Source organism: Pelophylax lessonae (genome assembly GCF_965119305.1).
Source record: "Pelophylax lessonae genome assembly, chromosome: 4".
In the NCBI taxonomy this organism is placed as follows: domain Eukaryota; kingdom Metazoa; phylum Chordata; class Amphibia; order Anura; family Ranidae; genus Pelophylax; species Pelophylax lessonae.
Window position 1 is genome coordinate 632,508,091 of NC_138771.1, and position 72,089 is coordinate 632,580,179.

The 72,089-nt window shown below is 41.0% G+C and overlaps 2 protein-coding genes across 2 annotated transcripts; both read left to right on the forward strand.

The window, feature by feature from the left end:
• Positions 1-436: 436 nt before the first annotated feature.
• Positions 437-28,913, forward strand: LOC309554504 (vomeronasal type-2 receptor 26-like; the record flags this gene model as incomplete). Its single annotated transcript, XM_082256253.1, has 3 exons — positions 437-652; positions 8,727-8,850; positions 27,994-28,913. 3 exons carry the CDS (start codon positions 437-439, stop codon positions 28,911-28,913), a joined length of 1,260 nt encoding a protein of 419 aa, XP_082112379.1.
• Positions 28,914-36,139: 7,226 nt separating this feature from the next.
• LOC309552870 (extracellular calcium-sensing receptor-like) lies at positions 36,140-51,285 on the forward strand (the record flags this gene model as incomplete). The annotated part of the gene is made up of 6 exons (XM_082253781.1): positions 36,140-36,366; positions 37,648-37,939; positions 39,750-40,580; positions 43,187-43,414; positions 49,677-49,794; positions 50,375-51,285. The coding sequence occupies 6 exons, from the start codon at positions 36,140-36,142 to the stop codon at positions 51,283-51,285; spliced, it is 2,607 nt and encodes an 868-aa protein (XP_082109907.1).
• Positions 51,286-72,089: the final 20,804 nt, after the last annotated feature.

Below are 72,089 nucleotides of genomic sequence, written 5' to 3' on the forward strand. Positions count from 1 at the left end.
TGCCCATTTCCTATATGCTTGTTCATATGCTACGTTTGTGAGTATATTGTACGCTACCCTTCTTTGCTTTTAATAAACTTTTAAGTGGTAATGCGCAAGGTCGGTGCGCCCTTCTCTTGTTGTTTTCTTGTAGCACCATCTAACAAGACAAACTGTACCCTGAGAAGATAATGTGTGAGGTCAGGCGGCTACCAAAGCAGCAATAGATTATCTCTGACTCCCAGACCGAAGAGTTCAAGAAGGTTGATCAAAACACTTCATGTGACCTTTCACCCCTGACTTGAGCTGAACAATGAGCAAAAGTACATGAAACTTGGGCAATGGTAAGTTCTCAAGAACTATTAAAGTAATTTAAGACCAAATATTATACTCTTGAACAAGTCCAGCTAATGATGACCTAATTTAGTGTTCGTTCTTCTTACAGCTCCTCCACTATATGAAGAAGATACATCTGAAACTCACCAGTGGCAGAGAAGTCTTCTTCAATGAGAATGGTGATCCTCCTGCAGCATATGACATCATAAACTGGCAGCTTAGCTCAGAGGGAAGACTGCAACATGTGATTGTAGGAAGTTATGACACTGGGAACACGATTGGAAATGTGTTCACTATCAATGCCAGTTTGGTGCAGTGGGGCACTAAAAAGAAAAAGGTAGGCATTGTATGCCACTTTTTGTACTGTACATCCTTCAATTACGCATATTGGTGACAATGGCTTTAGTAGGCTTAGGATATAGCATCTGTTACTGGTGCCATGGCAAGGCCCCTACCCTCCTGTTCCCCCAAAACACCATGACTCACTACTTCCCCTTTGGCTGGATACCCTGTACTCTTTCATTTCCAGGGCTCTATGGGCACAAACTCCTCACTAGTGATGAGCCAAACTGCCCAGGGTTTGATTCAGCAAGGGTTCGTTGAACAACAAAGTAGTTAGGATGCCGAAAACCAAACTCCATTGATAATCAATAGGGACGAATCTATCAAATTAAACATGCCCTTTACTACTACTTCACTACTCTGGAGAACATGAACCAAATAAAAAAAATATATATTTTTTGTTTTATTTGTTTTTTTTTTTGTTTTTTTTTTTAATTCCATGTGTTTGGGAGCAGTTATTTTTTTAGCACTAACAGCTCCAAAAAAGAGTTTTAAATTGCTGTAAAATACATCTCCCTTCTGGCTTCCTTTTTTCTAAAGAACAAATGGCATATAAATCCCAATGCCCTCCCCAAATTAAAAGGGTCTGGTACAGATTTTGAGGGGGACTCTACAAACAAAAAGGGTGAGGTTCCCCCTAAAAATTCATACCAGACCCTTAATCTGAGCACACAGACAGACTGGCCAGGAAATGTCGGGATGAGTGTGTGGCCCCCTCCTGAACCATACCGGGCCACATGCACTCAGCATAATTGTGAGGGCCTGCAGGTGAGGGACTTATCGGAATCTGTAAAACCCCTTTAATGATCAGGGGCATTCCAGATACTGACCACCCCTACAAGAATGAGTATGGGATAAAAAAAAAATCCCCAATAAACTGTCCCCTGTAAAGTCATTATCAATCATAATGTCCACAGATGATGACTTGCAGAAAATAAAACTAGATGACTTGCCACACAAAACCAATCCCTGATAGTAACACTAACCAAATGACAGCTCCTTGAGTTGTCATTGACTATATATTACAAAGGTTGTGTGTGTGGGGGGGGGGGGGGTGGTCCATGGCCATGTGGCTATTCGTTAGAGAATGATGTAAGGCTCCCTTTCCCGCCCTTTTGTTTAAATGGTTGGGAATTTCACGCCATGTGGGTTAATAATACCAAGTGACATCAATGGTTGGTAAGGTTGCATTGTGTGCAAACAGCTGCTGCTTCCTTAACAACTATTGACAGTTAGAATAGCATCATTGGTCAGACATATTTAGGTAATGGTGTAGCCCGTTCCATTCACCGCCCATTTGCTTACATGGTCAGGGATTCCCAGTCATTCATAAATGTTGTGCTTACTAAGGATGCAGTGGATGCTGCTTCTTTAGCAACCATTGTATTATTTACAAAGTGAATTTTTACTTTGTTTCAACTCAGACTCTGATCCTTTAGTAAGTCAACCCCAATGTCTCTTTTTTTCTTCATGTTGCCACCTTTATATTTCTCCCCTACCTGCTGTGCAACTTTTTGTCCTTGTTTTAACCTTGACATCCTAACTGGAGAGCCTATACCCTTATTACATGCTCAATATGCTCATAACAAGACAATAATATGGATCTCAGTTGTTATAAATAAATGGATCATGAGGCTGCCATTTTCAAAGCGTTTCTCACTTGGCTTCATCAGGAAGAACAGAGGTTACTGTATATATTGTGAAAGAAAATAGGTGCGCGAACCTAAAGTAATGAAAAGTGAAGTGAAAGCAGCACTGAAATATAAATTAAACGTGAAAGGATGGCAATATAAGAAACATTACCAAAGTGCGCTAAACAAATAATGAACCAATTGTTCAAAAATACATGGATGGTGTCCGGGTTGACACCAAAATCATATGCATTCAATCCAAACAAAAGTGCAAAAACTATAAAAAAGTCTTTCTTTTCAAATTGGAGTGAAGGTGAGGGAGTGTTGGGAGGTGGGTGGGGCCTCGTCCCAAAAAATGATCCAAAGTGGTTCTCAGTGACCTGATATACACATGTGGACACCTAGTGTTAGGAGTGGACTCTTACCACAATGTGGAGAGATGTGAGCATGTGCTATGTTGTGTCCAGAAGTCCCAACTGATCAAGCTGGCAGGGATGGCTCTCGGAATGGACCGGAACAATCAGCTGCTTCCAAAGTGGGGAGGGATCTGTAGGCTTCCAAGCAGGGGGAGATGCCAAGACAGAGCAAACCCAGAGAAAAGAAGAGGACTATAGTGCATTACCTTCGACTTTATTAATGAACTGAATGAAGATACACTTACACAATCCAGACGAACAGACAGCAAATACAGGGCGGTCGCGGATGTCTGCAGTACAAACCGGGACCTATGACAGCACGGCTGGCTCCCCCCGACGCGTTTCCACTAACAAGTCGGCTTCTGGGATTGGAGCTCCTATCCCAGAAGCCGACTTGTTAGTGGAAACGCGTCGGGGGGAGCCAGCCGTGCTGTCATAGATCCCGGTTTGTACTGCAGACATCCGCGACCGCCCTGTATTTGCTGTCTGTTCGTCTGGATTGTGTAAGTGTATCTTCATTCAGTTCATTAATATGATTTTGGTGTCAACCCGGACACCATCCATGTATTTTTGAACAATTGGTTCATTATTTGTTTAGCGCACTTTGGTAATGTTTCTTATATTGCCATCCTTTTACTTTATATATTGTAGGTTAGGACTAGGGATGATCGAACTTTTGAAAAGTTCGGTTCGACCAGAACACCCGAACTTCACGAAAGTTCGGTTCGGATTTCAGAACCCCATTGAAATCAATGGGACCCGAACTTCTGTAATCAAAAAACACCATTTTTAAGCCCTAAAACCCAATAAATGCCCCTAAAAAGTGCCTAGGGTTCTGGGTCATGCCCCAGGGACTATTAATCACACAAAAAAAAGTTCTTAAAAATTGTCATTTTTGATAAAAAAGCCAATTATTGAAAAATTAAAAAAAAAAAAAAAAGAGATTTTTTTGATTTTTACTTTGGATTTAGTATCTGGGGGGTCTAAAAGGTGTGCATGTGAAGTTTCAGCTCTGTAGCATGTCCAGAACCATGAAAAAAAAAAATATAATTTTTCAGTAGAACAGGGATGTGGTTCGGGAGCCTCCTTTAACTTTAACACCTATATGATCTTTTTTTCTGGTTCTGGACATGCTACAGAGCTGAAACTTCACAGGTACACCTTTTAGACCCCCCAGACACAAAATCACACAAAAAAAGTTCTTAAAAATTGTCATTTTTGATAAAAAAGCCAATTATTGAAAAATTAAAAAAAAAAAAAAAAAAAGAGATTTTTTGATTTTTACTTTGGATTTAGTATCTGGGGGGTCTAAAAGGTGTGCATGTGAAGTTTCAGGTCTGTAGCATGTCCAGAACCCCCCAAAAATTAGCATTTTCTTATAATTTTTATTAGAACAGGAATACGGCTTCTCTACGGCGCTTTTTCTTGCATTTATCGGGCATTTTTGGAGGCAGGCATGACTTTTTTTGGATTTAGTGTCTGGGGGGTCTAAAAAGTGTACCTGTGAAGTTTCAGCTCTGTAGCATGTCCAGAACCAGAAAAAAAGATAATTTTTCAGTAGAGCAGGGATGGTGGGACCCCTCTTTTACACTTATATGATCTTTTTTTGGGGTTCTGGACATGCTACAGAGCTGAAACTTCACAGGTACACCTTTTAGACCCCCCAGACACAAAATCACACTAAAAAAGTTCTTAAAAATTGTCATTTTTGATAAAAAAGCCAATTATTAAAAAATTAAAAAAAAAAAAAAAAAAAAGAGATTTTTTGATTTTTACTTTGGATTTAGTATCTGGGGGGTCTAAAAGGTGTGCATGTGAAGTTTCAGGTCTGTAGCATGTCCAGAACCAGAAAAAAAAGATTGTTTGTATTAGAAAACTTTAAGCACAGGAATATGGCTTCTCTGCTGTAACACCTTGCCGGTTTAATAGCAGGCATTTTTTTGGGTTCTTTGCAGTCAGGAAAAACATCTGAACTTGTGTATAGTGGTACTGTGCACAAGTTCTGATGTTTTGCCTGCCTCCAAAACCCCCCAAAAAATGCCAGCAAAAACACACCTGGGCATTTTTTTTTTGACGCTAGCGTTTTTTTTGGCATTTTTTGGGGTTCTTTTGAGGCAGGCAAAACATCTGAACTTGTGTATAGTGGTACTGTGCACAAGTTCTGATGTTTTGCCTGCCTCCAAAACCCCCCAAAAAATGCCAGCAAAAACACACCTGGGCATTTTTTTTTTAACGCTAGCGTTTTTTTTGGCATTTTTTGGGGTTCTTTTGAGGCAGGCAAAACATCTGAACTTGTGTATAGTGGTACTGTGCACAAGTTCTGATGTTTTGCCTGCCTCCAAAACCCCCCAAAAAATGCCAGCAAAAACACACCTGGGCATTTTTTTTTTTGACACTAGCGTTTTTTTGGCATTTTTTGGGGTTCTTTTGAGGCAGGCAAAACATCTGAACATGTGTATAGGGGGTATATATAGGCATATATGTCTGAATATATACCCCTAGACATATATAGGTGTGATAGTAGCAGAAATATATTACTGTAAATGATTTCATTAGCGCAAGCATTTATTTCTGCTACTATCACACCTATATATGTCTAGGGGTATATATTCAGACATATATGTCTATATATACCCACTATACACATATTCAGATGTCATGTCTGACATCAAACATGTCCTCAAAAAAGCACTGGCAGTGGCAGCCCCTGCAGCATTAAAAAATGCTTGCTGGTGAGAAGCCACATGCCTGTGCCGAAGCAGAGAAATGATCATTTCTCTATAGCGGTCACCCTGCCATAGCAGTCACTGTCAGTTAACCCTACACTACACTACGGTCCCCTGACACTTAACACTTTCCCTACAGAAACTAAATTTTTGAAGCTAACTTAAGTGTAAAGGAGCACTCTAACTACACTAGATATCCCTTTCCTCACACTAAAAATAGCTAAATGACACTTTTAAAGTAAAATTAACAGAACTGCTTCCACTCTCTTCCATGTCCATTATAACAATGCTGGGAATATGGCGGGGGCGATCTTATATACTGGGGGGCGTATTCACTAATGATTGGTCTAGGGACCCCCTAGTCACTCCAATCACATTCCTAGCATTCTTCTGCCCCCTCAATTGGCTTTTGCTAATGGTTCTGGTCCAATCACGGGCTTTTAAAGCCCATTTCCTGAAGCATTGCATTTTGGGCGGTTCTGGTTGCCGAATTCCGAACTTTTTGGGCAAAAAGTTCTAAATTCGGCCGAACCTCGAACACCCAATGTTCGGGCCGAACCGATGGTGGACCCGAACCGTTCGATCATCCCTAGTTAGGACGACAGGATAAATATGCAGTGTAATGGATGAGACAAGCAGTTAAACCCTGGAATCCAACCATTGAGTAAGGACTATAGAGGGACAAAAAAGAGTGAGGTGTCAGATGGCAGATATTCTATTTAATATCTGCCTTCCACTGTGTTGGCTGTCATTTGCCTTTATAGCCATAAAAAATGGGGGAAGAGAAAGGAAAAGAAGCACTCCTCTTGATATATTTCAAAAAGATGTTTTAGATCACCACATTTCTTCTATGGATCACCACATTTTCCCTACTATGAAATAGCTGGATATTGTACACCCTACCAAAGACCATAATCACCATGCCAAAATATATTACTGCCAAGTTTTGGCAAACAAAGTTATTGTTTAGGCAAGTTGTACAAATAAGGCTCCAGAAGAAGATATGTATACCGCTAAATGTGAGCATGTACAATAAGTCAGGTAAATTGTGAGTTAAATTACAGGTGTACAAATACCAGTATTTAACACTCATATTTGTGAGGGCTCATTCGCAAAATTTGCAGTGACTGGCATTTTTCTACACTTAATTAATGCTAGTCACCACTAGGGCATAATAAAAGCTATTGTTTTCTTTGTGCCCTTTTAACAATACACAGTTTCCTTAAGGTGCGTTGCATAAAAATAAAGATGTGCTGCATTTTTGTCTGCAACGCAGTGGAACTCACTTCCCATTTATGCATGGTCACTCTCCATTTCTGCATGCTTACTAAGGTAAACAGTGTAAGGCACCATCCCCAATGCCTGCACACAACATAAACCAGCCCATGTGCTAATACAGGCAGTTTGTGGCAAGTGTGATTGGGTCCTAAGTCTCCATGTTTTTGCAGCTTTGAGAATCTTCATTTTTTTTTCTGACTTGCATAAATAAAAGGAGCAGGTTGGAGCACTGATGACACAGAAGAGCCAAATGTCCATCAGTACTTGGTTTTGCGATTTTAGAGATGAGACTCATTTCCCCATAAGTACTTTTAGTAGCATTAGCCCAATCTTGAAATGTAAATGGAGCAGACTGATTCCTAATAGGAGGGTTTTGTTCATTACAATCACCTGGTGCACAATGAGAAGTAGCAGTAGCTCACCAAACTAAAAAAATTCCTATTGCAGAGGATGCCTAAAATTTTACTTTTATCTTAACCCAGCCATAGATGGACCAAATCTCGTCCAGTTTAGCAGGACCGGCCGAGATTCAAACCATGTCTGGGCAGGCTGACTGTACTCAAGTTGATAGATCGATTAACTTGGGTACAACCAGCATGTTGGGTTTTTCATGTAAGTATTGCCAGCAGGTATAGCTGCTAGCAATAATCACTGTGTGTTCTCACGGCAGCAGAGACGGCTTCCCATGTTCCCCCACTGGGAGAACACAATGGCTCTGCAGAAGGCAACACAGTCAGTGTTGATGGGGGAATCGAGCAAGTTTCTTTCCTGCAACCCAACCTGTGGGTGCCTGGAACTAAAGACTCACCCTAATAAGGAGATAAGGTGAGGGACAGTATCACGCATCCATCATTCCACCATAAATATGGGTGGGTCAACATACCAATTTTGAACTTTTGCAAAAAAGGCGGGAAATGGGGAAGAGTCCCAATTAAAAGTTGGTTTAAAGTGACCCTGGGCGGCTTGCAATATCAAAAGTTACAGATTTTATTGGACTCATATAAAATATTATGTAGCACTTTTGCAAAATATTGACCCTCCACCTATTACCACAATAACAACGTTGTTATGAATAAAATAGGCAGCACGCACTGGGCCCAATCACACAACAGAAATTCAACGAGGGGTATGTGGTCTTCTATCCAGATTTAGGCATCAATCATGTCATGTCATGCTCAACTGAGCAATGTTGACCGATCTAGAAATGAAGATATATAGCATGATTGTGGCCATTTGGGATTGTGACAGTAACCTCCTTCGCAGTAACTACTGAGATAAGAGGGATCATACACCAGTCTCTGTATTTGAGAAAATATATTTTCCTACTGAGTGGGGCTGGGTTATTTCCTTTGTGGTTGTATAGGCCATCGGCCTTCATTTCTATATTGATCAGTTGCTCAGAGCTTTTGACATGATTGATGCCTAAACCTGGATAGAAGACCACATACCCTTGTTTGAATTACTGTTGTGTGATTGGGCCCAGTGTGTGCTTGCTATTTTATTCATAACAATGTTGTTATTGTGGTGATAGGTGGAGGGTCAATATTTTGCAAAGCTGGGGTCACTTTATACCAACCTTCAATTGGGCCTCTTCAAAGCCACCCCCCACCCCACACCCACTTTTCTGTGGTTGCATGACTCCAGGATGAAATATTGTATTGAATTTTACAGAAAACTACAGCCACTGCAGATTAAAAAAGAAAGGTGATTTCCAATAACATTAAATTGCAATAGGGCTTGTGTAGAAGGTAGATTTAAATAACAGGAAAGCTGTAATTATTACTAAATACCTGATCATCGCTAATCACTGTGGTTAAGGTTACATTTTGAAACGTGAAAGTAATTGCTTTCAACTTTAGTGCCATCCACTTTATTATTTCCCTATCCAAGTAGCAGATTTAATGCCCCTTGCTGACTGAGATCAGTACCTAGCCCTCATACCTATTTATTTGACATTTTGGCTAAATTTAGTGTTCCACTATGTGAATTTTAAATGATAATTTCTGCTTATATCCCAGATCCCAGAATCAGTCTGCAGTCAAAGTTGTCCACCAGGTTCCAGGAAGGTCACAATAACAGGGCAACCTGTGTGCTGTTTTCAATGTGTTCCGTGTCCTTATGGAGAAATCTCCAACCAGTCAGGTGAGCAACATATTATAAGTAGGGTTGAGCGGACACCTAGATGTCCGTGTTCGACGGGTTCGGCCGAACTTTAAAAAAAAGTCCGGGTCCGTGTCCCGGACTTTTACCGAACTTTTCCCGGACACCGAACCCCATTGAAGTCAATGGGGACCCGAACTTTAAGGCACTAAAATGGCTCTAAAACACCAAAGGAAAGGGCTAGAGTGCTGCAAATGGCAGCAAAACGTAATTAAGAGCATGGCAAGTGCTCTGCAAACAAATGTGGATAGGGAAATAACTTAAAACAACAAAAAAAAACAGAAAAATAAAACAATGTTCTTCTTCATCTCTGAAGGACGAGGCCCATATGGAGTAGGAGGGAGGTTGAGGTGGTGGTGGATGTGGCGGTGACATAGGCGTGCGCACAGGGTGTGCTGGGTGTGCCTGGGCACACCCTAATCACCTAGGGCACATAGCATTGCCAGTGAGGAGATGGGAAAGATCTCCCTGGGACCTGCTCTGCTCTATTTCTCCTTGCCTACAGGTACATGGCCCCGATACATTACTCTCCCTGCTGGCAAACACATGCATGTGTATTTCAACTTTGGGGTGCACACCTTAATGCAATAGGCTGCGCACACCTATGGGCGGTGTAGGTGGAAGCGGCGGTGGAGGAGGACCAGGGCCGGATTAACAGCATCATGGGCTTGGTGCTGAGGATTTTGAAGGGCCTTAAGGGCCGTGCCTTGCCATGCACCCAGAGGAGGAAGGGTGCAGCCATGCATGCCTAATTCAACATGGGATGCTGTCTCTGAAGCCCATAAACACATCCATGCATCGCCAACTGTCCCTCCTTGTCCGGCCTTCACGCTGTGTGGGGAGGTTCTGAGGGTGCTGCCTGGGGAAGCGAGCATAGAAGCCAGACTTCTGTGTTTACAAGTGACAGAAGAGCGGTAACAGTGAATATGGCCAACCCGGGGCCTATATAAAAGGTAGGGGCCTGGAGCTGCAGCTCCAATAGCCCCTACATTAATCTGGCCCTGAGGAGGAGGACGAGGTAGCCAACACTGCTTCTTTTCAAAAATTTTAAATGAGGGTACACCCCAAAAGAGTGAGAAAGAGCAAAAATGGAACAATGGGTGGGTAAGGTCGGTATCCATTGCTATTCTGCATAAGGTACGGAAAAGTCCCGTGGGATCCATGCCTGGTTCATTTTAATGAACGTGAGCTTGTCCACATTGTCTCTGGACAGGCGGCTGCGCTTGTCTGTTATAACGCCCCCAGCCGTGCTAAATACCCGTTCAGATAATACACTGGCTGCAGGGCATGCCAGCACCTCCAAGGCGTAAAGGGCAAGCTCAGGCCATGTGCCCAATTTGGAGACCCAGAAGTTGAAGGGGGCAGACCCGTCATTCACTACATGTAGGCGTGTGCACACATACTGCTCCACCATGTTGGTAAAATGCTGCCTCCTGCTAAGACGTTCCATCTGAGCTGCTGGTGCTGCTGTTTGTTGTGGCGTGCTGACAAAGCTTTTCCACATTTCGGCCATGCTAACCCTGCCTTCTGAGGTGCTGGCGGTGCCCTGGTTGCGTTGGCGACCTCCTCCTCCTCCTCCTCTGCCTTGTGCTTCCACTGTGGCCCCGCTGTCAGATGGGAATGCCAGCAGCATGGCGTCTACCAGCGTGCGCTTGTACTCGCGCATCTTGCGATCGCGCTCCAGTGAGTGAATTAAGGACGGTACGTTGTCCTTGTAACGGGGATCCAGCAGCGTGGCCACCCAGTAATCAGCACAAGTTAGAATGTGGGCAACTCGGCGGTCGTTGTGGAGACACTGCAGCATGTAATCGCTCATGTGTGCCAGGCTGCCCAGAGGCAACGAAAGGCTGTCCTCTGTGGGAGGTGTATCGTCCGTGTCCTCTGTATCCCCCCAGCCACGCACCAGTGATGGCCATTAGTGATGATCGAACTTTTGAAAAGTTCGGTTCGACCAGAACACCCGAACTTCACGAAAGTTCGGTTCGGATTTCAGAACCCCATTGAAATCAATGGGACCCGAACTTCTGTAATCAAAAAACACCATTTTTAAGCCCTAAAACCCAATAAATGCCCCTAAAAAGTGCCTAGGGTTCTGGGTCATGCCCCAGGGACTATTAATCACACAAAAAAAAGTTCTTAAAAATTGTCATTTTTGATAAAAAAGCCAATTATTGAAAAATTAAAAAAAAAAAAAAAGAGATTTTTTTGATTTTTACTTTGGATTTAGTATCTGGGGGGTCTAAAAGGTGTGCATGTGAAGTTTCAGCTCTGTAGCATGTCCAGAACCATGAAAAAAAAAAAGATAATTTTTCAGTAGAACAGGGATGTGGTTCGGGAGCATCCTTTAACTTTAACACCTATATGATCTTTTTTTCTGGTTCTGGACATGCTACAGAGCTGAAACTTCACAGGTACACCTTTTAGACCCCCCAGACACAAAATCACACAAAAAAAGTTCTTAAAAATTGTCATTTTTGATAAAAAAGCCAATTATTGAAAAATTAAAAAAAAAAAAAAAAAAGAGATTTTTTGATTTTTACTTTGGATTTAGTATCTGGGGGGTCTAAAAGGTGTGCATGTGAAGTTTCAGGTCTGTAGCATGTCCAGAACCCCCCAAAAATTAGCATTTTCTTATAATTTTTATTAGAACAGGAATACGGCTTCTCTACGGCGCTTTTTCTTGCATTTATCGGGCATTTTTGGAGGCAGGCATGACTTTTTTTGGATTTAGTGTCTGGGGGGTCTAAAAAGTGTACCTGTGAAGTTTCAGCTCTGTAGCATGTCCAGAACCAGAAAAAAAGATAATTTTTCAGTAGAGCAGGGATGGTGGGACCCCTCTTTTACACTTATATGATCTTTTTTTGGGGTTCTGGACATGCTACAGAGCTGAAACTTCACAGGTACACATTTTAGACCCCCCAGACACAAAATCACACAAAAAAAGTTCTTAAAAATTGTCATTTTTGATAAAAAAGCCAATTATTGAAAAATTAAAAAAAAAAAAAAAAAAAAGAGATTTTTTGATTTTTACTTTGGATTTAGTATCTGGGGGGTCTAAAAGGTGTGCATGTGAAGTTTCAGCTCTGTAGCATGTCCAGAACCAGAAAAAAAAGATCGTTTGTATTAGAAAACTTTAAGCACAGGAATATGGCTTCTCTGCTGTAACACCTTGCCGGTTTAATAGCAGGCATTTTTTTGGGTTCTTTGCAGTCAGGAAAAACATCTGAACTTGTGTATAGTAGTACTGTGCACAAGTTCTGATGTTTTGCCTGCCTCCAAAATTCCCCAAAAAATGCCAGCAAAAACACACCTGGGCATTTTTTTTTTTGACGCTAGCGTTTTTTTTTGGCATTTTTTGGGGTTCTTTTGAGGCAGGCAAAACATCTGAACTTGTGTATAGTGGTACTGTGCACAAGTTCTGATGTTTTGCCTGCCTCCAAAACCCCCCAAAAAATGCCAGCAAAAACACACCTGGGCATTTTTTTTTTTGACACTAGCGTTTTTTTGGCATTTTTTGGGGTTCTTTTGAGGCAGGCAAAACATCTGAACATGTGTATAGGGGGTATATATAGGCATATATGTCTGAATATATACCCCTAGACATATATAGGTGTGATAGTAGCAGAAATATATTACTGTAAATGATTTCATTAGCGCAAGCATTTATTTCTGCTACTATCACACCTATATATGTCTAGGGGTATATATTCAGACATATATGTCTATATATACCCCCTATACACATATTCAGATGTCATGTCTGACATCAAACATGTCCTCAAAAAAGCACTGGCAGTGGCAGCCCCTGCAGCATTAAAAAATGCTTGCTGGTGAGAAGCCACATTCCTGTTCCGAAGCAGAGAAATGATCATTTCTCTATAGCGGTCACCCTGCTATGGAAGGGTTTTGTCACCCTGCCATAGCAGTCACTGTCAGTTAACCCTACACTACACTACGGTCCCCTGACACTTAACACTTTCCCTACAGAAACTAAATTTTTGAAGCTAACTTAAGTGTAAAGGAGCACTCTAACTACACTAGATATCCCTTTCCTCACACTAAAAATAGCTAAATGACACTTTTAAAGTAAAATTAACAGAACTGCTTCCACTCTCTTCCATGTCCATTATAACAATGCTGGGAATATGGCGGGGGCGATCTTATATACTGGGGGGCGTATTCACTAATGATTGGTCTAGGGACCCCCTAGTCACTCCAATCACATTCCTAGCATTCTTCTGCCCCCTCAATTGGCTTTTGCTAATGGTTCTGGTCCAATCACGGGCTTTTAAAGCCCATTTCCTGAAGCATTGCATTTTGGGCGGTTCTGGTTGCCGAATTCCGAACTTTTTGGGCAAAAAGTTCTAAATTCGGCCGAACCTCGAACACCCAATGTTCGGGCCGAACCGATGGTGGACCCGAACCGTTCGATCATCCCTAATGGCCATGAGCTGGCCTGGGTGCCACCCTGCTGTGAACATGGTTCCATCTCCTCCTCCAGCTCCTCCTCCTCCTCATCCTCCTCATCCTCCAGAACTGTGCCCCTGCTGGACAATTGCGTCCCTGGCGTTTGCGTGTGCAGGAACCCACCCTCGGAGCCCCTTGCGAATGACTGCCCTGAAAGCCTTGGAAATGTTACCTCTTCATCCTCCTCCTCCTCCTCATCCTGTGCCACATCCTCTTCCATCATCGCCCGAATTGTTTTTTCAAGGAGGCATAGAAGTGGGATAGTTAAGCTGAGAACGGCGTCATTGCCACTGGCCATGTTGGTGGAGTACTCAAAACAGCGCAACAAGGCACACAGGTCTCGCATGGAGGCCCAGTTATTGGTGGTGAAGTGGTGCTGTTCCGCAGAGCGACTCACGCGTGCGTGCTGCAGCTGAAACTCCACTATGGCCTGCTGCTGCTCGCACAGTCTTTCCAGCATGTGCAAGGTGGAGTTCCACCTTGTGGGCACGTCACATATGAGGCGGTGAGCGGGAAGGCCGAAGTTACGCTGCAGCGCTGCCAGGCGAGCAGCAGCAGCAGGGTGAGAACGCCGAAAGTGCGCACAAACGGCCCGCACTTTCTGCAGCAGCTCTGACATATCGGGGTAGTTTTTAAGGAACCTCTGCACCACCAAATTCAGCACATGCGCCAGGCAAGGGATGTGCGTCAAACCGGCTAGGCCCAGAGCTGCTATGAGATTTCGCCCGTTATCGCACACCACCAGGCCGGGCTTGAGGCTCGCTGGCAGCAACCACTCATTTGTCTGCTGTTCCATGCTCCTCCACAGCTCCTGCGCGGTGTGTGGTTTGTCCCCCAAACAGGCAAGTTGTAAAACTGCCTGCTGTCGTTTACCCCTGGCCGTGCTGAAGTTGGTGGTGAAGGTGTTACGCTGTCCGGATGAGGAGGCGGTAGAGGATGAGGAAGCGGAGTAGGAGGAGTTAGGAACAGGAGGCAAACTGAAGCGCCCTGCAATCCTCGGTGGTGGAAGGACATGCGCCAAATTGCTATCCGCCTCAGGCCCATCCGCCACTGCATTTACCCAGTGTGCCGTTAGGGAGATATAACGCCCCTGACCGTGCTTACTGGTCCACGTATCCGTAGTTAGGTGGACCTTGGCACAGATGGCGTTGCGCAGTGCACACCTGATATTTTCCCCCACTTGGTTGTGCAGGGAAGGGATGGCTTGCCTGGAAAAGTAGTGGCGGCTGGGCACGACGTACTGTGGGACAGCCACCGACATAAGGTTTTTAAAACTGTGCGTCTCCACCAGACGGAATGACAGCATTTCAAAGGCCAATAATTTTGAAATGCTGGCATTCAGGGCCAGGGATCGCGGGTGGGTAGGGGGGTACTTCCTCTTCCTCTCAAGTGTTTGGGAGATGGAAAGCTGAACGCTTCCACGGGACATTGTGGAGATGGTTGTTGGTGACCCAGGTGGTGGTGTTGCTGACAGATCGTCTGTTTGCGGGGTGGCAGGTGCCGGTATCACTACAGATGTGGCTGGAGCGGCCGAGACTGCAGCAGAAGAGGAAGCAGGATGAGCCAGAGACGTTTCTTGGTTTTGAAGGTGTGTACTCCACTGCAGCTCGTGCTTTGCACTTAGATGCCTGATCATGCAGGTTGTGCTCAGGTTGAGAAGGTTTATGCCTCGCTTCAAGCTCTGATTGCACAGGGTGCAAACCACTCGTGTCCTGTCATCAGCACATTTTCTAAAGAACTTCCACGCTAGAGAACTCCTTTGAGCTGACTTTGGTGCGCTCGTTCCCTTGCTGCGTTGGGCAGTAGCGGGCGTAGTGTCTAGGGCACGGCCGCTCCGCTTCTGCACCCTGCTCCCTCTTCTGCTGTGCTGGTGGCTCTGTGCGACCACCGCCTCTTCCTCCAAACTACTCAGGTCACCTGCATGACGTTCATTCCATGTGGGGTCGAGGACCTCATCGTCCTCCACATCATCTTCCACCCAGTCTTCACCCCTGCCCTCCTTGTCGGTCTCCACAATGCTGAACGCCGCAGCAGTTGGCACCTGCGTTTCGTCATCATCGGAGACGTGCTGCGATGATCCTTGCATGTACTCATCTTGAGAAATAAGTGGTTGGGCATCGCTGCACTCAATCTCTTCCACTTCTGGGGCAGGGCTAGGTGGATGGCCCTGGGAAACCCTGCTGACAGAGTCCTCAAAAAGAATAAGAGACTGCTGTATGGCTTGGGGCTCAGACTGCTGGCCTGATTTGCAAGGGGGTGAGGTGAAAGACGGTTGGACATTGGCTGCAGGTGCCAACTCTGACCTTTCTGTAGTAGACTGGGTGGGAGACAATGTGAAGGAACTGGAGGCACTGTCAGCAGCAAACCAATCTACTATCGCCTCAACTTGTTCTGGCCTCATCACTTCTAGGGGCGTTTGATGCCCTACCAAATACTGATGCAGGTTCTGTCGCCTACTCACACTTGAGGAAGGTGTTTCACTTGTGCGTGTAGCTGGCACAGATCGACCACTTCCTCTCCTTGCAACAGGAGCTCTACCAGCAGCACCACGACCCAGGCCACGGCCCTTATTTGACGGTCTCCTCATATTTCTGTAATTTAAGATCTTGCCCTAGAAAGGTTTTTATTGAATAGCGGAATAGGAAATATGATCCAAAAAAGTGTATGTATCTCGCACGTACAAAACCACACTAGGCCCCAATTACTATTGTTTCTACCCCTAAAAGGATGGATGAGGAGTAGGAGGAGTATGGAACAGACAGCACCCTCAAATCTTCAGAAGTATGAGATGAACCCCAAAAACTTGGAAAGGTGGATCTCACACGTACCGACACAGACTATCCCGCAATTCAATTGATCCTCAAAGGTTTTTATTGAATAGCGGAATAGGAAATATGATCAAAAAAAGTGTATGTATCTCGCACGTACACAACCACACTAGGCCCCAATTACTATTGTTTGTACCCCTAAAAGGATGGATGAGGAGTAGGAGGAGTATGGAACAGGCAGCACCCTCAAATCTTCAGAAGTATGAGATGAACCCCAAAAACTTGGAAAGGTGGATCTCACACGTACCGACACAGACTATCCCGCAATTCAATTGATCCTCAAAGGTTTTTATTGAATAGCGGAATAGGAAATATGATCAAAAAAAGTGTATGTATCTCGCACGTACACAACCACACTAGGCCCCAATTACTATTGTTTGTACCCCTAAAAGGATGGATGAGGAGTAGGAGGAGGAGTATGGAACAGGCAGCACCCTCAAATCTTCAGAAGTATGAGATGAACCCCAAAAACTTGGAAAGGTGGATCTCACACGTACCGACACAGACTATCCCGCAATTCAATTGATCCTCAAAGGTTTTTATTGAATAGCGGAATAGGAAATATGATCAAAAAAAGTGTATGTATCTCGCACGTACACAACCACACTAGGCCCCAATTACTATTGTTTGTACCCCTAAAAGGATGGATGAGGAGTAGGAGGAGGAGTATGGAACAGGCAGCACCCTCAAATCTTCAGAAGTATGAGATGAACCCCAAAAACTTGGAAAGGTGGATCTCACACGTACCGACACAGACTATCCCGCAATTCAATTGATCCTCAAAGGTTTTTATTGAATAGCGGAATAGGAAATATGATCAAAAAAAGTGTATGTATCTCGCACGTACACAACCACACTAGGCCCCAATTACTATTGTTTGTACCCCTAAAAGGATGGATGAGGAGTAGGAGGAGGAGTATGGAACAGGCAGCACCCTCAAATCTTCAGAAGTATGAGATGAACCCCAACAACTTGGAAAGGTGGATCTCACACGTACCGACACAGACTATCTCGCAATTGAATTGATCCCCAAAGGTTTTAATTGAATAGCGGAATAGAAAATATGATCAAAAAGAAAGTGTATGTATCTCGCACGTACACCACCACACTAGGCCCCAACTACTATTGTTTGTACCCCTAAAAGGATGGTTGAGCAGTAGGAGGAGGAGTATGGAACAGGCAGCACCCTCAAATCTTCAGTAGTATGAGATGAACCCCAAAAACTTGGAAAGGTGGATCTCTCTCACACGTACCAACACAGACTATCCCCCAATTTAACTGATCCCCAAAGGTTTTTGATTAAATAGCGGAATAGAAAATATGATCCAAAAAAAGTGTATGTATATCACACGTACACAACCACACTGGGCCCCAATTACTATTGTTTGTACCCCTAAAAGGCAAGATGAGGAGTAGGGGGAGTATGGAACAGGCAGCACCCTCAAACCTTCAGAAGTATGAGATGAACCCCAACAACTTGGAAAGGTGGATCTCTCTCACACGTACCAACACAGACTATCCCCCAATTTAACTGATCCCCAAAGGTTTTTGATTAAATAGCGGAATAGAAAATATGATCCAAAAAAAGTGTATGTATATCACACGTACACAACCACACTGGGCCCCAATTACTATTGTTTGTACCCCTAAAAGGCTAGATGAGGAGTAGGGGGAGTATGGAACAGGCAGCACCCTCAAACCTTCAGAAGTATGAGATGAACCCCAACAACTTGGAAAGGTGGATCTCTCTCACACGTACCAACACAGACTATCCCCCAATTTAACTGATCCCCAAAGGTTTTTGATTAAATAGCGGAATAGAAAATATGATCCAAAAAAAGTGTATGTATATCACACGTACACAACCACACTAGGCCCCAATTACTATTGTTTGTACCCCTAAAAGGCTAGGAGTAGGGGGAGTATGGAACAGGCAGCACCCTCAAACCTTCAGAAGTATGAGATGAACCCCAACAACTTGGAAAGGTGGATCTCTCTCACACGTACCAACACAGACTATCCCCCAATTTAACTGATCCCCAAAGGTTTTTGATTAAATAGCGGAATAGAAAATATGATCCAAAAAAAGTGTATGTATATCACACGTACACAACCACACTAGGCCCCAATTACTATTGTTTGTACCCCTAAAAGGCTAGGAGTAGGGGGAGTATGGAACAGGCAGCACCCTCAAACCTTCAGAAGTATGAGATGAACCCCAACAACTTGGAAAGGTGGATCTCTCTCACACGTACCAACACAGACTATCCCCCAATTTAACTGATCCCCAAAGGTTTTTGATTAAATAGCGGAATAGAAAATATGATCCAAAAAAAGTGTATGTATATCACACGTACACAACCACACTAGGCCCCAATTACTATTGTTTGTACCCCTAAAAGGCTAGGAGTAGGGGGAGTATGGAACAGGCAGCACCCTCAGACCTTCAGAAGTATGAGATGAACCCCAACAACTTGGAAAGGTGGATCTCTCTCACACGTACCAACACAGACTATCCCCCAATTTAACTGATCCCCAAAGGTTTTTGATTAAATAGCGGAATAGAAAATATGATCCAAAAAAAGTGTATGTATATCACACGTACACAACCACACTAGGCCCCAATTACTATTGTTTGTACCCCTAAAAGGCTAGGAGTAGGGGGAGTATGGAACAGGCAGCACCCTCAAACCTTCAGAAGTATGAGATGAACCCCAACAACTTGGAAAGGTGGATCTCTCTCACACGTACCAACACAGACTATCCCCCAATTTAACTGATCCCCAAAGGTTTTTGATTAAATAGCGGAATAGAAAATATGATCCAAAAAAAGTGTATGTATATCACACGTACACAACCACACTGGGCCCCAATTACTATTGTTTGTACCCCTAAAAGGCTAGATGAGGAGTAGGGGGAGTATGGAACAGGCAGCACCCTCAAACCTTCAGAAGTATGAGATGAACCCCAACAACTTGGAAAGGTGGATCTCTCTCACACGTACCAACACAGACTATCCCCCAATTTAACTGATCCCCAAAGGTTTTTGATTAAATAGCGGAATAGAAAATATGATCCAAAAAAAGTGTATGTATATCACACGTACACAACCACACTAGGCCCCAATTACTATTGTTTGTACCCCTAAAAGGCTAGGAGTAGGGGGAGTATGGAACAGGCAGCACCCTCAAACCTTCAGAAGTATGAGATGAACCCCAACAACTTGGAAAGGTGGATCTCTCTCACACGTACCAACACAGACTATCCCCCAATTTAACTGATCCCCAAAGGTTTTTGATTAAATAGCGGAATAGAAAATATGATCCAAAAAAAGTGTATGTATATCACACGTACACAACCACACTAGGCCCCAATTACTATTGTTTGTACCCCTAAAAGGCTAGGAGTAGGGGGAGTATGGAACAGGCAGCACCCTCAAACCTTCAGAAGTATGAGATGAACCCCAACAACTTGGAAAGGTGGATCTCTCTCACACGTACCAACACAGACTATCCCCCAATTTAACTGATCCCCAAAGGTTTTTGATTAAATAGCGGAATAGAAAATATGATCCAAAAAAAGTGTATGTATATCACACGTACACAACCACACTGGGCCCCAATTACTATTGTTTGTACCCCTAAAAGGCTAGATGAGGAGTAGGGGGAGTATGGAACAGGCAGCACCCTCAAACCTTCAGAAGTATGAGATGAACCCCAACAACTTGGAAAGGTGGATCTCTCTCACACGTACCAACACAGACTATCCCCCAATTTAACTGATCCCCAAAGGTTTTTGATTAAATAGCGGAATAGAAAATATGATCCAAAAAAAGTGTATGTATATCACACGTACACAACCACACTAGGCCCCAATTACTATTGTTTGTACCCCTAAAAGGCTAGGAGTAGGGGGAGTATGGAACAGGCAGCACCCTCAAACCTTCAGAAGTATGAGATGAACCCCAACAACTTGGAAAGGTGGATCTCTCTCACACGTACCAACACAGACTATCCCCCAATTTAACTGATCCCCAAAGGTTTTTGATTAAATAGCGGAATAGAAAATATGATCCAAAAAAAGTGTATGTATATCACACGTACACAACCACACTAGGCCCCAATTACTATTGTTTGTACCCCTAAAAGGCTAGATGAGGAGTAGGGGGGGTATGGAACAGGCAGCACCCTCAAACCTTCAGAAGTATGAGATGAACCCCAACAACTTGGAAAGGTGGATCTCTCTCACACGTACCAACACAGACTATCCCCCAATTTAACTGATCCCCAAAGGTTTTTGATTAAATAGCGGAATAGAAAATATGATCCAAAAAAAGTGTATGTATATCACACGTACACAACCACACTAGGCCCCAATTACTATTGTTTGTACCCCTAAAAGGCTAGATGAGGAGTAGGGGGGGTATGGAACAGGCAGCACCCTCAAACCTTCAGAAGTATGAGATGAACCCCAACAACTTGGAAAGGTGGATCTCTCTCACACGTACCAACACAGACTATCCCCCAATTTAACTGATCCCCAAAGGTTTTTGATTAAATAGCGGAATAGAAAATATGATCCAAAAAAAGTGTATGTATATCACACGTACACAACCACACTGGGCCCCAATTACTATTGTTTGTACCCCTAAAAGGCTAGATGAGGAGTAGGGGGAGTATGGAACAGGCAGCACCCTCAAACCTTCAGAAGTATGAGATGAACCCCAACAACTTGGAAAGGTGGATCTCTCTCACACGTACCAACACAGACTATCCCCCAATTTAACTGATCCCCAAAGGTTTTTGATTAAATAGCGGAATAGAAAATATGATCCAAAAAAAGTGTATGTATATCACACGTACACAACCACACTAGGCCCCAATTACTATTGTTTGTACCCCTAAAAGGCTAGGAGTAGGGGGAGTATGGAACAGGCAGCACCCTCAAACCTTCAGAAGTATGAGATGAACCCCAACAACTTGGAAAGGTGGATCTCTCTCACACGTACCAACACAGACTATCCCCCAATTTAACTGATCCCCAAAGGTTTTTGATTAAATAGCGGAATAGAAAATATGATCCAAAAAAAGTGTATGTATATCACACGTACACAACCACACTAGGCCCCAATTACTATTGTTTGTACCCCTAAAAGGCTAGATGAGGAGTAGGGGGGGTATGGAACAGGCAGCACCCTCAAACCTTCAGAAGTATGAGATGAACCCCAACAACTTGGAAAGGTGGATCTCTCTCACACGTACCAACACAGACTATCCCCCAATTTAACTGATCCCCAAAGGTTTTTGATTAAATAGCGGAATAGAAAATATGATCCAAAAAAAGTGTATGTATATCACACGTACACAACCACACTAGGCCCCAATTACTATTGTTTGTACCCCTAAAAGGCTAGATGAGGAGTAGGGGGGGTATGGAACAGGCAGCACCCTCAAACCTTCAGAAGTATGAGATGAACCCCAACAACTTGGAAAGGTGGATCTCTCTCACACGTACCAACACAGACTATCCCCCAATTTAACTGATCCCCAAAGGTTTTTGATTAAATAGCGGAATAGAAAATATGATCCAAAAAAAGTGTATGTATATCACACGTACACAACCACACTGGGCCCCAATTACTATTGTTTGTACCCCTAAAAGGCTAGATGAGGAGTAGGGGGAGTATGGAACAGGCAGCACCCTCAAACCTTCAGAAGTATGAGATGAACCCCAACAACTTGGAAAGGTGGATCTCTCTCACACGTACCAACACAGACTATCCCCCAATTTAACTGATCCCCAAAGGTTTTTGATTAAATAGCGGAATAGAAAATATGATCCAAAAAAAGTGTATGTATATCACACGTACACAACCACACTAGGTCCCAATTACTATTGTTTGTACCCCTAAAAGGCTAGGAGTAGGGGGAGTATGGAACAGGCAGCACCCTCAAACCTTCAGAAGTATGAGATGAACCCCAACAACTTGGAAAGGTGGATCTCTCTCACACGTACCAACACAGACTATCCCCCAATTTAACTGATCCCCAAAGGTTTTTGATTAAATAGCAGAATAGAAAATATGATCCAAAAAAAGTGTATGTATATCACACGTACACAACCACACTAGGCCCCAATTACTATTGTTTGTACCCCTAAAAGGCTAGATGAGGAGTAGGGGGAGTATGGAACAGGCAGCACCCTCAAATCTTCAGAAGTATGAGATTGTGTTCACTGTACCCCACAAAGATTGAGTTCACTGCACCCCACAATGATTGTGTTCACTGCACCCCACAAAGATTGTGTTCACTGCACCTCACAAAGATTGTGTTCACTGTACCCCCCAAAGATTGTGTTCACTGCACCCCACAAAGATTCTGTTCACTGTACCCCACAAAGATTGTGTTCACTGCACCCTAAAAGGATGTTGTTCACTGCACCCCACAAAGATTGTGTTCACTGCACCCTAAAAGGATGTTGTTCACTGCACCCCAAAAAGATTGTGTTCACTGTACCCCCCCAAAGATTGTGTTCACTGCACCCCACAAAGATTGTGTTCACTGCACCCCAAAAAGATTGTGTTCACTGTACCCCCCAAAGATTGTGTTCACTGCACCCCAAAAAGATTGTGTTCACTGTACCCCCCAAAGATTGTGTTCACTGCACCCCACAAAGATTCTGTTCACTGTACCCCACAAAGATTGTGTTCACTGCACCCCAAAAAGATTGTGTTCACTGTACCCCCCCAAAGATTGTGTTCACTGCACCCCACAAACATTCTGTTCACTGCACCCCACAAAGGATTTTGTTCACTGCACCCCAAAAAGATTGTGTTCACTGCACCCCAAAAAGGATTTTGATCACTGCACCCCAAAAAGGATGTTGTTCACTGCACCCCAAAAATGATTTTGTTCACTCCACCCCAAAAAGATTGTGTTCACTGCACCCCACAAAGATTGTGTTCACTGCACCCCAAAAAGATTGTGTTCACTGTACCCCCCAAAGATTGTGTTCACTGCACCCCACAAAGATTCTGTTCACTGTACCCCACAAAGATTGTGTTCACTGCACCCCAAAAAGATTGTGTTCACTGCACCCCAAAAAGGATGTTGTTCACTGCACCCCAAAAAGGATGTTGTTCACTCCACCCCAAAAAGATTGTGTTCACTGCACCCCACAAAGTTTGTGTTCACTGCACCCCAAAAAGATTGTGTTCACTGCACCCCAAAAATGATTTTGTTCACTGCACCCCAAAAAGGATTTTGTTCACTGCACCCCAAAAAGGATGTTGTTCACTCCACCCCAAAAAGATTGTGTTCACTGCACCCCAAAAAGATTGTGTTCACTGCACCCCACAAAGGATTTTGTTCACTGCACCCCAAAAAGATTGTGTTCACTGCACCCCAAAAAGGATGTTGTTCACTGCACCCCAAAAAGGATTTTGTTCACTGCACCCCAAAAAGATTGTGTTCACTGCACCCCACAAAGGATTTTGTTCACTGCACCCCACAAAGATTGTGTTCACTGCACACCAAAAAGGATTGTGTTCACTGCACCCCAAAAAGATTTTGTTCACTGCACCCCAAAAAGATTGTGTTCACTGCAGCCCAAAAAGATTGTGTTCACTGCAGCCCAAAAAGATTGTGTTCACTGCAGCCCAAAAAGATTGTGTTCACTGCAGCTCACACACAGAAAAATGGATGTGGATCACTGACACCTGCCTATCTCCAATCCCACACCACACAGCAATATCGATTGTAGTTTGTAGAACACAGTTTCCCTAAAATTCAGCAGACTCTGTCCCTAACAGGATTGAGAAGAGATCGTAGATCAGGATTGAGTGCAGATTCACCCCACCCCCCACACAGCAATATCGATTGTAGTTTGTAGAAGACACTGACCCTATAATTCAGCAGACTCTATCCCTAAAATGCCTACAACTCGCCCTGCCTAAACACTCCGACCTGTCCCTCAATTCTATCCGGACACAAATGGTTTTTTCCTGCCTATCTTTCCCTAATCAGCAGCCAGCACATTGATGTGTGCTCTGTCCCTTAGCTAAGCAGCAGAATGACGCTGCTGCGGCGGCTGCCTCGAACTTATAAAGACTTGGTCACATGCTTCAGACGGCCAATCACAGCTACTAAGACATTTGCAGGCATGGCTGGGATGGCTTAAGGCACACCAGTTAAACGATTGTTGATTGGCTGTTGAAAGCCCGCCATGAAAAGAGCGCCAAAGCATGCAAAACCCGGAAATAAAACGACCGAACACGGATTTTTACCCGAACATACAGTAAAGTGTCCGTGTCCGTGTTCGGGTAAAAAAAATCCAATTATTCGGTACGAACACGAATAATACAGTCCGTGTTCGCTCAACACTAATTATAAGTATGACCTGTTCAGTTATAAGGGAGCAGCTACCCTTATCATAGTTATCTACCTCTTATAGAATAGTAGGTAATCATGGGCACCGCCTCCCTTTTTACTGTAAAAGAAAACAGCCTAATGAATTGATCTTTAAATGTACTATAACTACAGTCTCTATAGGAAGGAAGGAAGAAATCTGAAACAAAACAAAGCCAACCATCCATAGCTTGACTGTCAAAATCGTTAAAATTAAGAATTCATTGTAAAAAAAAAACACATTAAAACTGCATGCCACCCAACTTCATATATAGAAATATTCTAATATGCAGCAATACCCCTAATAGCCAACCCCTATCAACCTCTGATTAGTGAATATATATAAATCTATATGTCAAAGACTGTATAATTTGCCCTATGGGTCCAAAGCACTTTATTCATGTACAATGGTTAGTACAAGCAGCAGAGTGGTGGTGGCTATGTTCAACATGTTTCGCAATTAGCTTAATCAGGAAGTCAGAGGTGATAGAGATGGATTTGTACCCATGTATGTGACATGCCGAAAGCAAAAGGGATAAAAATCTCCTAATGGTGGGGAATGAAAGGACAGTTGGAATCTTCAGTAGAAATAAATCCTTTTATTTACTTTTATTATGCATATGTACATTGTAGGTGTTTCTGATGCTGATTATCCTCTTAAAATGAATGACTAGATAACCCATTTGTTAACCGGTATTCTCAATTAACATTCTACTTGCCTATCCAGCAGCTACAAGACTGCCTAGGTCACCTTTTAGCTATATTTCACTTGATTTTCCAAAAGTCAGCCATTTTGCTGCTGTAAGAATACCTAAGGTGTAACTATGGGCAAAAGTTTTAAAAAGGACATACATGCTACAGTCTCCCCTAGGAGCATTGATTGTTGTTAATGCTTAAAGTGGAACATTAAAAAAATGTCCAATTGACATGCCCGGGAAAGGCTTAATCCTGCCTGTCAAAGGGTGTATCTCTGTGATGTATAGAGAGAGTGCTAGCAGCACTGACATCTTCAAAAGAAAAAAGGGTTTTAAATTGCTAGCAAATGACATTTCCAGCTGCTTACTTTCTTTTTTTTTTTTTTTTTTTTTAAGAAATGGCACACAGACTACCCCCCTTCCCTCCCCCAAGGGTCATGGAGGGGTCTCTGCTGGCTATAAAAAGTCATTTGCTAGCACTTTAAACTATATCATGTTTTTTATTTGTAAATTTAATTTTTGCTGTAGCAAAATCTTAGAGCATGATTGATACATGGTCTGCATTTTGGGGGGGGGGGGGACTACAAATCCACACCAGACCACTGAGCAAAACATGGAAGCCAGGAAAGGAGGGAGACAACCGTGCAACCCTCTCCAGAACCATGCCAGACTACAGGGAAAGGGGGGGGGGTCTTCCTGGCAAATCACAATCTCTCCATGTTGATTAGGATGAGGGCTTCTATCCCACAACCCTGGCCAGTGGTTCCTGGAGGCTGGGGGCAGTGTGGGCGTATTGGAATCTGGAAGCTCCTTTTAGGAATCTGGAAGTCCTTATCAGATGTTATCAGCTATATATAGCACTACCCCCACAGCTGCTGGTAAATGGTTCCCCTACTCCTGCACAGTCAAGCAACAAGTTTTTTCCACTTACACCCAGACACAAGAAACAGTCTATGAGCTTGTTTGATGGGGACAACTTCCTCATCAAAGATCATGGACTGTTCTCCCTCTTTGCTTCCAACAGCCTTTGGTGATCAAAACAAAAGCCCCTTAAGGACTAGAAACTCTCAGTCTCTTTTACAAAATAGCACAGTGTGTTGTAAGCTGCTTGCAGGGGTATCTCCAACTCCTCCATAGAAACAGCTCCCAGCTCCACTGCCTGCTGGAACTAGCAACACTCCTGGCTGCTTCTCTACCAGCCCACCTGGCTCCTCTGAAGATCTCCCAGGGCAAGGAATAGGCAGGGTTAAGCACAAAGCTGAAAGGCTTGCTACATATGGCAGTCTCTCCCCTGGTGAATCCCTGAGTGTGCTGATGTACTCATGCTGTCCTTCTTGCTCTCTTCTGCTCCTCAGGCAAGATTTCTTTCAAACTGTAATGCTGTTAGAATCTTTCCAAGCCAGCCCGAGCCCATCCTGGAGGCAAAGCCCCCTCCCCTGACCCAGGAATTCTTCCTAGGTCACCTGCAGACTTCTCAGCACTCCATCTTCCACCCGACTCCTCTGGTGGTATGGCTCTCCCATATTAAAGGGCTGACCTAGCCACCCTGCAAGGGCATTTTGCCTGAGGATTGACTAAGTTCCCTCAAGTATGCAGATCAGTCCTCCTGGCCTCCGCCCATTAACTTCTATACATTTCTCCAAACTTCCAGATCAAGGGGGGTACCAGAGACCTGAATCTGTGAGTTATTAAGTCTGACATGCAGTAAACTCTGACTCGACTTCAGACTCATAAACTAACCATTATTCATAACATAAATTTGACTGCACTAACACTAGTAGCACACAAAAGGGTGCTACATAAGGGAAGTAGATGCTCCAAAGCATTAGCTGAAGCTGGGCTTCAATTTGTTTGTCTCTTACTTAAAGTTTGAGACTACCCTGTCTGAAGTATGACAACACTGCTGTGAGATTTCACTACAAAAGAATGGCTGTATGGTATTTCTTAGGTTAAGCTTCATTATGGTCACACATGCCCTTTATTGTAGTAAAAACAAAATTGTGGTTTCACCCATGTCTCTGCAATTGCATTGACACTGCCACTTGTGTTCTTTACTGGGAAAGTTGGTGACATGGTGACAACACAGAACCACAACTGGGAGACGGGGACAGAGCATTGTCGCTCCATAACAGGAAATATCTAAATTAGGACCCTCATAGCAAAAAGATCACCAAGTATTACTTTATTAAAAGCTGCAGCTTTCAAAATGTTGAACAATACTTTTTAAATGATTTGTAAATTATGCAAAAGCTTAGATCAGAATTTAGTGATTACGTTTTCATGTAATTTTACTTGCACTTACAGTAAGTGACTGAGGATGGAAGCAGCATACCCAGAGTTGTTATATTGCCTAGGGCCCATCTTGGTTCTAATCCGGCTCTGAATATACTGTAACCTTTTATGAATTCCCTTTGTTGTCCAGACCCTTGTCTTCATTACCACAATCTCAATTCCCCTTCCATATGTAGGATTATCTGATCTATGTACATATAGTGTATTATCAAAAATGCATCCCTGAAATTCCAGATTTTGAGTGTAGTACCTAACTGGTAGCCCCTAAAAGGGTGTGTCCTGACTGGGATCATCTGACAGAGAACATAGTCATAGTTCTTCTGGGCTCACCTTTTTCTGCATTTGCTATTTGTAGAGTCCCCAATGAAAATATATTATATTTTTGTTCTGTATAAAGTGACACAGAATGAGCTTGCTCTTCTGTTTTTAATATTCCAGATTCAGTTGATTGCAACAAATGTCCATGGGATATGTGGCCGAATTCAGCACATGATCATTGTGTTCCAAAGACCAGAGAATTCTTAGCCTATGACGATCCACTGGGTAAAACTTTAACTTCTACAAGTATTTCTTCTTCATTGATTCCAGTGGCCATCTTTGGACTATTTATTCATTATAAATCCACACCCATTGTTCGTGCCAATAATAATTTTTTAAGCTGTCTTCTTCTGGTATCATTGTGTCTTTGTTTCCTTTGTTCTTTGGTTTTTATTGGTTTCCCCCATCCTGAAAAATGTCTTTTGCGACAGGTTACCTTTGGCATAGTGTTTGCCCTTTGCGTCTCAGGAATTCTGGCCAAAACAATAATGGTTGTCATAGCTTTCAAGGCTACAAGACCAGGCAGCCCCCTCAGAAAATGGACAAGTCCAACAGTATCTTATTTAATAGTCTTTTCATGCGTCATTATTCAAGCCTTTCTTTGCATTACATGGCTAGTAATAGCCCCTCCCTTTCTACAGTTTAAAACTGAAATAAAATCAGATATAATTATGGTTGAGTGTAATGAAGGCTCAGTCATTGCCTTTTGGAGTATGTTGGGCTTTCTTGGCATCTTGGCCTCCATCAGTTTTGTTGTTGCCTTCTTGGCCAGGAGACTTCCTGACAGCTTCAATGAGGCCAAGTTCATCACTTTCAGCATGTTGGCCTTCTTAAGTGTCTGGATATCTTACATCCCGGCCTCTCTTAGTTCAAAAGGAAAGTACACAGTGGCCATGGAGATCTTTGCAATCCAGTCATCAAGCTGGGCTTTGGTAATCTGCATTTTTATACCCAAATGTTTCATCATATTGTTCCGGCCTCATATGAACTCAAAAGAACATCTTATGGGTAAAGATAAAAAAACGACTAATAAAAAATAGAAAGTCTCAAACCTTGTCTATGCCTATTATTTACTGTCTTAACTTTAAATGCATTTAATTTTAATTCTATAACACCGTTCTTTGGTACACCCAGCCAAGAAAAGAGGTAAAGAGAAAGTGCCAAACCTCTAGTTGGGCTTTAAAGTAAAATATATCTTGGTTTATGGGCATTCAAATATTCACATTTTCTTAACAAGCAGTAAATGAGCTTTACCTAACTGACCCCTCTAGCTGGAGGCATTGTGGAGAAATGCCTCCTTAAACATCACACCGGAATTACAAAATTATTTGTTTAAGCAAGCTCAGATCCCCCTGTTTCCTTCTCAAACAGGAGACTTTGGAGCCTTTCAGCCTTTTTTAGGGGTGTTCTGCAGAAAGGGAAGAGAATAAAGATCTGAGACTCGACAACTTTACTTTTTCTAATGTGATCTTTGAGGATGGGTTGTTCTATGGTGCTTTCAGCTACAGAGATCATTTAAGGCTTATATTAAATCTTTTTTTTTTAATTAAAGAGACATTCAAGGGATGTGCAATTAACACCAGCACTCTGCATTCTTACCCCTACCCCAAAGTAAACATTTTGGAATGTACTTGAAAATATACCCAAAATGACAAGCAGGCCTAAAGGCAAAGGCAGTGGTGCTAAGCATGGAAGTAATAGAGGGTGATCAGTAGCTCAAACAGGTCCAACACGTCAAAGCAGTGAAAAGTTGCACACAACAAAAGCCAAAAACATCTGACATTTCTTCACAGAGTGGCCGACCAATTCAGCCACAGCACGTAGAAGATGAAGTTGGTTGGCTCAAGAAGCTTAATTCTCCTCCCAGGCACAAATCAGCCAGTATGCAGCCAGTGTTTTTGATGCATTCTCTTCCTCCTCCTCTGTTATTTACTGCTTCAAACTGGTGAACAAAACAAAAAAATAAAATAGCAAAATTAAAAAAAATAAAAAAGTGGCGGCTCTAGAAAGACACAACTATGAAACCTTTGCCTCAAATTGTGCTGATGCCAAACAATGGTGGCACTGGTCAACTTTTATTCACCAATACCCGAGAGAAAAAAAGGGATTTTCTGGAAACTGCTTCTGCTGGTCAAGGCAAGTCTCATAATAAAAGATAAAAAACACAATGCCCTTTTTCTCAGAAATTAAGTGCAATAAGGTGCACAAAAGGAATGGGCTGCGTTAACACATTGCACCTTATGCAAGATAATATTTCCTCTGAATGGGCACTTGAAGTTCCGGATCCCAAGTTTCACAACCTAAATTCTATAGGAAATTGCTATCTATCTATCTATCTATCTATCTATCTATCTATCTATCTATCTATCTATCTATCTATCTATCTATCTATCTATCTATCTATCTATCATAATTTAGGAGTATAGAGCCAGGACACTTTGTACATACCTTGTCACATACACAGATTATAATTGTCCACTAGGGAAATTTTCATTATGGTGGCCCCAATTATTTTCCAAGAGGGAGAATCAATTTCTGCTAAACCCTTGGTGTATAGAGCAGGCTGAATGTCATGTGGTGCAAAAATGACAGAAAATAATAGGTTAGTATAGAGGCAATTGAGATAAATCACTGGCTTCACTATAAATAGGACATGAGACACATTCAAGACTTATTATCGCTGAGTCTTATTATGTTCTAACTTGCTGCCTACTTCTAAACGATTTTTATAAAAACAACTGATTTTATGCTATACTGAACATCCGTTGATCCATCTATTTTTTTCTACATTTTCATCTTCACAGGTTCATCAATTTATTTATATATTTGTTTTTTTTTTTAGCATAAAGCTAACCACTAACCCTTCTGTCAGAGTTTACCAGTAAATGATAGCTGCTATATTTAAAAAAAAAAAAATATATATATATATATATATATATATATATATATATATATATATATATATATATATACAGTATATATATATATATATATATATATATATATATATATATATATATATATATTTTTTTATTGTTTTTTTTAAATATAGCAGCTAGCATATATATATATATATATATATATATATATATATATATATATATATATATATATATATATATATATATATATATATATATATGTGTTGTTTAAAGAGTTTGAGCCAAAAGCCTTTTGTCTGAGCTTCATTTAATTCATTTTACTGGTCAATGACACTAAAGACTGCAATTTAACTGCATTTAATTATGATCATTATTATGAAGCGATTAATTCAACTGAGTGTCTCTGAAAATACAGACTGCTGTAATGACAGATAAGGACATTTTTTTTTTTTTCATTTTTGCTTTACATTTGTTTTAGGACTATATCTATATACAGGACATGTTTTAATATTTATCCATCATCCACCAGGGACAAGAAAATAAACTCTACAGATATCTTCAACATTATCTTATCTGCAAAAATATATAGCATAGCAGATGAAAGGTAAACAAGGAACAAAATATTCTTGACATTAAACTTTGATTTCTATAATTATATGCTATAAATAACAAAAATTATTGTGTATATTAAGAAAAACAGTTTGTGCATTTTACTTCATAAGAGTTACCTAGATCTGATCAGCTCAGAAAAAAAGTTCATAAAGATGAACATACTCTATTTATATTTTATTTTATTCAATGTCAGTACATGTATATGAGTATGATCAGCTAAATATATTTCTGTACTGAGTACCTTCCAGATGGCAAGAAAGAATTTCCAAATTCAGAAGTGTTAGAATTTTTAAAGAGAAACTGGAAGCTTTGCCCTAAATGGACAAACAGAGAACAGAGGACTAGTCACCAGTATTTTACATGTATATTAAAAAAGAATAGCGCACACATGCAAAAGAAATGACTATCAAATATGGAGACAATCCATAAATAAAAATGGGGATTTAGTCCCACCATATGGCCATATCGTGCTCAAGCCCACCACTGCGTCAAAGTACCCCATTATCAGTGGGTCCTACACTATCCATAAAAAAGGGGTGAATCCAGCCTTTCTAACCCTTGGAGACAACACTCCTTGCTGGGAAGGTGTGCTAATGCACTACAAAGGACTCCTCCTATATCTACTTGATAGTGGACACTGATAAAGTACAGGTGTGTGTGGGGGATGGGGTGCTCAACCTCAGACGTCTGGTTAGACCAAATACATAATAAACAAGCAAAAAATTGGGGGAGCAAACCCTGAACATGTATTTCTAAAGCCGGTGCAGCTATGGACCAAGCAACATGTATATTAAAAAAGAATAGCGCACACATGCAAAAGAAATGATGATCAAATATGGAGACAATCAACATATTTACATGCAACATACACAAAAAATAAGTATATAAAAAAGTAGTATTGCTAGTATTACACTTATATTGTAGCAAATAATCTACACAAATAAAAGTAAGTGCACAAAGGCAATACATCAATGCATGAATAAAGAAATAAAAGCATTAAAAATAATTCATAAAAAAGTGTTGTGCAATTCAATGCATCAATAATCCAACCAACATTGGTGTATTGATTGATTTTTGCACCTTTATTCATTTTCATAGCATTTTTGTCATTATTTTTTGAAATATATATTTTTTAAAGAACTGATATATTGACTTAATGCACTTCTTTTTATTTGTGAGTGCTTTTTCAGAAGGGGTGCTTTACTGCAGGCCTGGACCAGGTTCGTGTTTTCCCAGCATGGAGATGCACAGGTGTTTCATGCATCCCCGTGCCAGCATCCTATTAATTTCTATTGGGATACGCAGCTGCACAGACACAGCCTCAGTGTCCTAATATGACATGTGCGTGAGCGCAGGTGCGGGTTCCCGAGCACCTCATGTAAACGAGCATTGAAAATTATTTGTTATCTTATAAATTATTTTTTTATACACTTCTTTTCTTTTTTTTTCAAATCTTTAAGATATTTATTTAGAAAGAAAAAACAACGACCATCTAAATTCCCTGAAAAGAGTGAGAAAACAGTGTTCTGGCTGATGGTGTCTTCCTAAGACCCAAATGCAGCATAGAATCTAGACGTAGAGTATATTCCGCCACAAGTCATCCAAAGTATATACATTTATTGATGCAGGTACAGATATTCAATGGCTAGCGGCTTGATTCTTTTCAGATAATTCTACAGCAGCTTGGGTTGGGGGGGTTATGGTAAGCACATAAATCTTTCTTTTTACCATGCTTTGCTGTTTATCAAGGCAGCAATCTTGGTAAAGGCAGGGTTTTGCCTCGTCTGGTCAAAGACTCCCCCCGTTGACTTGTGATCTGGCGACTGGTGGGGTAATGATCAAGTAGCAATAGGTGGGGTGGAGGAAGCACAGAACTCCAGATTGAATGAGGCAGAAGCAGAGAGATCCTTGCACTGCAGGTCCTCCAATACAGCTTTCCCTCTAACAGGGGGAACAATCGATAGCACAGTTGTGACATCAACAAACCTCACTACAAATCGTGTGAGATCAGCAGTTAGTTAAGCTGGCCATGCATCTATTGAAATCCAGCTTATTCCGCAGGAACCTACCAAATTGTGATCCATGTATGGACATTGTGGTTGCTCAGAAGTCAATCTACTAATCAACTTCTGCACAACAGCTCTGTTGGATTTTGCCTGCTCAATCAGCACTGCAGGCTAGAGCCAGAGTATTCTGACAGCACAGAAAACTCCCAATTGTCAGAATACAGTAGCTCAGCGGGGAGGATTCCCCCATCCACTTCAGGTGTGATTGGGGGAATCAAGTTGACCAAAAAAATTGACTGGCTGCCTTAGATCATCTCGCTCTGCAGATATACATCTACGAAGGTAGAGAATGGGAGTGACTAGACAAAAGAAGTTTGTTTTCAGGGAGAATTCAACATAAAAGATAAATCATTCAGTGCTTGGGTACATTTAAAGTGTATGAATAGCTCAAAATGGTGTTTACCAGTTTTGGATACAGTAAAGGAGGTCTACGATTTTATTTCTGTCCCTGATCTAATAGGGAGATTTTACTGTAAATGTACTTTCTGTTTAAAACACAATGAGCCAAAGAGAGGGGAATTCCCATGATGTATCTACCAGAATCGTAGTCCCCATTGTAAGATTTTCCTACATCTCATGCTCTCTTGACAACTAGAATTCTGGATTTCCCCTCAATTTCTATCTTGGTGACAATGACCTCTGCGACAAATAGAGAGGGTCAACCTCTCCAGTGGGGAGTGGGAATACAGACAGCAATAAAAACTTTAGAACAACATTTTCAAAGAGGCGCTTGGAACTTTTAGACCTAGTAGATCAAGAGTAGTTAGATGAAGGAAAACTTCAACAAACTCAATAGCTCTGGCAAAGTAGCTCCCACACAGCAAATCTTCCTTTAATGGGCCCCCAACTGGAGCTCAAATCACAGAGATGGAAATGAGCTCCAGATGTATATTGGATAAAAGAGTTCAAGATAATTTTATTTGTTGATAAAAAAGACATCTAAAAACATCCAGTGCATTTTTGGGGCAACACCACTCCCCCTTCATCGTGCTCAGTACAAGATGAAACTTGAATGGATTCAAAGGAACCAGTGACTTCACAGATCTATAGTGGAACCAGTACTGAACTTCCCTCATGGAGGAAAAGCTTGACAGCAGTTGCTGAGCAGCTGTTTTCTTATGAATTTTTATCAACAATTATCTAGGACACTTTAATCAGATTTTGGTCTGGCGCTCCTTTCTGTATTTCTATGGCTTGATCAATAAAAACTAGGCAGGAGTTTTACCCTTTGCCCACTCTATCTAATTTATATTTTTGCATTTCTTTACATATATTTCACCATTTTACAGAAATAAATATAGATGTGATCAGCTTAACCACTTTAGCTCTGCTCACTGTGCCTCTACTGCGGCACAGTGGCTCGTTCCCGTCCAGCGACATAGACCTACGTCGCTGGACTCCTTCCCTTGTGGGCGGCGCTCGCGCGCTGCCGGAGGCTCGCTTCCACTGTATTCAGTCACAACGGGAGTCGGGCCAGGGGAGGAGCAGCGGCGATCGCCGCTGCTCTTCCCCAATCATCGGGGAATCGAGTTTGGAGATCCGCCCGCTTGTGTAAACAAAGCGGGCGGATCTCCTAAGTGACAAACAGTGACAGATTGCAGGGTTCAGCATAGCTGAACATGCGATCTGTCCCTGTGTTACTGAGTCACCTCCCCCCACACACGTCAGTAAGCACCAGGCATACATTAACCCCTCCCTCTCCATTAAAATTAACCCCTTCCCTGCCAGTGTCATTTTTACAGTAACAGTGCATATTTATAGCACTGATTACTGTAGTAATGTCACTGGTACCCCCAAAAGTGTCAAAAATGTCAGTAAAGGGTCCGATCTGTCCGCCGCAATGTCGCAGTCCCGCAAAAAAATTGCAGATCGCCGCCATTACTCGTTAAAAAAAAAAAACACCAAAAATGACAAAAATCTTTCCCTTAGTTAGTAAACGCAATAACTTTTGCGCAAACCAATCAAAATACACTTATTGTTATTTTATTTTTTACCAAACATAGGTAGCAGAAAACAAATTGGCCAAAAATTAAAAAAAATTTTGATTTTACATTTTTTTGGGGGGGAATTTTATATAAAAAAATGTGAAAAATATTGTTATTTTTTCAAAATTTACGCTCTTTAATTGTTTATAGCGCAAAAAGTAAAAATAGCACAGGTGAGCAAATACCACCAAAAGAAAGCTCTGTTTGGGTACAGCGTTGCACGACTGCGCAATTGTCAGTTAAAGTCGCACAGTGCCGAATCGCAAAAAAATGGCCTGGACGTAAGACAGCAAAATCCTCCGGTGGTAAAGTGGTTAAAATATACAATCAAATGTATATGTATGCATAGTCAGTTTGCTTGGACTGACTCAGAATTTAGGTACCCCATCCCTGGATAGTCATAACTGTATAATGCATAATTTGGGTCTTTAACAGTACCAAGCTACCGGAAACAATCCAAAGAAATTACATTAAATAAAAATCCAGACTTTTATTTCTGTTCACATGAAATATTCATTAAAATCACAAATTGTGACTATGTATGCCATTGAATATGTTGTGTTTTTTTTTTTTTACACCTGCATATATAACCTTTTGCTACATCTTAAAAAATTTTTTCCGGCTTCCTGATAATTGTCAGAGAAAAATTGTTGAAAAAGATATGCCAAAAGATTATGGTTCTGGTGTGCTCACGTCTTAGTGCCAAGTTGATAAAAGCAAAATGGAGAGTTTACATAAAGCCATCTGGATTCTTGTTCTGCCTTACTTGATTCTGGCTTCTCACTCCAATGATCCAGCTGACTTGAGGTGCCATCTGGAAACGCCAAGCCTTAAGGGAATGACCCTACCAGGAGATATATTAATAGGATTCTTATTCCCTTTACATCTGGATAAAATATACTACAAAGTTTCTTTCACAGAACGGCCTCCAAAGACCACATGTACAACGTGAGTAAAATCATTTTTATAGTGCTCACAAAATACAAAACATTATTTTTCAGATGCATAATATACAGGGAGCATAACCCTTGCCTTTGCAAACATTATTGTACTGCACCAGCCCCCCCTACAGAACTCATCTTTCATATTTACCATTAACTAATATATATTAAAGGCAAAGAGCAAATGACTCCTGCGCTTAAGGGGTGGCCTTGCGGCTGGTATCCGGAAAATGCAATTCAGGTCAAATTGTAGTAAATTCAGGCTGTGCTGCCACTCTCAACGGGTCGTAGTAACCCAAAAAAGATACTGGAAAAGAGAAATGGACAGAGGGCGCACCAGCCTAGCACATTATCTTTAAAACAATTTATTGTAATAGACATGTATACACATTATACTCACAAAACGATTATGAAACACGGGCAATAAGCAATGAGGGACCACCAGGGGTCTCCACTGGGCATCCTCAGCTGTCGCAGGCCGTGGAAGGATGTAGACCTCCAAAAAAACGCTTACGCGTTTCGGGGTGTTCCCCCTTCATCAGAGCTGCCTGCGGCAGCTGAGGGTGCCCAGTGGAGACCCCTGGTGGCCCCTCATTGCTTATTGCCCGTGTTTCATAATCGTTTTGTGAGTATAATGTGTATACATGTCTATTACAATAAATTGTTTTAAAGATAATGCACTAGGCTGGTGCGCCCTCTATCCATTTCTCTTTTCCAATATATTAAAGGCAAATATGTATTTTATCGAATTTTCAAAAGGACAGGAATACACAACAGATATATAAGTCTGTAACATGTATGTAAATGAGGCCCCAAGGTCAAAAGTACGATCAGTTGGTATACAAAGGTAATACGTATTCAAGCAGAATGTAAAATATGAGATAAAACAATATGCTCTACATTCCACTGGATCTCTTGTTAAAGAAGGGGAGGTGGAGGGAATGGATTCTGGAGTTGTTTTAAGAAAGCAGAAGGCCTTTTTTTATCCGAAATTGCATTTAAAAAAATCCACATTTAGAAAAGGATGGGGGGGAGGGGATGTTTCCAGGCCTGACTGGGTGGAGAGGGTACAAGATTTCAGAGGTGAGACAGGAAAAAAATAAATACCCAAAAGGGAAATTCAAAAACCTTCATAATTTCCATGTCTGAGCATTGGACTAGGTGTTGCATCGGTCCAGATATGTGCTGTGTGTCTCCTAGCCCATGTACTTATTTTAATCTTATTTCTGCTGCTGAAGTTTTTTAGTGTATTATTCCATTTTAACAGTTTTTATTTTTTGTCACAAAGGTTCTTCTTTGAGAGCTTTCTTGCACTCCAGGCTACATTGTTCGCCCTTGAGGAGATCAACAATAACTCCAACATCTTACAGAATGTAAGCCTCGGCCTCCAAGCCTATGATTCCTGTAACGTTCTTCAGCAGAATGTGAAGGCAACAATACAAATATTAACAGGACTTGATACAGCTGTTCCCAACTATCGATGTCTTCCAAATTCTCCTCTCACTGCTGTTCTTGGTCCCTCAATCTCAACGCAGTCAATGACAATAGCTCATATTTTGGGGCTCAGCAGATTTCCACAGGTAATGGTTTAACTTATCAGATGGTTCATTTTAAAGTCCAACTCCAGACTATTTTTTTAATTTTGGAGAGAGTGAGAGATTTAACATACTTACTGTATGTCAGGGGCTTAATATCTATGTCCTCACCTGGGAAGATTGCCCTTGTTTTTTGCCTCAGGATGAAATGATAGTAAAGCTATCCAGTGGGAAAAGAGACTTCAGTAAATGTTTTTATTTAATAAATTGAAGAATACTACACAGACCTAGTAATCACACCCAATAACTAACTAGAAACTGTGAAAATTACTAAAAACTAGAAGCTAAGCAGTGTTGGGCCTGGTTAATACTTGGATGGGAGGCTTTTTTTTTCATTATTATTTATTTTTTATCATTTTAGTTTTGGGTTTTTGAGCACTGCACTTGTTATATACCTAAGACCTAAACACTGTAAGAGGGGAGGAGGTCACTTGTTCTTTCATACTTGGAAGCACCAAGTATTGTTGCCAGCTGCAATGGAGGAAAGAATGACAGGGGCGTGCTAGTGAAGTGAGTTACAGTGGGTCAGGGAGCCTAACATTTGCAAAGACACTCATTCACTTACATGGCTGCCCTGTGCCATTTTTTTTTACCCATAAATGGGTGTTCTTGGTAATGATGCAATAATCGTGAAATCCAATTGGCGGGCCATTCAAAAATTATTATTTCAATGAAGAGTCCAGGGTATTAATGAACTGGTTACTTGATCCATCATGCCTTTAACCACTTCTGGACTGGAAGGATTGGCCCCCTTAATGACCAGGCCATCTTTTTGCGATTCGGCACTGAGTTACTTTACCGGACAATAGCAAGGTCGTGTGACGCTGTACCCAAATAAAATTGATGTCCTTTTTTCCCCAAAAATAGAGATTTCTTTTGGTGGTATTTGATCACCTGAGCGCTTTTTATTTTTTGCGCTATAAACAAAAAAAAAGAGCGACAATTCTGAAAAGAAAACAATAATTTTCACTTTTTGCCATATAACATTCCCCAAATTTTTTTTAAAAAAACAGAATTTTTAACATTTTAGGCCAATTTGTTTTCTGCTACATATTTTTGGTAAAAAAAAATCACAATAAGCGTATTTTGATTGGTTTGCACAAAAGTTATCGCGTCTACTAACATGTACATAGAGGTTGTTGCACCCTCTTTATTGCACCCAATTTCTTGTCACAGTTCTCTAGCTAAGGCAGCAGCTGTGAAACTTTGTGTAAAACCATATTTACCTTCAGAGGTCTGCCTAAATATAATGATATAATCCTCCTCCTTTTAAAATCCAGCCAATAAGAAAAAGAAAAATTGTGTAGTTGTATTCTTGCAGACTTACTACAAGGGTCCACTCTATATTTGATTTCTGAAGGGAAAGACACTGATATATAAGTCCAAAAGATTGAGGTCCAGACTTTTCAAACTTGAAGGCTGTTTCTACATCAAGAATTTACCAAGTATATAAGCTGCAATCTTTATGAAAGCCATGTAGCTCTTACCTTTATCATCTTTAAAAAAAAAAACTAAATAGGCAGAATATGAGACATAAATCCTATAATTTTGTAATTGATATACATGTCCTCGTTGGGGAGATTTCTTCTATTTTCCTGTTCTGGTGACCCCAGGACAAGAAAAGAGGGGGCTTGTGTCACCGATACTGGGTGACAAAGAAGCAAGAGAAACCAGTCAAAGTGTCTCCATTTTATATATCAGCTAGCACTGAGCTTTAAAAAAAATTCTGAAAAAGAAGTTACAATATTTATTTTCTTGCCATGACTAATAGGTCAAAGTAAACTTTTACTTGCAGATAAGCCAGTGGTCAACCAGTCCTCTACTGAGCGATCGGAAAAAATTCCCATCCTTTTTCAGAACAGTGCCAAGTGATGCATTCCAGTCTCATGGACTTGCACAACTGGTCTTGCATTTTAGTTGGTCATGGGTTGGACTTATTGCTGCAAATGATGACTATGGCCAACAAGGAATCCAACTGATCAGACAAGATATAGTCAAGGCTGGAGCTTGTGTGGCATACAGTGAAAACATTCTAATGAACCAACCAGATCGTAATGCTCCACATATAGTTAATGTAATTAAACAGTCTACTGCCAAAGTTGTGGTGGCCTTCTGTAATGAAGCTGATCTGATCATAGTCTTGGGTGAATGGTCAAGACAAAATGTCTCAAAGAAGATACTAATTGCCAGTGAAGCATGGTCAACAGCCAATCTCTTTTCTCTTGAGACATTTTCAGATCTTCTTTCTGGCACTATTGGACTAGCTTTTTCTAGTGGGACACTGCCAAACTATAAAGAGTTTGTCAACAAGATCAATCCTTTCATGTCTATTGGTGGAGACTGGATTAAGCTATTTTGGGAGAACACTTTTAAATGCACATTTGCCCATAACTTAAACTTGACGTCAGCTTTGGAGACCTCAGAAGGAGAGTGCACAGGGTCTGAAAAACTGGACAACATACAAAACAGCTTTACGGATGTCTCTACGCTAAGGTCCCCCTATAATTTCTACACTGCGGTCCATGTGGTGGCCAAAGCTTTGGAAGATCTTCGAAAATGCCCTGAGGGAAAAGGCCCATTTGCTGATGCAAACTGCGCAGATAAATGGAATTTTAAACCTTGGCAGGTATTGTTATTTTCTATTTCTAATTTTTTCTATTTGTTGTCTATTTTCCTTTTCTTTATTTTGTTTAGTGTTACTAAAATTACAAAAAAAAGTGGACAAAAAGATAACTACAGAGAGAGAACTCTCCAACTACAGTGGGGGAAAAAAGTATTTGATCCCCTGCTGATTTTGTATGTTTCCCCACTGACAAAAAAATTATCAGTCTATAATGTAAAAGGTAGGTTTATTTTAACAGTGAGCACTCTCTTAAAGGGAGTGCTCCTAATCTCAGCTTGTTACCTGTATAAAAAACACCTGTCCACAGAAGCAATCATATCAATCAGATTCCAATCTCTCCACCGTGACCAAAACCAAGGCGCTGTCCAAGGATGTCAGGGACAAGATTGTAGAAAAGTTGGTGCTATTATTCGCAAATGGAAGAAACACAAAATAACTGTCAATCTCCCTCGGTCTGGGGCTCCATGCAAGATGTCTTCTTGTGGAGTTTCAATGATCATGAGAACGGTGAGGAATCAGCCCAGAGCTACACAGGAGAATCTTGTCAATGATCTCAAGGCAGCTGGGACCATAGTCACCAAGAAAACAATTGGTAACACACTACACCGTGAAGGACTGAAACTCTGCAGTGCCCGCAAGGTCCCTCTGCTCAAGAAAGTACATGTACAGGCCCGCCTGAAGTTTGCTAATGAACATCTGAATGATTCAGAGGAGAACTGGGTGAAAGTATTGTGGTCAGATGAGACCAAAATTTAGCTCTTTGGCATCAACTCAACTCAACTGAACTCTTTGGAGGAGGAAGATATGCTTCCTATGACCCCAAGAACGCCATTCTCACTGTCAAACATGAAGGTAGAAACGTTATGCTTTGGAGGTGTTTTTCTGCTAAGGGGACAGGACAACTTCACCCTCAGTCAGGGCACTGAAAATGGGTCGTGGATGGGTATTCCGGCATGACAATGGCCCAAAACACACAGCCAAACAGCAAAGGAGTGGCTCAAGAAGAAGCACATTAAGGTCCTGGAGTGGTATAGCCAGTCTTCAGCCCTTAATCCGATAGATAATATGTGGAGAGAGCTGAAGGTTGGAGTTACCAAACGTCAGCCTCTAAAATTGAATGACTTGGAGAGGATCTGCAAAGAGGAGTAGGACAAAATCCCTCCTGAGATGTGTGCAAACCTGGTGGCCAACTACAAGAAATGTCTGACCTGTGATTGCCACCAAGGGTTTTTCCACCAAGTACTAAGTCATGTTTTGCACAGGGGTCAAATACTTCTTTCACTAATTAAAATGAAAATCAATTTATTTTTTTGATATGTGTTTTTCAGGATTTTTTTGTTGTTATTCTGTCTCTTACTGGTAAAATAAACCTACCATTAAAATGATAGACTAATTATTTCTTTGTCAGTTGGCAAATGAACAAAATCAGCAGGGGATCAAATACTTTTTTTCCCTTACTGTAGTACCAATAAAAATGGACCAGTTATCTGGAAGTTATCAGAAAGATTGTTGTGCTTGAGAGTACTTATGTGCGCTCTGAAAATGTATAAATATTCTGTATTCTCCTTTAAAAAGAATATACCCCTCAGTTTTAAAGACTGTGTGTAATTCTAAGATAGGTGGTCTCTATGGTTGGAGAAAATTACAAGACAGATGGAACCATAGGCTGAGTCAAGATGTCTTGCAGACACCAGTATGAGTACAGCTCTGCTATTATACATTTGATAGTCCTATGGCTAGCTATACATCTTAGTAAGAGATTAAAGCTTGAATGCTTTCTTAATACGATTGCAGTAGCACCTGAAGGTCCCAGTATCCATTCTCTCAATTGTTGGTGGCCGGTCCAATTTGTGACTGTTAAAGCAAATAGAGATTCAGTGCTATCATTGTGTACATACCATGAAACCACTCATACAAGTGTAATGGAAAAAAACAACATGTACTACTTTTTTGAAAAAAATACAAAATATTTAAAAGTACATTGAAATATGCCCCTAGAATCCAGCTGGGGCTTCTGCCTAGAATAATATTTTGAAAGCATGACTTCCTATTATGGCACTAACCTCTGTCACTGTCCTATGTAGATATTAAGATACACAAAAATTATATTTATGAAACTGTTACACCATGAAAAATAAAGACATACACATTTGGATAGAAGGTGACATATAGAACCAATATTTTGTTGATATTCTGACTTTTGTACATTTAGTTTTTAGGACAAAAAATTCAGCTTTTCTCTTTAACCATAAGTTCACTGAAAGGGAATATTTCGCTATAGGTAGAGAAGTCAGCCCCAGCTTCTTGAATGTTTTGGATACTTCTTCGTGGAGATCTTCTTGTCAAAATTCTTGACTATGTTCTTGTCCAGCTAGGAACTTTATGTGTTACATTAACCAGGATGACCACAACTAGTATGCAGACCCAGAAACTTAAGGACAAATACCTTACCTATAGAAATATAGAATATAGATTCAATATAGAAATATAATATATTTTCAACTGGTTTTAACTCTCCAGCATCTGCTATAACTAAAACAGATGGACTAACGATTAATATGGCTTAAAAAAAAAAATGTTATTCTTTTTTCCACCCTCCCATGCTACAGCTTTTGTACTATATGAAAAAGGTGAGATTTAAGCGAAGTAATGGAAGGGAACTCTACTTTGATGAAAATGGGGACCCACCTGCTGCATATGACATTGTGAACTGGCAGCTGAGCCCAGAGGGTGAAATACAACAAGTCAAGGTTGGAAGTTATGACACCGCAGCACCTCCAGAAGAAATTTTTGCCATAAACACAAGTGCCATTGTGTGGTCCATAGAGGATCACCAGGTATGAATAAAAAATATTACTAGAAACAGCCATTTCCTTTGTTCTCTTTTACATATCAAAATACAAGTTTCCAATACTTATACAGGGTAACTTCACCTGGACATTGGATACTGTTAAATGTGAACTCAAAACACAAAATTATATAGCCAATAAGAACCAATAAGTTGGGTGGCTGAGCTCATGTGCAAACAATGAACATGCTAATAGGAGGAGAGAACAGAGTGTGACTGAACCATCCCACACTCTGCTTTAGTGCTTCCGTCAGTATACCGTTTCCTCCAGTCTGAACATAGATATCAGATAATATACAAGACTAGCTGACAAATAGCTTGTATGAAACGGGAACTGTTTTTTGAACAAACTCACACAGAATATATACCCCACCAGGTCAGGTGAGCCTGATTACATTATCATATACTGATGAAATTGTATACAGAAATATAATTAACATAACTAAGGAACAACCAACACAAACAGTATACTGTTCCCTCACTAGCAACTAATAGCTGACAGTGGTTTAATTAACATGAGCTAATTACACTTAAACCAGCCTAGGTGACTTAATGCCCACCCAGACAATGTTGTGACTAATCAGACAATAGGTGACCCAATTAACAACTAACAATGGGACAGACCTGCTTAGCAGAAAACAATTAACTCTCTAACATACAGACAATAGCAGGAGACCACCAACAACAGAGATCAATGTGACCAGCTCTTTCAATTAACATGTATAATTCAAAATCAAACAAACCATTAATTGTCTTCATATATTTCTTGAGGGATATTGTTGATAAATATTAGTGTCCCATTTGAAGTAATCCAAACTACATTCTCAATGTTCATTAAGTAGTTTTCCATCATTTTCTTGGTCACCCTGTGCCCCTAATAGACACAGAGTGGCTTACACATAAGAGGGGCCCAGGTAGCTAAGACAGGGGTTTCCCAACCTCTCTAAGGTATGCTGGGTTTCACAGGTCCCCACGCCCAAAGTAACTCCCATCACACAGAGTAACAGAGGGATGAACTTATCAGTCTGCTCCTTCACTGTCCAATCTCAGGCCATTATTTGTAACTTAACATAACTTTGTAACTTAATTGTACAGTATATGGGAGCTGCTTTATCTACCAAAAGATTTATTGTCCATATACTGTAGTTTTCACAAACTAAAAAAAAAAATAAGTATAGACTGGCCCCATGACCTGTCAAAGTCTTGTGGCCAGCCTCTCCTCCAAGCCCAACACTCAACTCCAGATGTCCACTGCAAAACAGTTATTGGTATCTGCTATTTATTATGAATGGATGTCAAAGTTTCTCTTGTTCTCCCAGTCTCTTCTTGGGACACAAAAAAGCAGTCACCATTTATTAACTTCAGAACAATTTTAGTATGTTAATGAAATTTTTTTCTACCATGTTCATTTTGACTAAACTTCACTTGTAAGCAGGTGCTTCCAAGAAAGTTCTAAAATTTTAAATTTTCTTCCACTGTGTTTATACTCTGGGGTAAACAAAGTCAACTGTGTTGCAAATTGTTATAATGTATAAATGTTGCACTGTGTACTCACGTTGACCTATTGAGCTGGTGGTTCCTGAGAAGGAAGTGTTAACACTGCTGGTCAGATTTTTCCACACTTTTCAGGAAAATTACCAGACCCTGCAGGTCATACCATATAAATAGGGATTCATTCGTGTCCTGGGGGGAGGGGTGGTAGTTCCAGATATTCTATCAAGATGTAGGTTACACTGCAGGTTTGCACCCTTTTGGGAGCCCAGTTAGGCTTCCAAGTGGTCTGGATCTGCATAGACTTATTCTGGACACTTGTGGATTACTTATTGTCTTTGTGGATTTGCTGCTCCTATGGACTATGGCTTGCTATGGATTACTTGTATGAACCTTGCCATCTGCCTAAGGTATGTCAACATCATGGGGCACTAGAGGAGCATTGTATAAGAAAGTTTTTGCAAGATGTCTTTGAGAACTGTTACTTGTTACCTGCAACTAGGTCTTTGTTTGTTCATCTAAACTGCCTGGTCTAAAGTCTTTTAAGGGGTGCATGTATGGTGTACCAAAAGAACAGGGCTTACAACAAAGGGCCTGAAGTCAGAGAAGATAAAGTACAGAAGTCTTACAAGCAGAATGCTGTCCAGAGGAAGCTAGATTGCCGTTGTTAATGACTACAGTATTTGTATTACTTACTAAAGCATTCAACCAGCAGGGAAATGGGTGACACGGCAAAGGTGATGGTTACTCTGGTAGTGACAGGATTTTAAGCTTGGCCCTTTCACTAGACTGACCCCACAGCACAGAAGCACAGAGTACCTAGGGACCCAGCCTGGAGTCACAGGAGAGAGAGCGAAATGAAGGGGGGCCTTGATAAGGAAAACAAGCATGGAGATATGGAGTTATGGAGAAGTGTATTTCCTGTATCAAAGAGCAACTTCCACTGGTGAGTGAGGCAGGGCCGCTGATAGGGTGGGACCTCCTACAGTTGGGCAGAGGGGCAATTACAGAAGGAAGCCCTGTGTGGCTCTCTGCAGGAACTAAAAGCCAGTTTCTATCCCTCCTGCCAGCTTTCACCTGCTGCAGGGAGAGACACAGACACAGGACATCGTTCCTATAATGGCTACCCCTCCCATAGTGCTGCAGGCTTCTCTGTCCTGTAAAAAAATAACAAATTGTAAAAAAATATAATAATAATAATAATAATTAAACATTGTAATAAAAATGAAAAAAAATTATAAAATAAAATAATTGTAAACATTTTTAACATTTGTAAAAAAAAATATTTATCTTTTTTTTTTTTTAAGTAAAAAACAATTAAAAAGGGCTAATTTACACGGGTTCTCTGTTATGTTTGTGTCCGCTAATAATGATTTTAGTGCATTTTTTGTGAAAATATTGTCTAGATATATTCAGGGGGGAGCCCTGCCAGGTAGGCTGTATGGTGCCTCGTGATTTCTAACAGCAGCCCGGGAGTGAAGTGATGGTACTGCTGAATTGGTGGAGACCGGTACATGCTCCAGGATGCAGACTCAATGCCGGTAAAGGTGTTCTCTAACGGAAGCTGTGTCCGAAGTGTCAACAGTGTAAGAAGTATGACCACGGATTAAAAAGAGTTAACTGTGCAAGTGTATCACTTACTTCTAAGTTTGGAATACTGCTTTAATTCTGATTTCATATGACCACATCTCCTGCCCATAGTTTAGGCATTAGCAAGTTCTATAGTGTCCCTACTAGAACGTCTTAAGCCCCACCCACACACTGGTTCAGCCAAGTCCACTTTACATAGAACATGCCAACTTTTCATTGCAGTGCACTGCCTCCCCCAAATGCCCAATCAGTGTACACAGACTGAAGTTTGAAACTATACTAGCTATACCCCTTAATATTATTTGCATCCCCTACATTGGTCCTATCCCTATTTAACTTAAACCATCATATTAATAATATTCCAGTAAGCATTGGTGGATGCCATTCCCATTGCATAGGAAAGAGCACACAACAAGTGATCAGCCCTTAGGAGCGTCTCACAGCACATGGGAGTCTCCATCCTAGTGAATTCATGGATATTGACACAGAGTTGGGCAACATATGCCTAGCAGCTGCTGAAGACCTTCAGACCTTACTACAGGTTTGGGTCTTTTAGTTTGTAATCCACATCACATAAACTGTGGCTATAAATTTCTCAGTAAGATATTAGAGATGATAATCAACTCTCAATTGTAAAAATCTCAGCACTCTCATGTACCACAGGCATTATTCCTGATTGCGTTCAACTAAATGTCCAACTGATATATCTCCTGAATCCAAAGAACTAGATGTCTCACTGGCATCATTTTTCTATATGTCTTATACCTAATCATGTCATCTCTGATATCTGCCCTATCTACAAATCACATCATTCCCCACTGTTCACTCTCTGGAGCCAAAGAAGTCCCAGCATGCTCCACTGCTGTCATATCTGTCTGTAACAATTTGCAAAGCCCAGCAGGCCTGGGACAAATTCAGTGTCTCTACTCTTTACCCTACAGATGCATTTTCTGTCTCTGTTGCATTTAAAATCCCAAAGAATTCTATCGATGGCTCTAAGGCATGGCCCATAAACATGTCCCATACCCCTGTCACTGCCAGATAACAGATACTACCGTGTGGCAATGGTGTCCTATCGCTACATAAAAACTTAATTGTTTCCAACTTGTATGATGTCCCCATTTACACACTCAGTGGCCAATTTCTTTATTAGCCTTCATTGGGCACAACACATTAAACACATCCAGCAAGATGTAGTTTGACCAAATGTTGGAGATTATAAAAGAACATCTGCAAGAAAATAATCTCTCTTTACAAGAAAGGTGTGTAGTAGGCCATCTCTTAATGTGCAACACATCAAATCTTGAAGAGAAAAAGACACAACAAAAGAGGACTAGAGACCAAATTCCACTATGAAAGGGAAATATAGGCTATAGGTGACCCAAGTCACTAACACTGGACTAAATATTAGAATTTTGTTTCAGTGAAATGTAGATGTAAAGGTTAGAATTTGGTATACTGTAAATACAGCGAGAATTTTACTGCCAATGTACTTGAATGATGTTAGCCATTTGGGCCTGTTTATGATTACTTGAACTGTATCAAAAAATGTAGCCGCTGGTCACTGGCATATACATATTTTACACCCTCATCTTTTTCTTCCCAAGCGTTTAGCTGTGTTCCTGTACATTGGAACATGGCATTTAACCGGTTGCCGACCGCCGCACGACTATATACTGCGGCGGTCAGCCCCGGCCAGGCAGAGTGACGTATCGGTACGTCACTCGCCTGTCACTGACTTGCGAGCCAATTGCGGGCGGGCGTGCGCCCGCCGCGGCTCGTTCACAGACAAGTCAGTGCGTGTGACCGGCGGACTCGATAGGTCACACTACGATCACTCCTGTGAAGGGAGAAAGGCGGAGCGGCTTATGTAAACAAGCCGCCTGTCATTCTCCCTGGTGTAAAAATGAAGATCAGACGGTTCTACTATGTAGGACCGTTGATCTTTGTTTTTACACCAATAGCAATGTCCCTGCACAGTTAGAATCACGCCCCTAGGACACACTTAACCCCTCCCTGTCCAATAAAGTTAACCCCTTCCCTGCCAGTGTCATTTTTGCAGTAACAGTGCATATGTATAGCACTGATTACTGCAGTAATGTCACTGGTACCCCCAAAAGTGTCAAAAATGTCAGATAAGGGTCCGATCTGTCCGCCGCAATGTCGCAGTACCGCAAAAAAAATCGCAGATCGCCGCCATTACGCGTTAAAAAAAAACACCAAAAATGACAAAAATCTTTCCCTTTGTTAGTAAACGCGATAACTTTTGCGCAAACCAATCAAAATACGCATTTTGCAAAATTTTTTTACCAAACATATGTAGCATAAAACAAATTGGCCGAAAATGTTAAAAAATTTTGATTTTTACATTTTTTTGGGGGGAATTTCATATATAAAAAATGTGAAAAATATTGTTATTTTTGCAAAATTGACGCTCTTTTTTTGTTTATAGCGCATGATCAAAAAATCGCACAGGTGATCAAATACCACCAAAAGAAAGTTCTGTTTGTGGGAAAAAAAGGACGTCAAATTCGTTTAGGTACAGCGTCGCACGACCGCGCAATTGTCCGTTAAAGTCACGCAGTAAAAAATCGCAAAAAACCCCCTGGTCTTTTAGCAGCCAAATCCTCCGGGGCTTAAGTGGTTAATAATAGCACAGATGGTTACTCACTGAACAGTTGGAGAACTTTTACCTTTAGTTGTGAGCCTGACATGTTATACCTTCTGTTCCAAGAGGGCTTTGCTTTGCAGTGGTTCAAAGGAGAGTCTTTTTTTTTCCTTTTTGGCCACCTTACCATAACCTCTCTGGTTATACCTTCTCCTTGGTCCCCAAGCTCTGCTCGATGGAAGCCATTGCACGATGGTCAACAGGTCCTAAACAGCTGTATACAATATGGATCAAATGTCCCTGCAATATTTGACTCTATCTGTGTTCTGGATGTACAATTTGCCTAGAGACATTAAGGAGTGGTTTGTTTGGCTCCACCCATTTGCCTGAAATAAGGAATATTAGCCAAATTTCACGACTGTTGGTTAAATTAAACATTTGCATACCTCCGGTTCTAAGAAGGCTTTGCTGTACTAAATAACCTGTTTTTATTAAATGAAGAATACCAAGAAAGCCAACATTTATTTGTTAATGATTTTTTTTTCATATTCTATTAATACAGAGATCAGACTGCAGCAAGAGCTGTCCTCCAGGATTTCGTAAGGTTGCCAAAAGTGGACAACCTGTCTGCTGTCATGACTGTGTCCCCTGTCCACCAGGAGAGATCTCCAACCAGACAGGTAAAAGTGCAAGTATATTTTACCAAAGCCATACTTTTCCAATCTATTAAGCCTAGAAAGTTTTTGGACCCCATTATGGAGAATATCAAGATAAGCATGGTTATTAGAACCCTTTATATATTTAAACTTTCAAAAATGTACTGCAGTTTCAAGTGCTAAATAAATTATTAAAAATGTACCTTCAAAATCTTAAAACTGTACTACCAGGGAGCACACAGTCCCCAATGATACCAGGAGCATGGCAACTATGGAAACTTAAATTTTTTTCTGCCTTGACACTTCGTACGAACCTGGCCCTTAGAACCCTCTATTGATAATTGAGTGTTAAGGATTCTGTGATCATTGCAGAAGCTTATTTTTGTTTGTTGGTACTCAGAACTTTTCAACTCACACTTTAAAATCAAGTGAACAGATGAAGGTAAGGGACAGTGGTTAGGTTTCCAAAATAATTCTTGTACAATATATTGTTGACATAAAAAGGATTATTCATTTAAAAAAAATCCTGTTCTGTTCTAATGGTGAAATGAAGGAATATAGTAAAAACAGAAGTAACATTTGTTTACTTGTAAATTTTTTTCAGACACCATCAACTGCCTTAAGTGCCAGTGGGATCATTGGCCAAATTCTCAGAAATCCAGATGCCTTATAAAACCTATAGAGTATCTCTCAAATGAAGATCCACTGGGACAAACGTTAACTGCCATTAGCATCATCTCTTCTTTGGTTCCAGTTGCCATTATGAACCTTTTTATAAGGTTTAAGGCCACTCCTCTAGTTAAAGCTAACAATTATTATATCAGCTGTCTTCTCTTGCTCTCCCTCTCATTGTGCTTCCTCTGTCCTCTGATTTTTATTGGCTATCCCCAGCGTGAGAAGTGTCTCCTGCGTCAGATTGCTTTTGGAATGGTTTTTGCTCTCTGCATCTCATGCATTTTGGCCAAGACCATCATTGTGATATTTGCTTTTATAGCCACTATGCCAGATAGTAATCTCAGAAAGTGGGCAAACCCAAAAGTGTCCTACATGGTCATTGCAATGAGTTCATTCCTACAACTTGTTTTGTCTGTAGTCTGGTTGTGTATTGCTCCTCCCTTCCCAGAATACAACACACAATCTAAACCTGGAATAATTATTATTGAATGTAATGAAGGATCACCTGTTGCCTTCTGGACCATGTTGACCTACCTCTTTCTTCTGGCCTCTATTAGTTTTATTGTTGCTTTCCTGGCTCGGAGACTTCCTGATAACTTCAATGAGGCCCAGTTTATTACCTTCAGCATGCTGGCTTTCCTCAGTGTTTGGGTATCCTACATCCCAGCATCCCTCAGTGCACAGGGCAAATATACAGTGGCCATGGAGATCTTTGCCATTTTGGCCTCCAGTTGGGCTCTCATCACCTGCATGTTTTTCCCAAAATGTTTTATCATCTTGTTTAGACCTGACATGAACACTAAAGAATTTCTAATGAGAAACTACATTTATAAAAGATAGCATATTAGGTGTGTATATGTAATTTCTTGTTTTCTTAAAACGGATGCTTTGTTTGTTCTACTGATTATTATTGACTTTTGTATCCTCTTTTCTTGGAGATGTAACCTTGTTATATGAATATGTTAAGATAACTACCCTACTATTGAAAGATTTTTTTCTTGGTATGCCTTATTCTTTGTATTGTTGATCACAAAATGTTCCAATAAAGAAGTATTGGCATTAAAATTGGGCTAAAAGGAACCCAAAAACATCTCATGTGATGTAGCCAAAGTTATCTTCAAAAAATAATAATTTCTTCTGTTCTCATTATGAAGCATATACTGTAACAGCTTAAAATCTCCACTATACACTATTTGTTTGTGAGTCGCATTTGTTTCCTTTGGGACCCATTCACACTATTGTGATGTGGTAACGCACATGTTACATGTGTTGGTGTGATACAGTTCCAATCATTCTAAATTGCCCATTGCTGTCCCATGTATGTGTGGACTGCTAGAAATTGTACATACATTTTGGTGCATTAGGCAGCGCATTTAAATCAATACGTGTGTTCTAAAACACTGCAGTGGTGTAAATGTGCTCTTAGTTAATTTCTTTCAGTGGTCTTTGCCATTTGCCTATTCTTTGTCCAAATCAAGTGTTTACCTTATTGGCTTATGTTATGGAGGGAGTGCCCTATACAGCCACCTCTTCCGTTCTTTGATCATTTTTCTGTCAGTTGATGATACAACATACATAATTCAGCAGCGAGGGTCACATCTGACAACACAATGTCAGTAATCTATATAATTAAATTGTAATTGTTTGCATTTTCAACAGGAGAGACTCCAGGCATCTTGAAATTAAAACATTAACATTGGTGTGCAATATTTCACCAAAACAAATCAGCAAAATATTTTCCAGTCCAAGAGTATGCTGATTATATAAGCACTCTTACCAGACTGCAGTTTATTGTGGAGACTCGAGGCCAGATGGGTTTAAAGACAAAAACAATTTCACTATTTCAGAGGCAAAACCCACAAATATTCTAGATGAATAGAGTACAGGAATAGAGTGACCAAAAAAAATGGGAGACAAGTTTGCAATTTTTTAATATTGTAAAAATAAAGGAACAGAAAAAAATGGTGCAAGAAAAGTGTCTACAAAACAAAGATATAACAAAAGAGACAAAATAAATATGATTAAATGAGGCAAGTATTTTTTACTTAGTAACAAATTCACTTTTACGAGGTTTGTATGCTTATGCTAGAAGCCTGGCCAACAAGATGGGAGAGCTGGAGCTGCTAATGTATGAGGAGGATTTAGATTTTGTGGGAATTTCAGAGACTTGGTTTGACAGCTCTCATGATTGGCTGGCGACCATTCCGGGGTATTCCCTATATCGCAGAGATAGAGAAGGTAAAAAAGGGGGAGGGGTATGTCTGTATATTAATGTAGCACCCTACAGGTAGGTGTTAGGTAAATGTATAGTGGGCCTTGTCTGCCTAACAGCAGGGCTGTGATTTATTTAGTCAGGGTGTCATGGTTTCCAGATGTGCCTGCTCAGGGGAGAAGTATCCCCACTGGCTCCTGTGAGAGGCTTCTCATAGAGAAGTGTGGGAAGCCCAATTAGGGGACACATCCAAGCTTGTAACTACCCCAGAATGCAGAATGTGCTGCAAAGGATTCTGGGAGTGGGTAGTAAGTTTGGGGGAAGTGCGTGACAGGGTGTCTTTGGCGGGAGCAGAGTCCCAGGAGGGAGAGTACAGCTGTCTCTCCTCCTGTCTGAGGAAGTGGATGTCTCGAGGTGTCGCCTGAGAATCCAGAGAGAGTTGAGCTGAGCTGAGGGGATCCGGTGTGCCGAGAGCCTGCGGAGCAGAGAGGGGTCCAGTCCGAGGAAAGCCTACACAGGTCGTGAGTACTGCAGATTGCCCCTGGGGGTCTGCCAGAGTCAGAGGGGACCACTCTGGAAGAGGTTCTGGGATCCAGTGCCAGCTAGCTGAAATGGGGTACCTAGGTTGAGGACCCTTAAGTTATAGAGGGGGGTACGTAGTCAGCGAACCCCAAAGAGTTCAAGGTTAAAGGGGGCACCTGCAGTTGGGCCCTGAATTGGACAGAGTGTGAAAGTTGAGAGTTGCAGCTTTACAGAAATCTACAGAGTACTACCTCAAGCCAGTGCAAGGCGGGAGGGGAGTATTCAGTGACTTTGCAGTACAGCAGTGTCAGTAATTCTACAATTAACAGTCTTGGGTCTTCTGAACTTATTGTCGAGGATCCAGCACTTCTATCAAGCTACAGTGTGTTTTCAGAGTTAGTGAGCGTTGGCTGGCATCGGCTGGCGTCAAGGAAGCGCCAACGGCATTTTTCTAGGATTAAGTCCCAAGTGTAATTAGTTAAGCCTAAAGGAGTATCCCACTCATCCCCTTTTCCCATCCCCTTTTCTACAATAAAAAACACAAAACCAAGATTCCAGAGTCATCCATGTCTCAGTTCTCACACCCAGGGTCACAGCTCACATGGGCTGGAGAGGTAACCGGTAACAATGGCAGACCCACATTAGGCCACAGGCCTGGAAAACTTGCTACATTAAGAACAGGGTGCAGGTAAAAATGAGGGACGACATCACAAATGGAGCTAAGGAGGAGGTAGAATCCCTAGGGGTAGAACTTCAAAGGAAAGGCACTTTAGGGAAAGTAATATTGGCATATGCTATAGGCCCCCAAACCAGAGGGAGGAGGGGGAAACTGACCTCCTATCACAGCTTGAAATGGCAGCAAGGATGGGAAATGTAATTATAATGGGGGACTTTAATTATTCAGATATAGACTGGGCAGAAGGAACCATACATTCATCTAAGGCTCGGCAGTTCCTAAATGTTTTACAGGACAATTTCATAGGTCAGATGGTGAACGCATCGACAAGAAACAATGCGGTACTAGACCTACTGATCACTAACAATATAGACCTGATCACGGATATTGAAATACGGGGAATTTAGGAAACAGTGACCATAGGTCAATCAGTTTCAGTATAAATCATATAAATAGGAAACACAAGGGTAATAGGATACTAAATTTCAAAAGAGCCAACTTCCCTAAACTGCGCTCTTTGCTAGACAATATCAAATGGGATAGAACCCTGGGTACAAAGAACATGGAGGAAAAATGGGAGTGCTTCAAGAACATACTAAATAAAGGGATTGGCCAGTGCATTCCAAAGGGGAATAAGTTTAAAAGCGCAAAAATAAACCCTGGGTGGCTAAACTCCAACATAAAAATGCATATTACAACTAAAGAAAAGGCCTTCAAAAAAAAAAAAAAAAAAGGATGAGGGGTAATTGGTAGCATTCCAACAGTACAAAGATTGCAGTACGAAATGTAAAGGTAAAATCAAGGTGGCTAAAATAGAACAAGAAAGACATATAGCAGAAGCGAGTAAAAAAAAAAAAAAAACAAGAAATTATTTAATTATATAAATAGTAAGTAAGTGAGACCAGAACACATTGGCCCCATAAAAGACGACGAAGGGAATCTAGCCACCGAGGACAGAGAGAAGGCAAAAGTGCTAAATAAATTCTTCTCTTCGGTCTTCACAAAAGAATTGAGGGACTGCACTAACTAGGCTTATAATGTTAAATTAAATAATACACCTCATGAAGCACCCCCCTGGTTAACAGAAGATAGACTTAGAACTAAACTTGAGAAAATTAACATAAATAAATCACTGGGTTCGGATGGCTTGCACCTGAGGGTCCTTAAAGAACTCAGCCAGGTGATAGCCAGACCTTTATTCTTGATCTTTATGGATAGTCTACAGACAGATATGGTGCCAGCTGGTTGGAGAAAAACCAACGAGGTACAAATATTTAAAAAAAGGCCGAGATATATCCCAGGGAACTATAGGCAGGTCAGTCTAACATCAGTAGTCTGCAAGATTTTGGAGGGAATGTTAAGGGACCACATACAAGACTTTAGTAATGAAAACGGTAATATTAGTAGTAATCAGCATGGATTCATGAAAAATCGTTCTTGCCAGACAAATCTATTAACCTTCTATGAGGAAGTGAGTTGCCATCTAGATAAAGGTAAGCCTGTGGATGTGGTGTATCTGGGCTTTACAAAGGCATTTGACGCAGTTCCCCACAAACGTTTACTGTACAAACTAAGGTACATAGGTATGGACCATAGGGTGAGTGCCTGAATAGAGAACTGGCTCCAGGAGCGAGTCCAGAGGGTGGTGATAAATGGGGAGTACACGGATTTGGCAGGCATGGAAAGTGGGGTCCCCCAAGGACTGTCCTGGGACCAATCCTGTTTAATTTATTCATAAACGGCCTAGGGGATGGGATATCCAGCACAATCTCTGTATTTGCGGACAATACTAAGCTAAGCCGGTCAATATCTTCTTTGCAGGATGTGGAAACCTTAAAAGCAGACCTGAACAAAATAATGGTGTGGGCAATTACATGGCAGATGAGGTATAATGTTGAAAAATGTAAGGTAATGCACCCCGACGTCAGAAATACGAATGCAAGTTACTCGCTAGGGGGGGGACCTCTGGGTAAATCTAAGATGGAAAAGGACCTGGGGGTCCTAGTCGACAACAGGCTTGGCAGTGGCATGCAATGCCAAGCCACTGCAAGCGAAGGTAACAGAATACTGGCATGTAAAAAAAATGTGATTCACTCCAGAAATAAAGAGATTATTCTCCCACTTTACAAGACTCTGGTCCGGCCACATCTTGAATATGCCGCCCAGTTCTGGGCACTGGTCCTCAGAAAGGATGTGCTGGACCTGGAGAGAGTCCAGAGAAGGGCACCAAAGATAATTAGGGGAAAGGAGGACATCAGCTATGAGGAAAGACTGTAAGCATTGAACTTAATCTCTCTGGAGAAGAGATGGTTGAGAGGGCATATGATATCAATGTACAAATACCGTACTGGTGACCCTAGCATAAGGAACAAACTTTTCAGAGAAAGGGAATTCAATAAGACACGGGGGCATTCACTAAAACTAGAAGAAAAGCAGTTTAACCTTAAACTACGTAAGGGGTCCTTTACTGTCAGAGCGGTAAGGATGTGGAATTCTCTTCCACAAGCAGTGGTATCAGCAGGGAAATTGGGAAAGCATCTTATCACACAATTCTTTATATGGTCAGATGCCTTAAGGACAGAGGAGAGAGAGTCTAAAAGACCCCAAATTTTTCAAAAAAGAGTACCTGTCACTACCTATTGCTATCATAGGGGATGTTTACATTCCCTGTGATAACAGTAAAAATGATTAAAAAAATAAAAAATGAAAGGGACAGTGTAAAAATAAACTAAGATTTCTGGACTGATATATGGACTTTTGAATGGACTGATTATTCCAGTTTATTTTATTTTATTATTTCTTTATTTCAACTCTTCCACACTACCTATCACAATTTCGGAGGCCCTGAAATGTCAAGGTAGCACAACCCCCCCTCCCCCCCCCCCCCCAAATGACCCCATTTTTAAAATTAGACACTTCAAGCTATTTGCTGAGAGGAATGTTATGTCCATGGAATATTTTATATTTTGTCACAAGTTTCGAGAAAGTTACAAACATTTTTTTCCTTTTTTTACACAAAGTTGTCACTAAATGATATGTTGCTCACACATGTCATAGATATACAGTATGTGAAATCACACCCCAAAATACATTCTCCCAAAATACATTCTTTTACCTCCTTTACTCCATTACATTATATATAGTAGATGACCTTATTTCATTATTTTTACATATTCTTATCTACGCATATACGCATATATTTGTTACAGCATACTGCTATGGAGCACAAGGGATATCTTCCCACATTCGATATACCACACTTATTGCCCACATGTCCCCCCTTGGAGGCTGTCTGTTCCACTCCTTCAACTCCCGGATCAGGCGTTTGCAGACGCTACCTGGGGGTTGCACAGGTCTCTCATCCCGGCTCAGCCGATGTGAGTACTTATCTGCCTTTAGGTCCATTTTAAAATAAAATTTTATGATTACTGCATTATATTTTGATACTAGGTTGTATTATATTTATAGACCAAATACGCATCTGCTCTTGAAGAAATTAGTCGAATCTTACGAAATGCATTGAGCCTCAAGATGTTTATGTACCAATATGCAATTTATACTGTTATGGACCTATATGTATACTTTTTTGTATTTTTACTGTTTGATCCTGTCTACTGTGTATTTTATGACAAAATAAAAAGCAGTATTTACGGCCTATGGTACCCACCTAATTTAAAGTCCCATGGGCGTTTTTTATGTATGAATAGGAATGGAGGTGTGTTACCTATAACGCAGTCTCAGACCCTGCTTTCTTTTTCGCAAAATACATTCTACTGCTTCTCCTGAGTAGGGGGATACCACATGTGTGAGTCTTTTTGGCAGTCTAGCCGCATTGCAGGGCATCCAAATCTGTGATAGGTAGTGAGGAGTAAAATGCGCAATTTATGCCCTTAGAAAGCCTGAAGGCAGTGATTGGTGTTCGGGGTCCTGTATGTGGCTAGACTGACAAAAATGTTGTCATTTTCCCAAAACTTGTTGCAAAATATAAAATATTCTGTGGACTCAACATGCCTCTCAGAAAATAGCTTAGGGTGTCTACATTCCAAAAAGGGGTCATTTGGGGGGGGGGGGGGGTTGTGCTATCTTGGCATTCCAATGGCTTCCAAAACTGTGATAGGTAGTGAGGAGTGAAATTGACAATTTACGCCCTTAGAAAGCCTGAAGGCGGTGATTGGTTTCAGGGTCCTGTACGCGGCTAGACTGACAAAAAGTCTCACACATGGGGTATGTGTAAGAAAATATATACTAATGGTATATCCCCCGTGCCAATGTGAGCCATAAATAAATAAGTTATAAATAGAAATTAAGGTGATAAGCAGCTGCTAAGGACAAATGATGAATGAATATGTGTAGCCACTAAATGAGGGGCTACCCATAGTGATTGCTATTTGTATAATACTGTAGTACTTTTAAAATTACAAATGATACAAAATCCTTGTAAACAAATATAATATATAAAGGGTAGGATAAATATATGAATGTGTATCAAATAAATGTGCAAATATGTGGTGATAATCAAAACTTTAAAGTGCATACAGTAAAGCAATTCAATTAAGGTGTATAAAATATATAAGGTGATCACTGAGCGTATCGACAGACCTGCATTGAGCTTTTGCACCTTATTTCCATTATTGACACAAAGAACAATCCCTTTTGAAAAGTCACCTTATATTTATATGGACTTTATAAGGCACCAATGAAACACCAGCACCTTATATATTTTATGCACCATAATTGAATTGCTTTATTGTATGCACTTCAAAGTCTTGATTATCACCGCATATTTGCACATTTATTAGATACACATTCATATATTTTAACCTACCCTTTATATATTATATTTGTTTACAAGGATTTTGCAACATTTGTAATTTTGAAAGTACTACAGTATTATAAAAATAGCAAGCGCTATGGGTAGCCCCTAATTTAGTGGCTATACATATCCACAGATGTCATGGGTCACGGCGTGCTGACGTCACCTTCACGAAGCGTCCAGGAAGTACGGGCGAGCGGAGCCGTCCGGCCGGCGGCTGCCACATTTCCTTTGGCGTTCTCATTCTTCTTTGTTTGGCATCGGTGTTTGAGGCTGTGAGGTCTATCTTGTCCAAGCCCTTGGAAACATCTGGACTCGATTACTACCTTTTTGCACCTAATTTACCTGCATCTGGTAAGCGTTTTATTCACACGGTTACCCTCAATCACGTGGTCGATTTCTGGACTGATATATGGACTTTTGAATGGACTGATTATTCCAGTTTATTTTATTATTTCTTTATTTCAACTCCCACCAATTTATTTTTCACTGTCTGGCATATCTCATTTATGTTTGATCATACTTTAGCGCAACTTATATTTATTATTGCTTTTTGGGGTGTCGGTCACACTTGAAGTTGCCGCTTTACATTTTGATTAGCGCAGTTGTTTTACTTTTTTATATCCCCACATGTGGTATCCCTGTACTCAGGAGAAGCAGCAGAATGTATTTTGGGGTGTCATTTCACATATATCCATGGCATGTGTGAGCATAATATCATTTAGTGACAACTTTTTGTAAAAAAAATTAAAATAACATTTTTTTGTAATCCTCCCGAAACCTGTGGCGAAATATAAAATATTCCATGGACTCAACATGCCTCTCAGCGAATAGGATGGAGTGTCTACTTTCCAAAATGGGATCATGGGGTTTGTGCTATCTTGATATCTCATGGCCTCCGAAATCGTGATAGGAAGTGAGGAGTGAAATGAGCAAGTTACGCCCTTTAAAATTCTGAAGGCGGTGATTGGTTTTCGGGGTCCCATACACAGCTAGGCTCCCAAAAAGTCTCACACATGTGGTATTGCTGTACTCAGGAGAAGCAACAGAATGTATTTTGGGGTGTAATTCTACCTATACTCATGGCATGTGTGAGAAATATAATTTTTCAATCACTTGAAAATGAAATATTTATTAAGCTCAACATGCCTCTCAGAAAATCCTTTGGGGTGTCTACTTTTCAAAAAGGGGTAATTTGGGGGGGGGGGGTTGTACTGCCCTGCCATTTTAGCACCTCAAGAAATGAGATATGCAGTCGTAAACTAAAAGCTGCGTAAATACAAGTAAATGTATCATAGTTTGCAGACGCTATAACTTTTGTGCAAACCAATAAATATATAAGTTTTTTGACATTTTTTTTACCCGATGCATGTGGCTAAATACATTTTGGCCTAAACGTATGACAAAAATTGAGTTTGTTTAACGAGGGGGTGGGGGTTTTGATCTTGAAAATGGTGTGAAGGTAAGTTTTGCCTCCGTCCCTATGTCTGAAAAAGCAATGGGGTTTTTTGGTGTCTCACGCCAAGGTAATGGGACTTTATGGGCAAGTGGCATTAATACAAAAAGGAAATAAGGAAAATTGTATATATAAAAATTAAATTTATTTACAATCTTTGTGGAAAACAAAGTACTATTGCATATCAAGATGTGAGCATTAGTGTTGGGTATAGGCCCAATGTGATAAGAGTAGGAAGAGAGGATTCTAGAGGTGAATCCGTGACAGTTGTGATAACTTGTGACAGTCAATATGGATTCTTGTCTCTGTGCGTCCCAAATGTTCAGGAACAATTAAACAGAGTTTTATCCATAATTCCCTGACGCGTTTCGGCTATATCAGCCTTTTTCAAAGGTTTCTGTCACCCAGCTGAAAAGTACAAATAATGGTGTTTAATATTTCCTTGGGAAATATATATAATTATATTAAATGTATCAAAAGTGCTAAAAAGTACATACTTGTTTTTTTATCCTGTTTCTGCAAACCAAAGAATTCAAAGAAGTTCTCTCTGTATCCACCAAGCCTGCAGCAAGGAGTCGTAAGGTACCGCAGTCTGGAAGGATATGTTATGTTGTTTAATGGGAGTAATAATGTATATATTTATTTATTTATATTTATGTAGGAGTGACTATTATCATTATTGCACTCACTCTATCTTAAAAAGATAGAATTATACAGTGAAGAGGAAAAGAAGCTAAAAGAACACTTGGAGGAATATAGTCGAGATATCCTTAAGAAAAAGGAAAGAAAATACTGGAGGGACAAAAACGCATTCTCTCAAAACCGGGCATATAAATGGTCAAATAACAGACAGCCAAGAAGAAATAAAACCACTCGCAACACAGGTCCATATTACTCATCTGACTCATCATCATATGCTTCAGGATCCGAACAACAAAGAAGACGACGGGGCGCTGAACAAACCCAACGGGACCAACCATCCGATTTGGAAGATAGAGAAGAACCTTCTCAAGACCCAGGAGATACAAACTCCAGGGAAACAGATACACCCATTACAGGAGATGGAGCCCCAGTTAAGCATCATCAAATATTCCTAAGACCAAGAGGACCCAAAGACAGTGGCCCCAAATCTCAAAAAGCTTTTTTAGGGAAAACCCAGAAGAAGAAAACCCAACCGACATAATGGAAGAAACAAAAGAGCACACTATTATTAATCTTTCCCAACATGAACTCACTCCTGAACAAATGGAGGTCCTCAAACTAGGGCTCTCTTTTTGTCCAAATAGAACTACTGACAGGTTTGAAACCATAAAAGACATTAACCTGTTTGCCAGGAAATTACTTTTAAGAGTCATGTATGGTAAGAAGCCAATAGAAGAACCACAGACCAACTTTACCGCAGCTGAATTTAGAGCTATTCGGGACCTCAATTTATTGTTGGAGGAGGGTGGACTCGAGGATTGGACAGAGGAGGAAACCACAATAGACAGTGAAGGGGAAAGTGACCCCTCGGAGGAAGTATCACTAAAAGGTTTCAAGAAAAAATCGAGTGCATTTCCACCATTGAACACCAACCCGACAATCGCCCTTTTTGTACGAGAAATTACTAAGGAAATAAATCTACTAAAAGATCAGGGAGTTACACAAAATCTAACTAAACCTCAAAAAAAGGCCTTAAAGGAACTCCAAGACAACGAGGATATTACAATTAAACCCTCGGATAAAGGGGGCAATGTGGTCCTAATGGACAACGACCAGTATAAGAAGATGTGCTTAAACATCCTCAACAATAAAAAATGTTATAAGAAGATACTACCGGTCATGCTGGAAACCTTCAAAGAAGATTTTTATAAGAAACTGGACAGAGCCCTAAACGAAGGCATTATTACTGAGTCCCTGTGGACATACATGAGGACTAAACATCCCAGAACCCCTACCTTATATGCTTTGCCAAAGATACACAAAAATAAAGACAATCCACCGGGGCGACCAATTGTATCCGGGAACGGTAATCTTACAGAGACAACAAGTAAGATTATAGATGCACATCTAAGACCACATGTGACCAGACTCCCATCACATCTTAAAGATACAGTCCACCTACTCCAGATACTCGAGGATCTAATAATACCAGAAGAGGCTTTCCTGGTTACCATCGATGTGGAAGCCCTTTATAATAATATTCCCCACAAAAAAGGCATTGAGATTATAAGAGAAACCCTCAAACAACAAAGTGAACGAGACCAAAAATTCAACGAATTCATTGTGATGATGTTAGAATATATTTTAAATCATAATGTATTCACCTTTGATGGTACCTATTTCCTACAGACCTGCGGTGTCGCGATGGGAACGAGTTGCGCACCATCATATGCGAACATCTACTTGGGGGCCTGGGAATCAGAATTTCTAGCCGAGGAAAAAAATAACATCTTTGTAGATCATATACTACTATGGCAGCGCTTTCTAGATGATATCTTTATCATTTGGACAGGCCCAGAAAACCTAATTAGAGAATGCTTGGAAGTGATGAACAACAACACCTACAATATGTATTTTACTCTCAACTACGACAAGAGGAAGATTGCGTTCTTGGACACCTGGATTTTAAAGGAGGAGAATGGGGAAATTAAAACAACCCTTTACCGAAAGGAAACAGCAGGAAATTCAATCCTGCATGCTACAAGTTTCCACCCAACCCCCCTTAAAAAAGCTATACCTTATAGCCAATTCCTACGACTAAGGAGAAACTGCAGAGAGGAGGCAGACTTCCAAAAAGAAGCCGATCTCCTGACAGGCAGACTCCTTGAAAGAGGGTATACTAGAAGTACTTTAAGGAAAGCTTTTAACAAAGCTAAAAAACAAGAAAGACACAAACTCCTATTTAAGACCAAAAAAGTGGATGAAATTAGAGAACAAGGAGAAAAGAGCCGTATTATCCTACGATTCACTAATGAACACTATAAAATTAAAAAAATACTTCAAAAGCATTGGACAATACTAAGTGAAGACCCCACAATAAAACCATTCGTCTCCGACAGCCCACTGGTCACCTATAGAAAGGCCGGCTCCCTTAAACAAAATCTAATACATAGTGAGTTTAAAGAAAAACGGAAAGACCCCTGTAGGGACAAGGGTACATATCCTTGTGGCACTTGCGCACAATGTAGTGTCATAAAAAAATGCACGGACACCATCCTCCCAAATGGTGAACATTTCAGACCACGGCACTACGTCAATTGTAGAACAAGGGGGGGTCGTTTACCTTATGAGGTGCGAATGTGGGTCTTTTTACGTCGGTAAGACGAAACAAGAGATGGGCAAGAGGATTAACAAACATATCCAAAGTATGACCATATGCAACTTCCATCTACCACTTGGCAGACATGTTAAAAACATACACAACAATAAAATGCCAAAAGTAACTTTTATCGCCCTTGAGAGAATGCATATACCTCAACGTGGGGGCGATTGGAATAAGAAACTTTTGCAAATGGAGATGCGATGGATCAGACGTCTCAATGCTACAAAATACCCAGGACTTAATGAAACAGAAAGTTTCAGACCGTTTTTGGAAGGTTTTGCCTCTGGCAAAACAGATTAACAAAATATACCATTACCAGTGATCAAAACTTCCTGCCCAAATCACCCTTTCCTTCCCCTTCCCCCCTCCCCTCCCCCTCCCCTCCTTTTGATGTACCAGACCTGTAAATGCTTACCGAACATCCCCTCTTTGGGAATATCTCTCTGGGCATCATATATTCTTACTGCTGTTAAAATTACAATTATTTTAAGAATATTATATATATGAATAATGACCAATTTTCATTTTCCTTTATTCTTTATATTGACATAATAGAAATGTCGTTTTGTATACCGATATGTACATCCTGCTTTAATAGCAAACCATCCTGTATCTTCTCCAAACCTGCACCTGGCACGGTAAACCCCTGCCACCCCCAGTGACAGGGGTCTTATTGAGACGGGAAGAGGACTCACAAGATCTCTCCTCCCCCCCCCGCACCTGCCGATCACGGCAGATGCGGTCCCAGATCTCATCATTCCGTGTCAGCGGCCAAAACTGTCAGGACTGACTCGTACTGCGCGCATCACCCAGGCGCATGCGCAGTACGAGGCTCCCGAGTCACTGACGGAAAGAGCCGATCAAGCGCGGCGCCTATGGCGCATGCGCGAACGGCTTTATAGGGCCGGGGAGCCGGCGTCCCTCCTCACTTCCCTCTTACAGAGGGAACCGGACGGACGTAGAACTGCATGCTGTGAAGGACCCGATCTCTCTCTCAGACCCTTTCCAAATGTAAGTGTTCACCCTTTACTCCTCAAAGTCACAAATAAAAGATACTTTTACTCACAAGCAATTACTGTTTGAAATTACTTTATGGACACAAACAAATGATACATTTCAGAACGGGGTAACAACTCATCCCTGGATTGAAACAGCAGAGAGACACGTCCTCTTTACCTTCACCCAAACCCTGCAATTGTAAGTGCTTGGATGGGATATATAGTTATACAAATATTGATTTGGGAGATGACCTTTTCTTTATATATATGTATATACATGTATCTCTCCAGGATCCTTTCAAGACATTACTGGACTCCTAATTAGAGATTCATGAACACCTCTTATTTTGGAGGTGAGTGCAATAATGATAATAGTCACTCCTACATAAATATAAATAAATAAATATATACATTATTACTCCCATTAAACAACATAACATATCCTTCCAGACTGCGGTACCTTACGACTCCTTGCTGCAGGCTTGGTGGATACAGAGAGAACTTCTTTGAATTCTTTGGTTTGCAGAAACAGGATAAAAAAACAAGTATGTACTTTTTAGCACTTTTGATACATTTAATATAATTATATATATTTCCCAAGGAAATATTAAACACCATTATTTGTACTTTTCAGCTGGGTGACAGAAACCTTTGAAAAAGGCTGATATAGCCGAAACGCGTCAGGGAATTATGGATAAAACTCTGTTTAATTGTTCCTGAACATTTGGGACGCACAGAGACAAGAATCCATATTGACTGTCACAAGTTATCACAACTGTCACGGATTCACCTCTAGAATCCTCTCTTCCTACTCTTATCACATTGGGCCTATACCCAACACTAATGCTCACATCTTGATATGCAATAGTACTTTGTTTTCCACAAAGATTGTAAATAAATTTAATTTTTATATATACAATTTTCCTTATTTCCTTTTTGTATTAATGCCACTTGCCCATAAAGTCCCATTACCTTGGCGTGAGACACCAAAAAACCCCATTGAAAATTGAGTTTGTTGGATTTTTTTATAACAAAAAGTAGAAAATATTTTTTTTTTAAATATTCATTTTTTTCGTTTGTATTGCAAAAAAATAAAAATCCCAGTGGTGATAAAATACCACCAAAAGAAAGCTCTATTTGTGGGGGAAAAAAGGACGTAAATTTTGTTTGAATATAGTGTTGAAAGACCGCACAATTACCAGTTAAAACAGCGCAGTGCCAAATTGCAAAAAAGTGCTCTGGTCAGGGAAGGGGTAAAACCTTTCCGGGGTTGAAGTGGTTAGTAAATGTCAGAATCTTTGTTTTATAAATATATTCCTTTTTCATCAAATAATCATCATCATTAGTGCAGGTAATTGCAGGTAATGCAGGTAATCTATGCAGTTGGTTTTGCACAGAGCAGCCCAGATCCTCCTCTTCTCGGGTCCCTTTTCAGTGCTCCTGGTCCCTCCCTCCTGTTGAGTGTCCCCACAGCAAGCAGCTTGCTATGGGGGCACCCAAACCAAGCTGCAGCTCTGTGTATCCATTCAGATATGGTGCTGCTGTTGGCTTTGCCCCTCTCTCTCCTAATTGGCTGAGTTTGATTGACAGCAGCAATGGCCCTGCTGCTGTGTCTCAACCAATCAGGAGAGAGAGTCCCGGGCGGCTGAGACACTTGTGGAAATCACTGGATAGAGAAGGGGCTCAAGTAAGTATTAAGGAGGCTGAGGGGGGGCTGCTGCACACAGAAAGCTTTTTATCTTAATGCATAGAATACATTAAGATTAAAAAAACCTTTTGACTTTACAACCACTTTAAAAAAATAAAGTAGAAAAAGTGAGCGCCGATAGGATATTCAATTAGTAGCTAGTACACACGAAGGTAAATACGCAACCTACAATGATGAATAAAAAAGCAAATGAAGGTGCAGCACTTCACAGAATTTATTAAATGTCCATGTGTTAAGTAGATGGCTAGAATCCCAAATGTGAACAATCCTAGCAGGCTGAAAATTCTTAACCACTTCTGGACCAGAAGGATTTTCCCCCTTAATGACCAGGCCATTTTTTGCGACTCGGCACTCAGTTAATTTAACGGACAATTGAGCGGTCGTGCGACGCTGTTTTGGAGTAAAATTGATGTCCTTTTTTTCCCACAAATAGAACTTTCTTTTGGTGGTATTTGATCACCTCTGCGATTTTTTTTTTTGCACTATAAACAAAAAAAGAGCGACAATTCTGAAAAAAAATTCACATTCTGCTATATAACATTCCCAAAAAAAAAAAAAAAAATGTAAATCAAAATTTTTTAACATGTTAGGCCAATTTTTTTTTCTGATACATATTCTTGGTAAAAAAAGAAAAAAAAAATAGCAATAAGCGTATTTTGATTGGTTTGTGCAAAAGTTATTGCGTCTACTAACTACGGGAAAGATTTATGTCATTTTTATTGTTTTTTTTTTTTTTTACTAGGAATGGCGGCGATCTGTGATTTTTTTCCAGGACTGCGACATTGCAGCAGACAGATCGGACCCCTAACTGACATTCGTGACACTTTTGGGGGCACCAGTGACATTACTACAGTAATCAGTGCTAAAAATATGAACTGTTACTGTAATAATGACACTGGCAGGGAAGGGGTGATCAAGGGGTTAAGTGTGAACCTAGGGGAGTGATTCTAACTGTATGGGGGCATGGCTTATGAAATTATCACAGAGACATGCGATCCTATAGAGAAGGATCACAGGGGCTCTGTGATCGTCCCAGGGAGAAGGACGGTCGGCTGTGTTTATAACAGCTGACCGTCCTTCTCTCTCAGCGGGGAACGGTCGCGGGTGTCAGGTGGCTCCGATTGCTTTCCCGCTGACGATCGGGGGTGGGAGGGCACTGCCTGGCGGCGCGCGCTCGCCCCCTAGCTGCCCCCAGGTGAGCAACGTAGATCTACGTTGTTTTGCCTGTACGAGCCACCCTGCCACAGTAAATATGGACAAAATAACGGAGTGGGCAACGACTTGGCAAATGAGGTTTAACGTGGAGAAGTGTAAGGTTTTGCACTTGGGGGCTAGAAACATAAAAGCACAATACACGTTAGGAGGGGAACCTCTGGGGGAATCAAAAATGGAGAAAGATCTGGGAGTCTTGGTTGATGATAGACTAGGCAATAGCATGCAATGTCAAGCGGCAGCTGCCAAAGCCAGCAGAATATTAGCATGTATAAAGAAAGGGATGTATTCCAGAGATAAGTCTATAATCCTTCCACTTTATAAAACTCTGGTCCGACCAAATCTGGTGTATTCTGTTCAGTTCTGGTCGCCAGTCCTCAAGAGGGATGTGTTGGAGCTGGAGAGAGTCCAGAGAAGGGCAACTAAACTGATTAGGGGATTGGAGGACCTTAATTATGAAGAGCGTCTGCAATCGCTTGATTTATTCTCCCTGGAGAAGAGACGCCTGAGGGGGGACATGATAGCAATTTTTAAATATCTCAATGGGGATCTCAGCTTAGAAAAAAAGCTGTTCAGTCGAAAGGATTGCATGAGGACTCGAGGGCATACAATACGATTAGAGGAGAAGCATTTTAACCTCAGGCAACGTGGGGGGTTCTTTACTGTTAGGGCTACAAGATTATGGAATTCTCTACCACAAGAGGTGGTTTCTGCAGGTAGTATGGTGGCTTTCAAAAGACTCTTAGACGTACATCTCAAGGATCAGAACATTCAGGGCTATGTGAGATGATTACAGCCACACACACCTACACAGGTTGAACTGGATGGACTATTGTCTTTATTCAACCTCACCTACTATGTAACTATGTAAATATAACATAAGCGGTCCGGAAGTGGTTAAGAGTGGGATATTTTTCTTTGAGGAAGATAAAACTTATAGAAGTCCACTAAGGAGACACAATCAATATTTTTCGTAGACCGATAAGTTCGCTAAGTGTAAACACGTTTTTACAAATAAAAATCTAACTTTTTAAGTAAGTTTACAATTTTGTGTTGGGCTGCATTCATATCTGTCTTGGGCCGCAGGTTGGACAGCCCTAGTGTAGAGTATACAGATTATAGTGGTCCACTAGGGAAATTTTCATCCTGATGGCATCAATTATTTTCCTAGAGGGAGACGCAATTTCAGCTAAATCCTTGGTGTAGGTAGCAGACTGAATTTCATGTAGGTTATTATAAAGACAATTAAGATAAAATCACTGACTTCCCTATAAATAATACTCCAAGACACATTCAAGACTCATCATCACTGAGTCTTTTGAAGTTCTACTCTGCTGCCTACTTCTGAGCGATTTTATAAAAAATATTAATATTATGCTATCTTGGATACCTGTTGATCCGTCTATTTCTTTCTACGTTTTCATCTTCACAAGTTCATCTATTTATTTTGTTTTGTAGCATTAGCTAACCACTAACCTCTTTGTCAGAGTTTACCAGTAAAGTATAACTAGTATATTTATAAAACCAATGCTATAAAGAGTTTTCAGCCAAAAGCCTTTTTCTTCTGAGCGTCTTTCATTTTATTTTACCAGTCAATGATACACTAAAGGCTGCTATCTACTATTTATTTATGATCATTTATGAGGCAACTCATTTAATGGAATATCTCTGAAAATTCAGGATGCTGTAATGACAAGGTAAGGACAATTATTTTTTCATATTTGCTTTACATTTGCTTTAGGGCTACAGATACATACATTTTGTGTTAATGTTTAGCCATTATTTTCCAGGGACAATAAAGAAACTCTACAGATTTCTTCAAAATTAGCAAACAATTATCTGCATATACACACTATTGTCAAAAGTGTTGGGACGCCTGCCTTTACACGCAGATGAACTTTATTGGCATCCCAGTCTTAGTCCGTAGGGTTCAATATTGATTTGGCCCACCCTTTGCAGATATAAAAGCTTCTAGTCATCCATAAAGACATGGATGATTGAGTTTGGGGGTGGAGGAACTTGACTGACCTGGACAGAGTCTTGATCTCAACCCGATAGAACACCTTAGGGATGAATTATAGCAGAGACTGCAAGCCAGGCCTTCTTAGCCAACATCAGTGCCTGATCTCACAAATGCGCTTCTGATAGAATGGTCAAACATTCCCATAGACACACTCCTAAACCTTGTGGCCAGCCTTCCCAGAAGAGTTGAAGCTGTTATAGCTGCAAAGGGTGGGCCAACTCAATATTGAACCCTACGGACTAAGACTGGGATGTCATTAAAGTTCATGTGTGTATAAAGGCAGGCGTCCCAATACTTTTGACAATATACTGTACATATAACTGGATCAGCCAAATAGGAAGTTATGAGATAGCTGGAGGTTTTGTTTCTTGTATAGAGTATTTGCACATGCAAAAAGGATAAAATATGCAATGTGTGCAATGACATGATTTGCGATTTTATAAATATTTCACGTGAACAGAAATAATGGTCTGTATTGTTATAAAATACAATTTTTTTAGATTGTTTCTGATATCTTGATATACAGTGGGTACGGAAAGTATTCAGACCCCCTTAATTTTTTCACTCTTTGTTATATTGCAGCCATTTGCTAAAATCATTTAAGTTCATTCTTCTTCCTCATGAATGTACACATAGCACCCCATACTGACAGAAAAACACAGAATTGTTGACATTGCTGCAGATTTATTAAAAAAGAAAAACTGAAATATCACATGGTCCTAAGTATTCAGACCCTTTGCTCAGTATTTAGTAGAAGCCCCCTTTTGATCTAATACAGCCAGGAGTCTTTTTGGGAAAGATGCAACAAGTCTTTCACACCTTGATTTGGGGATCCTCTGCCATTCCTCCTTGCAGATCCTCTCCAGTTCTGTCAGGTTGGATGGTAAACGTTGGTGGGCAGCCATTTTTAGGTCTCTCCAGAGATGCTTAATTGGGTTTAAGTCAGGGCTCTGGCTGGGCCATTCAAGAACAGTCACGGAGTTGTTGTGAAGCCACTCCTTCGTTATTTTAGCTGTGTGCTTAGGGTCATTGTCTTGTTGGAAGGTAAACCTTCGGCCCAGTCTGAGGTCCAGAGCACTCTGGAGAAGGTTTTTGTCCAGGATATCCCTGTACTTGGCCACATTCATCTTTCCCTCGATTGCAACCAGTCGTCCTGTCCCTGCAGCTGAAAAACACCCCCACAGCATGATGCTGCCACCACCATGCTTCACTGTTGGGACTGTATTGGACAGGTGATGAGCAGTGCCTGGTTTTCTCCACACATACCGCTTAGAATTAAGGCCAAAAAGTTCTATTTTGGTCTCATCAGACCAGAGAATCTTATTTCTCACCATCTTGGAGTCCTTCAGGTGTTTTTTAGCAAACTCCATGCGGGCTTTCATGTGTCTTACACTGAGGAGAGGCTTCAGTCGGGCCACTCTGCCATAAAGCCCCGACTAGTGGAGGGCTGCAGTGATGGTTGACTTTCTACAAATTTCTCCCATCTCCTGACTGCATCTCTGGAGCTCAGCCACAGTGATCTTTGGGTTCTTCTTTACCTCTCTCACCAAGGCTCTTCTCCCCCGACAGCTCAGTTTGGCCGGACGGCCAGCTCTAGGAAGGGTTCTGGTCGTCCCAAACATCTTCCATTTGAGGATTATGGAGGCCACTGTGCTCTTAGGAACCTTAAGTACAGCAGAAATCTTTTTGTAACCTTGGCCAGATCTGTGCCTTGCCACAATTCTGTCTCTGAGCTCTTCAGGCAGTTCCTTTGACCTCATGATTCTCATTTGCTCTGACATGCATTGTGATCTGGAAGGTCTTATATAGACAGGTGTGTGGCTTTCCTAATCAAGTCCAATCAGTATAATCAAACACAGCTGGACTCAAATGAAGGTGTAGAACCATCTCAAGGATGATCAGAAGAAATGGAAAGCACCTGAGTTAAATATATGAGTGTCACAGCAAAGGGTCTGAATACTTAGGACCATGTGATATTTCAGTTTTTCTTTTTTAATAAATCTGCAACAATGTCAACAATTCTGTGTTTTTCTGTCAGTATGGGGTGCTATGTGTACATTCATGAGAAAGAAGAATGAACCTAAATGAGTTTAGCAAATGGCTGCAATATAACAAAGAGTGAAAAATTTAAGGGGGTCTGAATACTTTCCGTACCCACTGTATACAGTCCCACATTCTGCATTACATGGTGGAGGGACAAGGCTTGTATGCGTTTCTTAAATGAAGCAAAGAAACATCAAGTCTCCTGCTCTGCCAGTAAAAGTTGGGACAACAACAGAGCTGTGTAAATTTTAGAACTGAATGGCAAAAAAATTTGATCCATTGACAGGTAAAACACCTTCCATATACTGTACGCCTACCAGCTATAACATTATGACCACCCAACATAACCCATTGAAGCATGCACTCCACTAGATCTCTGAAGGTATGCTGTGATATCTAGCACCAAGCCATCATATCAAATCTTTTAAGTCTTGTAAGTTAACAGGTGAGGCTTCCAGCACATCCCACAGATGCTTGATTGGATTGAGATCTACATAATTTGGAGGCCAAGTCAACATCTTAAACTCGTTTTGTTCCTTACATTCATTAGACTAGTTTTTCTTCTTCCATTGCTCCCTGGTCCAGTCCTGATGCTTACATGCTCATTGTAGGTGCTTTTTGACTATGTACATGGGTCAATGTGGGCACCCTGACCATATGTACTTTGTCTGTGTAAT